Here is a 72,089-nt window from a genome sequence, read left to right as displayed (position 1 = left end):
AAATAAAATAAAAACAAAAGGCTGGGGTTTGCCATTTTCCTTTACCAGGAAATGTTATTGCATTCATTTTACCTGATGAAGCCAAAAGCAAGAAAAGCCCTATTGTTTTCCTCCTGCTTTTATCTCCCTCCCACCCATTCCACCAAGGCCTCCCTTAAAAGCTCCCTTTTATATCTCACAGGCATATGTTTCAATTTTCACTTGCTGGGTGTGATATTTGGTAACATACGGATGAGTCATATTAATACTTTATTGAATCAAAACATAAACTGCTCTCAATCATTGCTTGATGTGCTGTAGCCTTCATTCTTGTGGTAACACCTGTCCAGTCTTAATCACACTGTTCACTGCACCTGGGCTTTCCTCAAATCTGTTAGAGCTAGAAACCTCATCAGTTCTTGCTCTGGCAGGAATATCTCCCTACTCTGATTTCCTGGAGTGAATTTTCATTTTAGGCCAAGAAAGGGCTATGAAAATCCTTTAACACAAACCATCTGATGAGTCTCTTTTTAGAGCAATAAGCAATGAAAACTGTGGGATCCATAAAAGTGATATTTTTACTTTCAAAATAAAATATTGGCAAAATTTAATCAGAATGTTAAGAAAACAAACACTGAAACTGTGTGTCAACATAGTCATGTTTGCTATAAGCAAAATGGGAGCATGTTACTCTGCTGTAGACTGCTATAGTTTTCCAAGCCATAGAATACCACAAAATCTGTCTCCAGATGATACTGGAATCATCTAATCTCATATGACCAAATTAGAAGTCCTATCTTGCCATAAAGTTTAGAATTTCGACTACATAAAAATCTTTCTGCTATAATACAGTGACTTACAGATCTTACTGACAATGAGATTTCAGCCTCTTCTAAGTCTCCCCTCACTGTTTCATGGCCAAGATGGCACAAAACTACTTCTCCAGTAGGAAAAAAAAATGCAGTGAATAAAATAATTCATTTTCTCCAGAAACACTTGACTTCTGTGGGATTATGAATTCCCTCACAGTTCAGGAAAACATCCCTAGTCCATACCCCCATTTTGGTTACTTTCTTCTTAGCTGACCAGATTGTTCTCATGAGAAGCTGTACAGGAGACTCTACGGCACTGATCCCTGACAATGCTGAGAGAAAGGCAGGAGCCAAGTGGTTGGTGCATTAATGCTTACAGATGTGTTACATGGGATTTTCCAACAATGAGTAAATATTAAAACATTATTCTAGAACAGACTAAAGTGTTTAAAAAGATACATGAGCCATTTGGGAATCTAGAAGGGCAACCAGCTCTTTTGGTAATAAAGATGCTCATTACTCTGAAAGTTAGCTTGGATTTTTTTTACTTCCTCCCCCCCCCCTCCCCCTTTTGCTGTTCTAAAGCTTTTTAAGCTGTGGGAGGTGATTGTTGTAGTAGCTTGTTGAAACATCCCTGGGAATATATTGTAAAACAAATTCTTATTACATTAGTTTCCATTGGATTAAAGTTTCTTTGTATTTTGTACTACTGGAGCCAGTTCTTTTTATAAAGATATTGCCACTGTTCATGACATAGAGCCAATAGAGTTTAGTCTAGGTTTTAATTTTTAGGGTTTTCTTTAAAGCTTTCATTTGCACAAAGGGAAGAGAAACAATTTCTTGGTGGGCAGCAAAGCCATTTCAGCTTAGATTGGGGCAGTTGTAGCCTTAGTCTGTGAACTGCAGTCTTTCCTGGGGAGGAATATATTGCCTTCTTTTTTGTGGAAGTGCACTCAGCCCTGACTTTGGACGCATTTCTGTTTTCTTTCAGTATAGCAGACATCTACACTTGTTGCTGATTTAACAGTGCTAGACAGATGAGTCTCATCTCAACTTTATTCTGCAAAATGAATCAACTACATATATTTATATCTCCTTTAGAAAGATCAGTTTTAATAGGGAAAAGAACCCCCACTCCTTTCCTTCCTCTTTCCTTTGTGCTTGTTCTTTCATGATAAAGTACTGAGCACAGAATGTGTATCAATGCCAAGCTCAGGCAACTGGTGTGGTAAAATAAAAGCTCAAGAAATCTTTTCCCCTATTTACTTACTGTTTAGGTGGTGAGAAAGTTCAGATAGTACTTAAACAAAATGCTTTCTTTACCAAGGAAGCCTTTATTTATGGCCCTTATACTAATGACATTAAAAAAAAAAAATCAAACCAACGACAACCAAAAAGCTAACCAAAACCACAGACAAAACTAACCAAAATCACCAAACAAGGTTCATTTCTTACATGCTGAAATGAAAGCAAAATGCTCACTCTGCCCCAGAGGGATGGAGAGAATCAGAAGGCTAAAAGTGGTAAAACGTGTGGATTGAGGTAAAGTCAATTTAATAAGTGAATGCTACTTGTACAAGCAAAGCAAAATAAGGAATTCATTCACAATTCCCTGCCTACAGACAGATGTTTAGCCATTTCCAGGAAAGCAGGGCATCACCACATGAAATGGTTACTTGGAAAGACAAATGAATGACCTCACTTCTTTTCCCAGCTTTTTTTGCTGAACACAACATCATATACTCCTTTGGTTGTATGGGGCAACTTCAGTATATTATCACCACTGTTTTGGTCACAGATCCAAAATATAGCACCGTATTGGCTTCTATGAAGAAAATTAATGCTATCCCAGCTAAAACCACCAAAATCACTGCCAAACAGTGATTGCCATCAAGAGAACTCAAGGAATGGATATCCATGAATGCTATGTATCACCCCTAAGAAAATCAATTTAGATGTCATCATGAATGGTGAAAGATGAAGTAGATCTGAAAACTAAAGGATCATCCAGGGGAACCACAGGGACAGTTTCTGGAAAGATTGCTGCTGCAGTCCTTATGCGCCCCAAAGCTCCAGCTGGAACAGAGTTAGCCTAGGTCTAAAACCCAGTACATAAAGACTGTTCTTGAATACCATTACCAAACAACATTGCTCCACATAGGAGTATTAATACAGCCTAAAAAAAAGGGCGTATCAGCTGCAAAAGAATAATCAAGCTGAATCCAGGAAATGACCTGCTGTCATAGTGAGTATAGTCTTTGATGATGAGGTCATCCCAGACTGACTACAGCAGGTACTGAGGGGATCTGAATCCCTAAGTGACAAGTAGGTTTCAAGTAACCAGTGGTCTAATTTAGTAATTTCAGTGGTCTAATTTAAGCCAAAATCCTTCCAGAAAATTCCCTTCAGAAGGCATAATTGTCAAGGAAAAATGCAGCATCTGAAGCAAAATTTTAAAATGCCTTTTATAATCATTTTTATCTAGCACATACTGGTTCATGAAGAAAGAAATGATGTGCTTTCCCTGTACCGTCTTGATGTAGAATTTTATTCTGTAGCAAAGGTTGTAGTTGCCACTGCCTGTTGCTGAGGATGCTCATTAGATATTATCAGCTTCAAATACAAGAAACAACTTTTGCTCCTTATTTTTGTGGGAAAAATGATAGCACACAATGATCACTAGTCATCAATATGCCTTTCTGACAGCTTGATCATGCACCGTGCCTTAAAGAGATGCCTTTGCTTAAAGAAGAATTCAGATATCTACATGCAAGTGTATGGCATGGTGGAAAATAAACAAGAATTCAAAAAAGAGGTAGAACTTTCTGATTTATGTTCTCTCTGAAAACTCTACGGATGACTAAGGCTTTTTCAGGGATTATATCTGAAGGTTGGTTTATATGCAATAAAAATTACAAATATTTTCCTAACAATGGATTGTCTAGAAGCTGAGAGGAAGATTCTGTCAACTGGTGATGTCAATGCAAATGACAAGTGACATAATACTGCCAAATTTTTGTTTAAATTACTCTCCATTTACACTTTCTAAGAGTTCATATCTTCTGAAATTTGTACTGTTAGTTTGAAAAAAAAAGAAAGAAAAGATAATAAAAATTAGAACAGTTTCTACAGTTCTTTTTTAATGTGCTCAGGATACTAATGGATTAATGATGGACATAATGGTTTTACATTTAGAAGATGACTTGCTGCAGTTTCAAAATCAGCCTTTCCTGTTAAGGTTGATCTGTTGTCAGTTTGTTTAATCAGTTTGTACCATATAAGCCAACAGTAATTATCAAAGGGTGTGGATTAGAACATGGTAAGTGTATTTCCTAAGAGCCTTGGAAAATACTGCCAGAGTCTGAAACTCGATACACATCTTAGAGCCTATAACTGTGCATAGGCAACAAAACTTTCAGCATTATTCAGGAGGTCTGTTACTTAATTTTGTGTGCTTGGTTTTTGGAATGTCAATGTTTTGTGCATAATTAGTAAACTATCTTCTTTCAGTTCTACATTCTTATTTGTTCCATTCATTTTAGTCTTTTTGCTTGTGAACAACATTTTAGCTGAGTAGGGAGTTAAGTTTATGGCAACTTTTATGAAACAATTTCCCTTCAAAGACTGTGGTAACACTGTTGATTGTCTGAAATGGCATTTGGCTCCTTTGGCCAGGGTGTCTTCTTTTGCAGATACAACAGGAGATGCAGGAGAGACAAATCAGATGGATTTATGTAAAGTACACCTAGAAATATTTCTACTTGGAGAGCATGGGGCTTCTTCTAACACCACCCCCCACCCCCAGATAAAGACTGTTATTCCAGTGTCTCCCTGCATCTCTACTCTTTTCACCTGAGCCTCCTGCTGTAATGTTATCAGACATATTTATGGTTCATTCCCTGCTCCCCAGAGGGATGAATGGGGATCAATAGCAAGCCCTTTTCAGTTAAATGGATTTTATCAGGTAGTATAAATTTACTCACAGGTGAATGTTTCATGGAAACTATTTGGGTTTCAGGAAATTTGGAACAAAATGCCAGCTTTCTGAACAAAATGCTGTACACCAGCTGGCTTGCTTGTACTACTGGAAAGCTTCTGGTGGTCTGGTATCCTTGCTCCAAGGGCCTCACAACCAGGGATCATGATCTTATCTTTGTACTGAATACTCTGAAAGCCTCAGGTCAGTGACAACTCTGAGTACTTCTAGGCTATTCTTACCACAGCATGGGAAACGAGCCAAAAAGTTCCTTATGTCCAAATATTCTGAGTTGCTCCTAGTATAGTGTAGCGTAGGGAACCCCTGAAGATGGACAAACAAATCCTCTTTTCCCCACATTAAAAAAATAAATTCAGAATGAATGTTTTTCCTCATTAAAAATTTAGTGATAAGAATGTTTTGTGTCCACAGGAATCTTTGAAATTCCAAACTTTCATACTCATCTGGGATTGAGACTTGGGAGAGTTTTAAGCTCTAAAGGGTATGGCTCTTGAGAAATAACACATTCTCAGCACTGAGAAATAATCTTTGCTTTTCACAGGCTGTTGTCTTGTCTGGAACCTCCCTCTCCTTGGTGCTTATTCATAGGGGCCCACACTTTCAGCTTCCAGAATCACAGAATCACAGAATAGTGGAGGGTAGAAGGAACCTCTGGAGATCATCTAGTCCAGTCCGTCCCCGTGTCGTGTGTCCCCCCCTCCCAAAGCAGGTTCAACTGCAGCAGGTTGCACAGAATCACATCCAGATGGGTTCTGAATATCTCCAGAGAAGGAGATGCCGCAACCTCTCTGGGTAGCCTGTTCCAATGCTCTGCCACCCTCAAAGTAAAGAAGTTCTTCCTCATATTAGGATGGAATTTCCCATGTTCCAGTTTGTGCCAATTACCCCTTACCCAGTTGCTAGGCAGCACTGAAAAGAGTCTGTCCCCATCCTCTTGACACCCATCCTTAAGTTGAAACAAGTTGCCTTCTTACAGCTAGGAAACAGGTCTAAGAGAATGTCACTTGCAATGTCATGGCTTCAGAAAGCTTACTGCAAAGCTTGGCAGTATCTTGGTCTGACCTGACTCACAATGCCTTCTACTTACTTTTATACCCACACTCCAAAAAAGACTTTTCCGTACTTCTAGGGAATAATGCTGGTATAATGCAAATAAAGGTTGTAAACAAATGCTCTTTTCCTTCTTCTTCCACAGCTAATCTCTGGAGCTTTTAGTGGCTCCATATTTCCATCACTTCAGTCCTTTCCGCTGGAAAATCTTTCATTTTTCTAAGGGAGCAGAGATGGGAGGATTGCAACCACAATATCCATGTTAAAATGAAGGAACTCTACCTCTGGCCAATATATTTTTACTTTCTTTCCAAATCTGGATTTTTTTTCTTTCTTTTATTTTTTTTTTTTTTCTGGGAAACTTGCCTTCAAGTGCAACTGGCAGCATTTTTTTGCCTTTAGGTTCCTTTCCAAGGGGTGAGTCTCTGTGTACAGCCAGGCCCTCAGATCTCAGGCTCTAACTGAGTCTGTGCTAAGCTAACACCCTGTGCTCTCCTGCATCCAGTTCTGTGGCAGTCAGGTTAAGAAAGGTGAGAGTATAGTTCTGTGACAGAAGCAGAGCATTTAAATAATGGGTTTCTTTTTGTCTTTTTATTTTGTTCATAAAAATGTTCTAGTGAAGGTATGATAAAAAAGGAGAGTGGCTTTATTAAAAGAGAAAAAATAAGTTTGTAAAGTTGTTCCAAAATCTCCCTAAGACTCATCAAATGGTCTGAAGGCAGAGTTATGGGAAAATAGCTGCAGTTCAGAGCTATTTCTAAGATACAGAGAGAAAAGTGCTTTTATATATTAAAAGAATAAAATGTCCATTTTCTTTGCTGGAAAATGTGCTGTGGTTTGGTGTTGAGATAGTATCTGATATGGATCAGCTGTTGAGTGATTCAGTGGCTTGAAGCAGAGACCTGAGCAAAGTGTAACACGAGTTGGAGTTCAGTGGAGATTCTGTGACAAGAAGACGCCTCTGAGTCACTTCTCTTTGGCCGATCCCGAATCAAGGTGGGATAAGAATTTTCCTTCTGACTTAATTTAGAGCAATGACTAAAACGCCTTTACTTCATCATCTACTAGATGCGCAGGCTACCTAGCTACTTCAGACAGTGCAGAGCTAGGACTCCATTCATCCTCCTCCACATGGAGCTTAGCCATTGGGTGGCAGAACTGTTGGAAGAACTGGCTTCTTTCTGTATGTTGATTTCCATCCTGAAAGCGGCAGAACTGACAGGACTCCCTGCCCTGGGTTTTGCTGCTTGTGCGTCGAACATGCTGTGAGTTGCAATAGCAGCGTATGTGACTGCTCTCGATAATGTGGTACTTACTCAAGGAGCTCATGTCAGGGGTTTCCCTTCAGTATGTACACTAATAGTATCTCCCTCCTCCAGCTTCCTGTTTGTTTTCTTGAAAAATGTAGTGATTTCTCTGTCCGATTACTGTTGCTGTGCCAGGTTTAATTAACATTGTCTATTGGGTGTCCAAGTTATCAGGGGGAGAAACTGGTGGCAACAATGGACAGGCACACAAACGTTTGCATAGTGTGACCACACAAGTCTTGTTTTCTTGTGTGTTCTATTTCCTTTTTCTAAAGCCAAAATATTTCTGAACTTGGCATGTATTTCTGGAAAGCTGGCTTGAAACGTCAATTTCTTTGTCAAATCAACTATTAAAAAATTTTCCTCTAGTTCCATCCAGTAGCCTTGGTTAGTCCTCAGCATAGGCTGGTAAACAGTTTGGTGAAGAGTGGCTCTTTTTTATTCCACCACTTAGGCATACAGCTCGTGTTATAGTGTAATTCAAAGAGACTTTCATATCTCAGAATAGAGGCAGTAGATATTCTAGACAGTATTCACGACAGTAGGTATTCTAGGAGAAGATTAAATGTCAACTTCTTTGTCCCCTGCATTTTTTTTATTATTATTATTATTATCATCATTACTATTATTATTATTTTATTTAATTTGAAGAGAAATATGGTTGGGCAGGATGGCAAGGAAATAGGACCATGGGTTTGCTGAATTAAAAAAAAAAAATCTACATCAAGATTACAAACGTACAGTGAAAACAAGATCCTCCTTTGTTCTTTCTTGTAATAGGTGGACTTGATAACATTAAATGGAATAAAAGTGGATCCAATAAAAGGAAATGCTACTTTTATTCAGTATCTTGTAAGTCTGTTCAATTCATTGTCAAGGAAGGTTACCAAGATTAATACTGTAGCTGGATAGTTTAAAAGGGCTGAATATTTTATGACTTTTATACTTCTAACTCCTAAACTAGGTGAAATGTCATGCTTCAAAATGTACATTGATAGCAAACCTCACTACTCTTTTTTTCCACTACACCAATGGCAAGAGTTTGGCTTCAAGGACCTTTCTGCAGTAAAGCACTAAAGACAGCATTTCTGGATGAATTGCTGAAAGCAACTTAGTAGTTGCATAGTTCCTGTATATTGCATGCACAAGAATTTAGTTAGACTGTGAATTCTGTCCTACATGTTGGGGTTTTGTGTTGCTTTTTGTTTTCTGGCTTTCCTTTAAATTCAGACATTTTAACGTTGTTATCCTCAGCTTCAGTGTTGTGTCAAGCTCTGTAAAGGGTCAGTCCAAGTAATCTTCTTACCTGTAAAACATATACAGTCCTCTTTTGAACTACAGTGGCAATTTTATCGTGCCCCAATACTTCCAGTTCTCAAAAACATAACATGAGATAAAAATGGAAGTCTTTTGTAGTGCTTCTCACACAACCACTTTCAGATGAAATCAGGAAGAGAAACACTCATTACCGGGTTTCTCATTTTTATTAACTCCTAAAAACTTTCAGTTCATCTTCAGACTTTCACTTCAGTGAGTCTTCAGTCACTTCTTCTTATGCAGTCTTAGGTGTGCCAGACTTCTAGATTATTCATGTGTTTCTAAATACTCTTTTAAATGCATGGCATATGGTTTGCTCTTGTAATATTGTAATTGGGGTTCTTATGTCCAGCCATGAAGGAACGTGGTTGTATTTCCTGTAGTAGAAGTCTTGAAAAATTGCATTCTAACTCTAAGATTGTTTATTTTATATTATTATTTTGAATCTTCTCTTTTGGAGGGGGCAGTTACTGTGGGGGTAACTGTAATCTGTACAGTTAGAACACTATTCATTGTGACTCACATTTGCCTCCTCCTCCCCTCTCCCTATAAACCAACCTAGAGCTGAGACGAAATGAGATTAATCTGAGAAGATGCAAAGATCTTTTATGGTGTCTCAGGATGGGGTAGAGGAAGGTTGCTTTCACTGCATAACCTGGTGAACTGCCCAAGTTCCAGGCAGAGATGGGATTCATGGCAAATGAAGATGAGGAAGACACATGTCAAGGGAGGTAAACACTCTGGCAGTAGAATAAATCAACAGCTATTATAGACCTACTGTAGTCATATGTTATTATGACTTTCATAAAAGGGTTCCTTTGCCTACATGTGTCTCTGACCTTTCTTTTCTGTTCAGAGTGCTTGAGACAGAAGTAAATTGGAAGGGTTTTTTTGTGCAAATTACTGATTACACCCTTCAAAATTGTTCCATTTGTAAAAGATTTACCATTGGTATGCAATATTGTTACATCAGATATGACCAGAAATGGCTGCATTCTATTGCAGTTAGCTGAGATGTAAAATTACCTGTGATTTTCATAAGTAATATATATTTCTGGAGGTTTGTGGGATCTTATTGTTCATTAAATTCACATAATTTTTACATTTTTTGGTCCTTGTATCTCTAGGGCTCTTCAAGTTGCAGTAGCAGGTCTTGATTAGACACCTAAAAATACAAAAATTGCTTTGTTGCAATCTCTCTGGCTTAAAAGTGCAGACAGTTGGGTACAAAAATAATTAAATATGACTTTGACATGGTTGGCTTTCAATACAAATAAAAAGTAGTCACAGCAACTGACACTGGAGTAGTTCATAATATTAAGAAAGGTTTGTCTTCTGCTTCTTTATTCTAAGAGGTTGGGTTGGTGGCCATGGTGTTAACTAAGTAAAGGGTAACTTTGGAATGGATTAGACTTGGAATTAGCTCAGCTGCACTGGTTTACTTGAAGCGGATGAAGTGTCACGCCAGGAAATCTAGTCTTCTGTATAGGATGCCAAAAACTACTTAGATGGGGGCAGATTTTCACTTTGTTAGAGTTTCATAGGAAATTCAGTAAGCATTGCTTTTTTTCAGCAGTAATTTAGGTTTCACATCCAACAGGATTTCTACTGTGTTTGTACAACAGCAATATGAAACAAAGTGAAAACACAAGGGTGTTATAGCAATGTATAGAACTTTTCTTTGCCATTCATCACTGCTTTAATCTGATGATCTGGACTGTTCAGTGATAGCCACCAAGAAACCTGACGGTCTGTTTATCTAATTCTATCTGATTCCACCACTTTCCCACCCTGCTTGTCAAGGAGCACTTGCATGCAGATGTGCAGCAGTACTCTTGGGAAAAGCTGCCATTTTGATTCCAAGTATGGGTGTAATAAGTAAAATTCTTTGTTGCTCCCTTAAAGATGACAGTGTTCTAAATAATAAAATGACAATGCAAAGACTAGAGGGAAAAGCTGTCACGGCCTAATTGAAAGTTCGTTATGCTGCTTATGCCGTTATCGTAAAACTCTTTATCATGTGTCTGTAAATGTGCAAATTAAAAACCCAGAGGTAATTTTGTGTTTTATCTGCATGTAAAAAGATTGTGAAATTATCATCTCTTTCATAGTTAAATAACTGTAACCTGTATGGTGACCTTTGAATATGCAAATAGCAGAGCTTTGTTGGATGAAATACATTCTGTTAATTGTAAAATGGTAAGTGGAGAAAACCTGAAGAAAACAGGAATTCATTTTGAAGTAATCATAGGAGAAGGTTTATGTGATAAGGAAAAAGGAAATGTTTTATATTTATGTGCAGGCTCACAGGAATGATTGTCTACTGGTGTTCAAAAATCTGTGTACTCTGCAGCTGTAATCAAAACTAGCAGGAGAATTTCTAACTTACATCACTAGCAGCAAACTTGGTGAATACATAATGCATGCCCAGAGACTTAAAGAATTTCAATAGGCTCTTAGGTAACAGGGCAACAGGGCTTTTCTTTTTTTTTTTCTTTTTCTCAGTTTGTAAGGCCTCTTCAAAAAAACCTTAATGCTGTGACCATGAAACTGAGTAATAATTAGACACTTTTCTGCAGGTTGGAATGATCATTTTCACATAGCGAAGAGAGAGAATGTAGTGAACACAAGGAAAGAATTAGTTGCTCTTAGGCATAATACAAGTTGGGTTTGAACAAATCTGTCAGGCATGCTGACTTGTGACTTCGCTGTCTCCAGGGATGTTCACTTCTCTGTGCCATTTTAAATGTCCATGTCTTGATTCAGTGATCTCTGTAATGAGGTGGGTTTGGATTTCACTTCATATCTGGGACCTGACCAGAGACTTCAGTTTACTTCTCCAGAGGTATACAATAGGAGTCATGAGCTATACTACTATAGCCATTTTGGAGTGCTCCCACGTACCATTACGCTCCTAGATGCAGCAAAGTTTAAGTAAATTTCACTACTGGTCTGGAGGGGAACAGTTGCAAACTCTCAATGTTATTTATAGCTGACTTGTAAGCAAGGTTTGGAAAGAGCTGGTAATAATGCCTGCAGAATACAAAGCTTTACTCAAGGGATACTTGCTTGAGAGTATGTGTTGTGGTTTAAAACCAGTCAGAGGGCTCATTCACTCACTCCCCCTGTTCTTTCCCTCCCCCTACTCCCGGAGGGGCAGAGAGGAGAATCGAAAAGAATGCAACTCCCACGGGTTGAGATAAGAACAGTTTAGTAACTAAGGTATAACACAAATCACTACTGCTACCACCAATAATAATAATGATAAAGGAAATAACAAGGGAAGAGAATACAACACCTCACACCAGCCGACCGATAACTCGCCCCCCTGCCCCAGCCCGACCAAGCACTGACCCATACCTCCTCCAACCCCGCAGTCCATCACCCTTCCAGGTAACTGTCAGTTACATCCTGGGCATGATGTGCTGTGGTATGGAATACCTCTTTGGCTAGCTTGGGTCAGGTGTCCTGTCCCTGCTTCCTCCTGGCTTCCCCTCCTCCCTGGCAGAGCATGAGGCTCACAAAGTCCTTGGCCAGACCAAAACACCATTGTTATCAGCTCTGTTCCCAAGCCGAAAGTCAAAACACAGTGCTACACCAGGTACTAAGAAGGAGAAAAATGACTGCTACTGCTGAACCCAGGACAGTATGGTTGATAGTTAAGGTAGAGGAATTCTCTGTTCTTGGCCAATTTACTGTCGGTATACCATTCATGGGCAAAGTTAAGATTCGTGACTAGACATAGGAGACTTCTGTATTACTGTAATAATGGTGCTTTTTAGGCAGCCTGAGCTCTGATGGCTTATATATAAGAAGGAATGACAGAATCAAATTCAAACTGTAAATCTGGGTGAATTCTATTAATGTTTTCTCATAGGCATTTACTTATTTTTATTATTTCATATTAACAAATGTAAATTACAGTCAAGTCTTTCTTTCATCTCTCATTTTCTTTTCAGAGTGTATTTATTCTCCATTGAACTACACCATTCAGATTTGTTGCTTTGAGGCTGCATTGGTTGTTTTAAAATTCTGCTATGGAAAATTAGAAGATGAAACCATTTTCTTTTGTCTCATTGGATCCTGCAAAACTCACTCTTTCTCAAGCAATCTTTCTGATTGCTGCTTATTCTGTAAGTTTTGACAGGAAGTAAGACAGACTTGGAATTAAGATTCCAAGGGACTGCAAGCATGCTATGTTTTGACTACTGCATACAGATATTTTTAAAGGCTGCAAACTATGCTGTCAGTCAGAAATATATCATGTGAACAAGATGTGCTTTCTCTGGCTCTAGTGTGAAGGCCTTTATCAAGGGACACAGGCATTTTTAAAAAGGAAAATCCTGAAAGACAGGGTTAGTCTAAGTGTCTCAAAAGAGCCAACGGTAATGTAAATTACTCTGGAGGATATTTTGCTGTAAATATTCTTTTATAACATTCTTATGTTCCATGCCATAAAGAGAAACCTCTTAGTTGTTATGTTCCAAGAAGTGCAATAAAGGTATATGAAAGCAGAGAAAATTGAATTCTAACGTAGGCAAGTTACGGACCATTTGTTGAAATAGTCTTGTATTTGTACCTGTTCTGGTAATGTTTCTACTCAGGGATTGAGTGCAGAAACTGCAGTGCTGCCACCACACAAGTCACAGCAGCTGAATTTTCTAGCATTTTTTCCCAAACTCTTCCCAATGAGTTTTCATTCCAGTGTTCAGTACTCCTGTTGTTATCTGGTTCCTGTAGGCATACATATATGATACAGATCGTAACAATATCATGAAGGGCTTGGGGCAAATTCAAATGTAGGCCAGAATGTTACTTTCACTCATGGAGTGCAACTAGCTCTTGACATCAGTCCATGGCTGAAATCAATGGGAATTGCTTAGCTTATATAGTTCTACTAAATTAAACCCGTTGGAAATTACACAAGTATCAAGGCCTTAAGGTTGTCCGGCATAGAACGGCATGTGATTATGCTTAGAAGCTATCCACACCTCCACATGTATAAGTACTGCTGGCTGGGGACAGCTCCTGGAACATCATGACTAACTCACACCTTGGAGTTCCAGGGGTGAATACCGTTTTGCATGGGTCAGAAACATGCCAGGAGCTATCCTATCTGCCTGACTGCATAGATGTTCACATTTAAGTGTCTGGAAGTAGTCAGGGGTATTATTTAATCTATAATTGCACTTCAGTGTAGCCACAGCGGGCCAAAGAACTTCAGTGAAGTAGAATCTAGAACTTCAGTGGAGTCTAGCTAACAGACTTATCCCAACAGGAAAGTCAAAGCCTGCAGACTTCTGTATCTAAAATATCTGAATTTACTGATGTTGGTATCTGCTGATTCCTAGACATGTACAGAGTGAAAGTTGGCTGGACTAGAGTAGGAGCCTGTCCTAAGAACGTGTTAAAAACTCAGTTTCTTATAGCATTGACTTGCTTTGAAATTCTACTAGCAGTAGGAAGATAATGTGGGAATCTATTTAGTGTTGTCATTCCTAGAACTGGAATGAATTGGTGAAGACAGAAATGTAAGCAACAACTTCCCACATATCTTCTTGTTCTCATCGTTCCCAAAGAATGCCAGATCTCATTTGATCATAGCTGATTTGGACAATATTCTCATCCATTGGAATGGGGATGGTGGGAAGGAATGCCTTGCTATGGGTAACCAGGTTTAACTCTGCAAAGAAGCTGTGTTACATCAGTGTGCTCGTTTACCTTTTCACAATAGAAAAGGTAACTGTACCTCTGAAACTGTAATGTTTTTAATGTTTGCTATTATTAGGTATAAAAGTGTAGTCGTGTACTAACAATTCTTGTGATAAAGCTGAGAACCAAACATATTCTTCTAATGCAGAAAGGCTTCATTAAAAATGGGAATGGACTATTATAGGAACTTTACAGAAAAAAAAAATCTTTTCCACCACCATATGGTTGTAATATAACAAAGTGTTTTCCTGCCAAGATATCACATTACAGTGGCAGGCTGCCAGTAGCTTCTCTCTTCCTCAATTAAACAACAAAAATATCCAAAAAAAGAATTAGTTGGCTGAATCAGGCTATTGCTTATAAACATATACTATTGGCTGGTACTCAATCTACATGCTCAGTTTCTCTAGAGAGCCAGTCCATTTAACTGTGTTTTATTCAGAAGAGCACTTGAAAATGGCTTATCAAGCTCAGATGCTCTTGGATAGTTCTTTCTGTTCCTGGCCTTAGAAAGAAGAGGTCTTGCATAGCTGCAGCCATCTGTCCTGATTGCTAGTTCCTGCTTGAACAAATTTTAATGTTGGTGCAAAACTCAACCCATTTTGTTACCTTTCTTTGCATCTGCGCTTACAGAGGTCATTATTTTCCATACACTCTGGCAAGGTCCGTTTGTTCAATATAGCTCAGACTAGGGAAAGCCTGCTGAACTAGGCCTTGTCTCTGTCATAACAAGGATTTGTCATGGGATCTGTGGTTATTTCCTGAGGCTAATTCATTTGATTAATATATGTGGCATCAAATTATACTTTCTGTGTGTTATCATGAGGAGACTGGGAACCTTCTTTCTTGCGTAATCTGTACAAGTAGAGAAAGCATAATTGTTTAATCAGGGAGCCTAAGATAGTCACTAATATCCCCAGTATGAAAGTGTATGACTAGCTAGGGATATTGATTCCATATACGGCAATGGCCCACATTAATGCTGATGTGTGTTCAGGAAGCACTAGGCCTTTATAACCATTGATGTCTGTTCCTCTAGCTGAACTGTCTACCTCTAGGAAATGCATCTGGTAGCCTTTACCTCAAGTCCTTGATGAGGACATGGTTGCATATTGGACCACACCCTCAGATGGTATGAACTATTATCGCTTTTTTGGTCTTTGCACAGATTTCTCCGATTTCCTGCTTCTGAACTGTATATATGAGGTGTCCCTGCCCATGGCAGGGGGGTTGGAACTAGATGATCTTAAGGTCCTTTCCAGCCCTAACTATTCTATGATTCTATATCATCTCTACTAAGTAAAGTGCCATTAGATGTAGTTACTTCGTGACCTGAAAGCATGTTATCAATATGCCAGGACATCTGACTTAGTTATTGTTCTATCTGTCTCCATAAGCACATCTGTTTCTGTGTGGGTGCCTGAAAATCGTGGGAATGCGTCAAACCAAATAACTGTTCTTTAGGGGCAAAACACTATTTACAAAATACAGAATGATTTGTCTCACTGTGTGTGCAAAGCTTGCTGAGCTTTCAGCCTTGCTGAGCAGAAGAAAGGGTCCTATTTTCCTTGTTGTCCTCACTTCCTAACGAGCTAGAACTGAGTGAATCCCAAACAGATGCTTATATTGCATTGCAAATAGTTTTCCTCGGTTTGATCTGTGTTAATATTACTCACAGTTCATTTCATTTTGTGTGGACGGACTAGTGTGATTAGCCACATTGAGATTTATGGGTGTGGTGAACTGAGCTGCATTACTTTGCATGTTTTTTAGGTGCAAATGGTATGGTTGTTAATACAACCTCATGTTCTAAATGAAGTGTCTTATCATGATGCTTTGCTCCTTTTACTAATAGCTGTATTATTCTGTTCACTTAGGTAGAGACTGTTCACAGGTTCTTTTTCTCAGACAAATAATGCTGGAAACCTTTAAAAAACAATGAGTCATCTCAGATATTGCATGATCTTAGATAATCAGCTTTAACAAACACGGAATGATACATAGAATAATAGGTGAAGATCCTCACGGCTGTCAGCTACACTGAGGGGTCGCCATTTTCTTGCTATGAAGAATTTGAGGAAGATGTGGCCAGCATGACTGTGTGTGGGCTATAACAGGTTTGTCATCCTCCAGTATGAGAATTCCAGAAACCTCTGAAGTTGTTTCATCCCTGCAAACAGACCAGTCCTCATGTGGAGGCTTCAGATTCTTTGCTCAATTTCTTCATGCATGTGACTTTCAAGAAATGTATCTGTCACTTACTGAACTTAATCAAACAAAATCTCTTTATCTTGCAGTATACTGAACCATACCAATATACTGGGGGTCTAACATCCCAAGTCTACAGTGTGACAGCTGGCGCTATTATCACAGAAGCCCAAGTCTGGGGCTAGGCCCTCAGTGTTAAATGAACTACAAGAGAAAAAAAAAAAAGAAAAAAGAAAAGAAAGGAGTTGTTCCTTCTCCTGAGCATTATGTCAGCAATCTACCGGTCTGTTACAAGCATGTCAGCATAAATGGTTGCCAAAGTGCTGTGCACAATGCTAACAGCCTCTTCTCCCTACTGGAGAATAGAACTTCCTCTGCAGACTCATGTGACAAAAGGGAAGGAGCCTGAGGGACAAGCCTGGAAGCTGCACACATGGGTCTCATGGACCCCCTGGTTCATTGTTAAAAGGAGTCTGGATGATTCAGTGTAAAGCACAACAGAGTCATGCTAAATAGAAATATAAGATCAAACTCTGTCAAAAACAGAATTGGGAGCCCTGAAGATATAACACCCTGTCCTTTATACAATTAATTACTGTCAGAAAAGACCATCAGTCTTCTGGAAGACTCTTGTTTACCTGAATATAAGGGGCTCCTTGACATACTGTTGTAACTGTAGGGCAACATGAATAGGAAACTGGCCACTATTGACTGCTCTGGAATGATGGCCTGACAGACTGGGATGATTCTGGAAAAGCCTGACTACACAGCTTTGTTTGTATTCTTCATATCTGGCCTCTATTGTCTTCCTTTCACTGTGGCTGAAAGTATGAATATAGATGAATGGAAAACTTGCTGAATCACTTGGTATTCAAGCAAGCTATTGAGCATTAAAGTATTTTATATCTTGTAAATATTGCCAGAGGAAAATGGGAGCCTTATGTCACTTCTTAAGTAATTAAAAAAAAAAAAAATAAAAAAAAATCTCCCACGTCTCAGACCCATGTCTAAAATGGTGTTTTAATGCATTTTTATTTTTTTTCTTCTTCCCACAAGCCAGTCTGACAGTGCTACTTAATCATCCTTTTTCCAGCTCTGGCTGAATGCAGTCAAAGACCAAAGTGGATGAGGCCAAACAGGTCTAGACCATCATTACCATCTGGGATCCCAACCCTCTTTGTTAAGGGACTAGAGAAGGTGGAAAGCCATGGAAAACTGGCAGAACTGCCCTCTTCTGTTTTCTACTTGGGGAAAGGGTCCATCTCCCTTTGGTCAGTCGTCCAATCTGGTTTCTCATCAGTGTCTTGTAGTCTCTTCATCCAGCTGCAAACAACTATTTTGGATAGACAAATTCCACTTAAAACAGAAAGGGATCCTGCCACTGCAAATTGTCCTTCCTGAGAAACTTTCCAAGCTCAGGCAAATCTGAAGAGCTTTCTGCTGTTTCGTTCTATATGTTGTGCGTTGGACACAGATATCCTTGGAAAATCCTGTCATACTGTGGGAGTTAGCAACAGAGAAAAGAGAGCTTGAAGTCAGTAATGACCCACTAAATGCGTTGTTCAACAGTTAGGCTTGAATGGTTCCTGATCTGGCTTTTTCTGATCTGGCTTTTGCCAGTCAGGTTATGTGACTTGTCATTGATCAGGCAGTTAAGCAACACAGCTGAGTTAATGCAACAACACCCTGTCTCTCTGTCTCCCTGTCTACAGGGCCAAAGATTCCTGTGCAGCATTTTGTGTTATTCTCCTTCACCAGTGTTCCCAGCTGTTGCGTGATATGATGGGAAAGCAGTGATGCTTAGGCTTTATTTGCTTTTATTTTCAATTTTTGTGTAGCTTGGAGTCCATCTTTCAGAGAAGTAACTGGGGATCCTTGTCTATGAGGCTCCTTGGAGCAAAGCTGTGTAGGAGTTGAGGATGAGAGTAACCTGTCAGGGCCCAGAAGGACAGTAGAATGAAGAGGATTAACTTTTGCTGCCACTATGACTCAGTAAAAGGCTTTTTTTTTCTTTTCCTGTTTTCTTTTTTAAACACTTGTAGGTGGTAACATCCTACTTTCCATTAAACTGCTAACAGTGACTCATTCTAGAGTAAATCCTTTCATGCTCTAGTTTGTGTGTAATATTTAGTATTGTCTTTGCTGCAGCTTAGGCCTGAGATCATGCCAGGTGCTTGTGATAGTTGTTTTCTTAAATCCTCCACCACACTGAAAGTGTGGGTTGTATGTTGTGGGGCTGGGTTGTTTTGTTTGGGTTTTGTATTGCCTTTTTTTTTTTTGCTATAGAATGCAAGGGCAACATAGACCTGAGGTAAGGAAGGTAGTGCAAGCAACAAACAATTGTTACTGATGCTAAAAAATAATCAGCAAACAGCCTGAAGACTACAAACAGGACATTACACAACAGATATTGGATAATGGGAGCCTGGGGAGTGTAAAATACTGAAAGTGGAGAGCTCATAACTCACAGGACATGTTTTGTGCTCTATCTTGGGTATGCTATCCAAGAGTGGCTGATACGCTTCAGACCTTTTCTTTTAAGACCTAACCATTCTATAGGAGAAATAGTGTTTTCTCTATTTTGGGGTGTAATTTCTAGTTCCTAGTAGATACCAGTTCTCTCAGTGCAGCACAATTAAATATGTTGTCCTTTTAAAATGGTTGGGTTTTGTGATGTGGATAGTTGGTGTTATTGCACATCCGTTGAGACCACAGTGAAAGGCTCTTTAAATAGTAAAATGGAAATTGGCTGAAGTTCATTGGAAACACTTCCACAGAAAAGCCACTTTGAGAACTAGCTTAGATGCGGTCAGTTCCTGTTGTATTTCCTTACAGGCCACATTTTCTTCCATTTTCAGTGCTTTAAAGAGAACTTTGTCTGCAGAGCTAGCTGAAAGGACAACTTGATGTAAGAAAGTTCTGTCCAGGATGAGTTCATGGAGGTAGGCACGGAAACATTTGGTGCAAATTAAAATGCGATCAGCTGAAGATTTCTTCAGGGAGGTATCAGACTTGCACAGTTTGTTTGATTCAAACGAAGAGGCTTGATGTAAAGTATCCCATCTACAGAAATAGACCTTTAAAACGCAAGTTACTGCATTAAAACTTTTCTGGAAGAAACAGTTCTGTTAAAACAATGCTATAAAAATCTTTTCTTCTCTGTCCTTGCTCATTTTAAAAGCATATTATTTCTTATACCCAGCTGATGAAGTGAAGGGACAAACTTCTGAACAATGTTATTGTAACTGCATTACATGGTATTTTCTGAGGAATTGCTCTGTGGCTTTTAAGGACCCCCGTAAACCTCTAAGAGGCGAGAGTAAAGCCTTTTTCAAGTCTAGTTTTATGATGTCGACTGTCTCTGCGCCAGTCTACTTGTGTTTCATTCCCTTTTTCTGCAGTGGAAATCCTGATGTAGCTGGTCTTAATAAGGAAATGGTCTTGAAATCATCTAATGGGAGTACTGTTGAGGTAGCACAGTTTGAAGAAAATAAACTGTCTATTTAAACCCCTTCCTTGTCCAACTGTGAGTCCTTTCAAGAGTCCTAAGATAAGTGTATCCATGACAGACTCAGTCTTAATTTCATGCAGCTAGCAGTTGACTACTGTGGTACATAGGCTGCAGGCAGAGTGTGAAGGTTGAGTCTCTTCTATAGGAGCAGCTCAGCCTCTTAGCATGCTCCTTCATAGTGGTGTATGTAGGGTAAACTTGTTGGAGACCCCTTCAATTTTAAGAAGTGGGTTTTGTGCATTGTTGGAGCTTTGGATTTGTGTTTGCATGTTTACACATTATCACATCATTAGCTTAGACAGAGTTATACAACTATTCCTTATCTTTCCATCCTTTAAAAGATTTGCCTAAGTTTATTGTCTTTTGATAAAATGTCTTCCTTTCATTCTTAGGTTTCAAAGGGATTGTCCTACTTCAAATACCTCTTTTCAATCTGCATAATTATTAAGGGTTGTACTTATTCTTTTAATTATTTTCCACCTGTGAGGTTTCTGGGGACATTTTGCTACTACAATGAATCCCAGAGCCTTCCTATGTAGGAATCGGTAGTGTTTTTTATAATATAACCTTAGAGTCAGTATTTTATGAGTAAAAATATGATTGTATCTGAATGCTTTGGAAAAGAGCCCAGTACATTGAGCTTCCCGTTCTCAGCACCGATCATTTGAAAAAAGGCATCAAAATCTGAAGCTCAGTCAGGTGTGTATGTTTGTCAGAAGTCAACACACATGTAAATTTGCCATATGTTACTCGTATATGTATTCTAGGGAATGTTAACAGAGGTTTTAAAGTGCCCTTAGGGTCTTGCATTTGTGCGTGCCTGTTTCTCTCATCTAAAGCTGTCCAAGTGCTAATTTACCTAGGCTTCTGTCCTGACTACCTTTTTAACAGGTTTGCGCTACAAGTATTGATCCATCTTCAGCAGCTGTGATGAGTCTTAACTTGTCTCTGTATGCAGGCATGATGTCTGTCTTGTCAGACCTCTCCAAGGGAACTGCCTGCCTCTGTAGTGTTTAGGTTTTTCCTTGGCATTGGTCCCTTCCCATTTGTTCTAATACCTGAAAAATGATATTTTGAAAAGAGATGAGGGAGAGGGGGGGTAGAGGAGGGGAGGATAAATACTGCAAAATATATGATGGAATTGGGATAAACATTTTGTAGAAGGCATATGTACTTTATGCATTTAATGGAGATTATTATGATCAATTTTTTTCAAAACCTTTTAAAGAACCTTGCACTTCTATTGTAGTATTATGTATCTTGAGAGTGAAGCTTTATCCTTGTTTTCTGTGTAAGAGTCAGCAGTCCCTATAGTGCTATGGAATATTGTGCCGTAAGAGAATATATCCATTGTAATCAGCCCTAGGTACTGAAGAATGTATTGCTATCCTTTGAAATCAATATTAGTATGGATTGATGGTGGTATAAGAAAGAATAAACTCTAGCCCCATCAGTTCAAACTCTAAGGAAGATAATCAAAGGGAAATACAGCAGAGAAATCTTAGTTTTGTTATATGTGATATCAAGCTAAAGATCTTCAAAAGCACTGCTTGATTTGCTTGAATGTTTGTGGATTGCTTCAATATGCCACCTATTAGTTACTGATTAATTCCCAAGCCATCCTTTATAACTATCACTATCTTATGACTCAGTTTATTCTTCTCACCTTATTCTTCTCATTTTTCTCAAGCCTACACATGGCACTGCAATACTGTAAAAGGCGCAAAAATTTACATAACAGAGTGGTAAGTGTATTTGTCCTTCTAGAACATACTCTACTGCAGCACAAGTACCTTGTAGTGTAGAAATTGCCATAGTAACTACTCATTCCTTATTGATTAGATGGATAAAAATTCTCATAATATACAAGCAGAGTAACTTGCTGGTGTATGGCTTCAGGCTACCCCTGTAGCAACTGTTACTTATGCATTCTCTCCCTTTTCTGCATGTAGGAGGTTTTTTTGGTTTTAATGAATTAGCATTCCCTGGATTAGACCACAAAGCAGCCTTGTTTATTTATTTATTTTACTCTCCCCTGCCCAAGTGGAGCTTAAATTTTAAGTTAAACTTGACATGCAGCTCATAAGGCGGAATATTAACTTGTGTTGGTTTGTTACTGGATCAGGACAGCTAGATTTCACCTCAATGTGAAATCTGGAAGGAAAAAGGTGAAGGAAAGAAGAAAGTGCGAGGGGAAGAGCTCTTCCTCAGGGAGAAGGCTTACCGCTTAAGAGCTGACCTCTAATGAGTAAAAGAGAGAATTCTAGTTTGGGAGTTGTGATAAATCTCTTCAAAAAATATTTGAATTGGTTGCCTGAGAAAATGAATCCTGGTTTTATGTTTCTCTAGTAATACTGAAGACATAGCAGTGATCTTCAGCAGTGGCATTGCGAATTCTTACTGAAAGCAGGATTAGGCCTGCAGTGGGTTATAGCTTCTGACAGCTGTCTTGGTTCATGTACTGCAGTTGCTGAGCATATTAGTGTCTCCTGCAATCCTAAAAGATGCCCCAACAAAGCTTCTACCAAGTTTGTTGTAAAAGACAAGCTTTTGCGACTTCTATCAGGAGTCTAAAATTGTGAAGCACTTGGACTTAATTTTACCTGGCATCCTGCCTAACACATTCTTCAAATGTGAAGCATTGGTTTCTTTCATCTTAGATGATTCTCAATAATAACTCTCAACTATTTTTCTTGCACTCTATACCTCTTCTAGAGTCTTTGGTGAGGCCTGCGTGTTAGTTGTGATTACATCTATCCTGTATGATTGTTTCAGAATACTGTTAGTTAGATGTATAGGAGGCTGAAGATTTTAAAGTATTGGGGTTTTTTAGTTCACATCTTCCAAGCTGCTATTACAAATGACATCCATGCAGGCCTTCTTTACTCAACTTGGAGGCTTTTCCCACCCCCCAGAATTAAAAATGCTGGGTTAAGGCATCGTTTTTACATTACGCCACCCTTCAACAACTGTATCTTTTTCCTGCAGCTTGACAGCCTCATTTCAAACTTTGTATGACCTTAAGATTGTTTGAAGCAGATACTAATCCATAGGGCTACAGGAAATGATGCTGCTGTTTCAATAAGCTAGTCCTTTACAGAAAGACTACTCAGGAAAACAATCTTCTCTCTGTAGTAATCTACAAACAAATGGAGGAAACTGGCAGCTGTAGATACCTTCGTCTTTAACAGGAAGAAATAGGCTTGGCTCTTAATCTTTGGTTGGCCTGAATGGTTTTGTGCTTTTGCAAAGACTCCCAGCAGCAGTGGGAAGTTCAGTGTTTAGCATCTCTTGTCCATGTACTGAAATGTGGGAGGTGGGCCCAGAAAGCATCTGGAAAGGTAAACAAGGAAAGAACAGCAGCATGTAGTAGGTGAGGTACGAGCTTATGTTGATGCATTAAGTTCTGGTTTGGTTTGTTGGGTTTTTGTGGTGGTTTTTTTTTTTGAAATTTTTTTTTTTTTTTTTTTTTTAGTATTATGTCACTTTCCCACCCACACAGTCTGAAAGGAAAGCATGGGACCCAAGCGAGCCCAAATTAAGTTTGCGTGGAGCTTTTTACAAAAGACAGACTCAGAATCACTGTCATTCCCGAATTAGCAGCTTGCTGGAGTGGAATGCTGGCTGATGATAACTGTTCTCATGCTGCCTCTGAAGGGCCAGGAAGGGTTTTCAGAACACAGCTCACATGTGATTTTTTTCAGTCATTAATATCTATTTCATTAGGGGTCTGAATCATTGTATTTCCCTGCTGGTGCAGTGACCAGTCTTGGGCAAACATCTCTACTACTTCCGCCATCATGACCGCTTTCATTGTCTCACCGTTACAGATTAGGAATATTCTGTTTTCCTTCCTTTCACAAGGAAGGTAAGAGAACAGCATGGAAAAAGATGGAGAATTGGACCCAAAATGAAGAGGGCCAAGGACTATTCAATGTGCTGTTTTCAAAGCTTGCCTATTCTCCATTGACACAGAACCGGAGAAGCAGGCTTGTGCAGTTTAGATGCTAGTGTTCTGTTCTAATGCTCTTTGGTTTTGAGAGGATAGGTCTCATGCAACTGAGGAAATGTGCATGGAAAGAATATATTCCATGGAACTCATACATTTTATTTTTTTCAGTCAGTGTATTGTTCAGAATATTGTATGCTTAGTATTTACAGCTCTGATCTTTAAGGTATTTGTAATGTTCAGGTATTTCTATAAGTGTTTTATAGACATCTGCAGACTGTTTCCATCAGCAATCTAACACGCTGTTAACAGAAATAAAAGCTGTATCTATTAGGCACTGCCAGGGGTATATAGGTATCTAAATGCATCCTGTGTGAAGATATTAAACACGTCTTCTCTGGGATTAACACTGTGAGTGGCATACTTGCAGACAAAGGTTGTGAGTAAAGATGAACCTATCCAGAATGAAGCAGAATTCACTGCAGTTGCTTTGGGTTTTCAAAGCAATGGCTGCCATTAGAATCTGGCCTAAGTAATTAACTTACAAGGATGGAAAGGATAAGCAGCATGTGGAAGATGTAATTAATGGGAACATATAACAGTCAGCTCTCACATAATAAATTGGCAGCTATGCCTGAGGTAACTGCCTTTTATTTGCGAAATACAGTTGGAATTTTTTAAAAGTAATTGCACATTTTCTTCCATTTCCACATGGTCCCAGAGAATATAATACAGTACAAATACCAAGAGGAATGCAATAAAATAATGCAGGTTGCTGGTTTGTTTTGGATTGTTGTTTTTGGTGGGTTTTTTTCAGGCTCAGGGCTATGATCTTATTTGAGCCGACGTCCAAAGAAAAGGAGGAATGCATTTTAGCACAGGAAAAGACAAGTAGTAAAACATTTAATGAGGCTTAATATGGAATAATCTAAAAGGACAAGGCAGGAAAAACTAGAATAAACAACAGTAAATGGTTAGATATCTACTTGCAGAACAGATTTAGTATGTAATTCTCCTGACTCAAGTAAATAATGGTTAAATAATGTTCTGAAATCCTTCTATTTTGAAGGCTTGAATTTTCTCTGTCTAAAAGTTTACTGCAGCTTTTCCTGAATAGCAAGCGTGACATCAGTTGTGCTTTAGATACACCACAGGTGCTGGCAAATCTTCAAGAAAATCAACTCTACCTCTTGCCTAGTGCAAAGCTCTGAGAGGCTGCAGGAAGAGACAACGGCTCCTCACACCCAGCTGCTTATTCAGCTGACTCAGCCTGCTGGGAAACAACAGTGCTGTAGTCCTCCCTCTCAAAAAATTTGCAAGAGAAAGGTAAGGCGGGCTTGCAACAGGGGGTTGCCAATGTGACCAAACATACAAGCTACCAGACTTCTTTAATTGCTGTTTGCAGGCTTTTCAGTTAAGTAGAGGGAACTATATCTCATTCCTGCGGCTGCCTGGCATGTGTGATTCCCTCTGTACACAGGTGGGGAGGTAGACTACCTAACATTTAAGTGTTCTGTTTGACTGTTAGGGTTTTTAAACGATCTGTTTATCACCCCTGATAGTGGGGAGGAAAAGGAAAGTCCAAATCTAGTCCAAATACAAATCACTGCTTATTTTGTCTGTGAGCGAATAGGAATGGGATCTAGCAGTAACAACCTAGCACTGAACTTTCTTCTCACACTAAATCTGATTAGAAGCTTTACTGCTGTTTAAAACGGAACAGCCTGAAGACCAGGAAATATAGTTCTCTGTAAAATATTCCTGCTGTAGCGTCTGTATTGCTGACCCCAGGGGATCCTGCATTTGCTGCAGGCTGAACCTGGTTGGCAGTTGTTTAAAGAAGTACATCCTGCAATTTTTGTGCTGATGAATTTAAAATGATGTTCTAGCAAGCTCAGTACACTCCAAATTAATTAGAAAGGATCCTTTAAACAGGATAATTACTATATCAGCAAGTGGTAAACTCAAAACGAATGCGAGTAGTTCTGCCTTGCATGAACAAGGAAAAAATGTGTTGCAGTTCTATCAAGTGACTCTAAATTCACCCTAGTGTGAAAGGTTTTAGACAGCACAGGTCAGCAGCAGCAACACTGTAGCTTTTTTACCTCGATACTTCAATTAAAATCCCAAATATAGTCGCATTCAACTCTCCGTATGTTTACCTCACAATGCCATGGCAAATGATCACAGAATCATAGAATGGTGAAGGTTGGAAAGGACCTTAAATCCATCTAGTAAATTTCTACTGGAAAAAGGCCCAAAATAAGGAAAGCAGGAGGTGTTGCACATTATAACTAAATTATAAATGGGCTATGATGTATATAAGACTTCCTTCGTTTAGTCTGTGCATTTTCTTCTGTAATGGAAGTGCCAGATCCTGCATAGAACAGTAACAGCTCACAAGTATGAACACAGTTCATGTGTTTGGGGGATAGAATTTTTAAATATGTTAATCTTTTAAAGCATAAACAGATGATTGCTTATCAGGCTATGGATAAATAAGCATATGACTCCTGCAGTGGTGGCAGAAACACTTTTAGTAATTCCTGAAAGTAGATTCTCTTTTGAGATAGCCAAGGCTTTAGAAACTAAGGTTTAATTGTGATTTTTTTAATAAGGGAAGTTATCTCAATTAGGTCACTTCATGTTTGTCATATTTTTATGGCTCTTAGAATGGATGCAGAAATCTGTATTTTTAGGCTAACTTTCAAAAATCACTTATCTTTTAGCTTCTATAAGATAAGCTCAACAAAGTTAATGGTCTTACACTGCTCTAAAGTGTGTTCTTGGGAGAAATCAATTTGTCCCTATGTTGTTCACTGCAGATGTGAAAGTAGTAAATCAGTGATTATCAGCCATTTCTTAAAAATGGATCTTGACATTCAACAGACCAGACAGTTTCTCAAGTTTTATCATGGGACCTTGTGGTGCTTCAAGGAATGTGAAGCACAAGCCTGAATCCTTTTGTCTAGCTTGTCTTTTCAAACTTAAGCACTGCCATTTTCTTTCTAGTTAAATTGCATGCTCGAGTCAGGCACGTTTAAAAATCATGTGAAATTGAGACATTTTAAAAACTTGTTTCAACTGCAGGCACAGTGAACTGGGGAGGAAGTCTTGACAAATATTTTGGGTGGTTTTTTATTTTTTTTTTTTTGGGGGGGTGGTTGTTCTAACTGGTGGGAACAGAAAGCAAGTACCTCTTTAGAAAATGCCTGAGACAAATGCTGTAGTCTTCTAATGATCTGCAGGTCTGCTTTTTTTTTGTGTTCTGTAGTTGTAAGTTTTGGGTTACTCAGTCCATGTAAGTCCTAAGAGTCCTGTGTATGCACTGTAATGGTGCTGCATTGTTCTTAATTGAATCCAGCCAAGGATGAGGTAACATTTGATGAAGATTTGCTTAAATTTCTTGAATGAGCAATGTTTAGATGTCACAGTAACAGTAGAAATCTGTTATCTCCCTTCACTTGCATATCTGCACAGTTGTCGCTGCTGAAGTTGCTCCCATACACGGTGAACATATTGTTCATCACACTCTAGTTATACCCAGACCATTCAAGCAGAGCTAAGTGATTCTGTGCTTCCCATAATGGATAGACTTGTCCCTCTATACAAATACATGCAAGTACATATGTTAGCACAGTGCCACCAAAAATAACAGATTTTGTTAGTGTGCCAGACCTTTCTTGCTACTACAAACTATGGCTACAAAATACCTCTGGATAATATAATAGGGAACTAGTCAAAACTCACTATGCAAATGGATTTTAAAAAAAAAGGGGAAAAAAAAGGCCCATTTCTATGAGTTTGCTTCAGAATTTTCCCCTACAATTTAGAAGAAATTATTAATCTCTTAGTGGAAGAGATTACTTATGCACTGAAGGCGTATTTGTTCACAGAAATAGGCTAAGCCCTTCTGAAGAAGCTGTGGGAAATGCAACCTCTTTCAAGTCAATAACTGTGCTACTTATCTTCTGATGGAGCTTGGGTTTCCTCTTTTGGAGGAACAGCAACAAACTCTTTCATTTCAGTATCTTGGTCAGTGGTAGCATGAGTACTAGTTTTATAAGGCTCGCATGGGCAACAGCTGACTTCTCCTTTTCTGCTCTTCTGCAGAATGGTAGCGCGGAAGTCTAATGTTATCACTGCCAAACGATACAATTGTAGAGTCACAACTAAGATATTCTTAGCTGTAAAAAACACCAGCATCTGATTGAATATTCTGAAGTGGCCCATCAGGATTGAACGTACAATGAAGAAGGGACCATCCTGTATGAAAAGGCTGACCCCAATGTTCCACAGTTCTGCACTGTACCTGCACAGCAGCAGGCTGGGGATCCGCCTAGTAGATGTAGTTGGTTTGCAGCCAATATGCTGTACTGGAAATAAAACACAGTTATGTTAAAACAAGTCTTTAAAATTGAGCCAGGGTTGGCCTAAAGGGAAGTAAATGCATTCAACTACGAACAATTCAACAGAAAGCATATCCAATTTCTGGAATCTGTTTCAGCAAAACACACTAAGCTTATCTTAAGCAGATACTTACGTGGTCTGCCAGACAGGACCAAACCCGCTTCCCCTTTTCTGTCCCACTAAGCTATCAGCATTTATATACTTTAAAACATTAAACAAAAGTAGATTACCTAATCATTCTGTAACAACTTTCCCAAGCATTTTTCTGTTAAATCAACGTATTAGGCTAACATATATCTTTAAGAAAAAAAAAACAACAAAGTACCATGCTGAACTGGAATAGGCTGAGCTACAGAACTTCAATTTGTTCCAGGTTGTTTAAGACCTTGGTTTTCAAAGTCACTAGATAGCCATTGCCTTTTTCATGTGTCAGAGTAAGAATAAGTCATGCCAGTGCAGGGTAATATCAAGTATTATGGATACGAAGAAACTGTAGTCGCTGCTTGCCATAGAAGAATTGAGCCACAGTTACTCTTACTCATTCTTAGCCTTCTGGGTGTGAAATTGCATACAACAGTTGGAACTTGCATGAATGTGTTCCCCTTGACTATAAAAATGGTGGCGGGCTAAAATGCTCTTTGTGACATGGTGTCTAGAGAATGATCATCAGAAGAGTGTGTGTGTGGTGAGTATGGCTGCCTCTTATGAAAATGCATGTATCTTAACGAATGTGTCTCAGGCAGTGGGTTTTCATTAGTTTAAAAGTCATAGCTACTTGTGATGCAGTAACAACTGCCAAATATTTCAGCTCAACAAAACAATTCTATTGTTTGAGTGAACGCTGGGGGGGGGGGAAGGGAAGAGGGAAGAAGATGAGCCTTGAGTGGAAAACTAGCTGTAGAATGTAGAAATTTTCTGAATCCATTAGGCAAAGCTTCAGCAGCAGCTAATTTTTTAATGTTTTTGCACCACTGCTGTTTAATAGTCCTAACTGCACTGCCTAATCAGTCAGTGCCTAAAACCTTCTATTTTACATCATGCTGTGAGTAAACATTCTGACACTTGAATAAAAAGTACTATCTGTACAACTGTATAAGCTACCCAAGATAAACTGAAACCATAGTAAATATCACGGCAACATGTGTCCTATAATTTGATTTTAACTTGTATATCAAGCAGAAAAGCAATAGCCAGAGGAAAAAAAATGCACAGTACAAGAGGTTACTTCACTTAAATTAATGCTAAAATTGCTTAAACACTGTTTGAATTTATTTGTGTAGTGGTGATGTATATGAACTTTTCTAAACCTAAGTATTACATGTCTTTAACAGAATATATTCCCTAATAACAGGAATTTTAGCTGTGATGTATCTGAAATGTGGTTGCATCATTATTTTTTTCTGGGAGGTGAGCAGCTGAGCTGAAATGCTGAAATATTTTTGGAACTCCAGTGTTGAAAACAAAACCTAGTGCTGTCCCTGAAGAAAAGGCTAATGAAAAATTCCTGGAATAATTATTTCATTATTATTTTATTCATTTATTATTCTAGTCAGTGTGTCAGCCTAGTGTGCAATTTTATATATGATGCTAGTGAGGATAATGTATCTTTGGACTGGTAGAGTTAAGTTGCAAACTTGTAGTGATTGGAGGGTAAAGTGGTTGGAAGAGATGATGATTGAGGCAACTTTCATGATTCTTCTTGGATATAGGGAAGCCTTTTCTGCCTAGGCACAAATACAAACTCAAACTGGCTGAATGCTGGGCCTTTTAAGATAAAGAGTGTACAGTCCCAACATTATATAGTCCTTTATGTTCCCTGTGAATAAGTAGTTTCTCCTTTGATAACATCTGTTTCCTTGGCTGTGCTGTTCCCTGTAGTTAACAATTGCCTGTATCTCCAAAGGGTCTAGTAACCTACCCAGATTTGAGCTATAATAGACTAGATCTAACTCAAGAGCTTGCACGAAGAAGTTTAAGGCAGTAACAGGCAATTGGAGCAGATGCTTAATATAATATTGCAATCCATTTTTTTCTGAAAGTAGAGAGTTTTATCCGGGAGATCAGAGGTTAGCCAGAAACAAGTGTTTCCTGCAATGAAACCACAATGGACAAACTTCAAAAGCCATCATTGTCATATAAATTGCTCTCCACCAGAAGTCCTTGGTATAGCCTGTAGCATGTGTACAGCCACAAGACATGCCAGCAAAAACCTAAAGCATTTGTTCTCTTTTCTTGTCTATGTGCAAGAACTAACCTGCAAGATCAAGTGGAAACTGTAACATACTCCACGTCCATACAGCAAGAATTGCATTTATGAGAGCATAATTCTTCCTATGGGAGAGGAAAGAAGTGATAACAGTGAAGATGAAGTTTTCTTATGCGATAACAAAAATGTTTGCTGTAGTATCTGGAATATCACTCAAAGGTTAGTTGAGCAAAACAGCAATTGATTACCGGTAAGACTAAGGAAAACAGAGGTACTTTTTGGCAAGGAATTTTTTGCTGTTCAGGCTACATGTCCCAGTTGTGTGATTACATTAAATAGCTGATGCTAAGATTATAATGATAAGCATATGGAAATAGAATCTCTGGCTCAAAGAGGAGGTATCTCTTCCCTTGTAGTTATTACACATTCCTTGCAAGCCTGAAGCTTCTCTGCCAAGTGGAAGGACCTCTTTTCCTGCTTTAAAACCTTTTATTTGATATATAAAAAATATATATATAATAGTACATATGTAAAAGAGGATGAAACTCTTCTGTGATTCTTTTTCTTTATAAATGTTCATAGCTCATCTCTCAGTGCTGCAAGAGGGAGATGAGTTTACTTCCTCTGGGGGAGATCACAGTGTTGAAAATTCACACCAGACTATGCCATTCCCTTTCTTCTTTATCTTTGAACACTTTGTCATTCTATCATGAAGAAAGTACAAATGAGATAATCAAAGAAGTAACTTGGATAATGCATCACTAAAGCAAAATCTAGTTGCTTCCTTGCTAGTCTAAAACAATTCATTAACCTGTAAGAGGCTTACTGTGTATCCAGTGTTTCAGCTCCTGTAGCTGCAAGAACTGTCGTTGCATGGGAGTTATGCTAGTTGTTTGGCTCTTTGTACCTTTTTATTGTGATGGATGATATGTTTCTCTGCTGGCAACAGAAGTATAATCCCTAACAAAGCTCTTAGGACTGTTACGTGCTTTACAGAGGGAAAGGTGAGAGCAGGAAAACACAGCCTTGAATGTAGCCTTCTGTTTTCTGTGGGAAATAACAGCTCAACCAGTCTGAACACTGAAGAGTGCACAAACAGATCTTTATACAAAACAAATATCTTGCAATAAACAAATTATTAATGTCAGCAAATGATCCTTACCGAACGTCTTCGATGTCCAAAGTTTCACTAGCAAATTCAAGTATATCTGCTGCTGTTCCCACAAACATGAGAAGCAGCTGAGACAATTGATCCCGGGTGATTTCAACTCCAATAGGGAGAAGCCATCTCCCAACTACTAGCAGCAGTAGAAAAGTCTGGTGTAGGGCCAGTGTCCATACAGTCTCACAGATTGTGGAGAGCTGATTCACAAAGACTTTAGCCTGTTTAAAAGACAATAAGAAGATACTGTATCTTCAGGAGACTGACATTATAGATACCTTCAGAGACTGTATTCACCCTTAAGGCTGCTTTTGTTCTCCTTCACATTGTATTAGAGCAAATAATTTTTATGTGGCAGGCATAATTTGAAAAAGACCTATTAATACAAACTTTGGGTAATGAATAGCAAGTCTTCTTTGAGTACTGCTCTTTCTGTTCTCATTTTTCAGCCACCTGAGCATTACCCTTTGCAGAACCATGATCTAGACACTTTTTAAATTTCTAAATTTTAAAATTACTGAGATTTGGAACATAATGATAGGAGAGTCACCACTTCACACAGAGACTAGCTCTACAAACAGTAGTTAGCATGAAGCACACTGTACATCATTTTCACAATATGGTTTTCTGAAACTATTCTTTTTCTTGTTTTTTAGTATTCTTCACTGCATGAGGAGGCTGCTCAAATAAACACAAGTCGTCTCTAATTGCTCTTAACTAGGAATAGGAAAAGGTGTCCCACCGTTTGAATGATGTGGTGATCTGTTCCCTCACTTCCGTGACTGCTGTCTCTGGATTGATTGAAGTCTTGGTTGCTGATATTCACCTGAACTGCTCCAGGCTCATTACCACAGTACTGTTGTGAATAAAAACATCACACATGCATAAACATCCCATACAGGGAGCAGATGCAGTCTGTGGCTGAGAGAGTCCTGTTTTGCTGAACTGTAGAAGGTTCATTTGTGAAATTCGGCCAGTGTTTGCAAATGTAGATGCTCACCCTGCATATAATTCCCCTCTTGTTCAGAAGAGAGGGATTCCTCTCATGAGGACAGGAGAGATGTTTTGGTAGGTCCCTGAGAAAGTATAGGATTTTACTGCAGAAGAGGATGTAAATTCAAGGACTGATGGAGTGGGTGACATCTCTGTGCCATTAAGATGGCATTCTTTGAATGCGATCTGCCTGCAGCTCTCCTAAGCAGGCTGCAGAGTTTCCTACGTAGTCTCCGTCTAGATAAAAAAAACTGACATAGGGTAAGAATTGGTCATGGTCAGTCTGCTGGTTTATGGTCCCGGCCAGTCTCTATATTCAGGCTTGAATCTGTCTAGTATATAACTAGTATACATCTTGAATATATCTAATATATATCTAGGCTGCAATGAACAGAGTAGGGGTGGGATATTTGGATTGTATTCTCTGCCCTCCTACACATACCCATGCACTGCCACTTCTCCCCCAAACCCACCTCCCCTCCTCCACACCCCCCTCCCCCCCAAAATAAGCTGAGCCTTATTCTGCAAGGAGGTTCATGATGTGAGAGGTGAGATACAGGAATAATTAAGAAAAATGGATGTGTTGTTGCCTACCCCTGTAGAGCAGAGAAAAAACAAGTATTTTTGCTTTCTCCAAGTACCCAGTGCTCTGGCAAATAGAATGTTGGCTAAAACATACTGTTACATCACCTGCAGTAAACCAGTAGGTCTGTCGTGCTGCACGGCCCTTCTTAGTTCACACACAAGGTTGGCCCTGGAGCAACTTGGGTATGGTTCTAAAATTCTATCTTCATAGCAATCCCTTAACATCTCTTTGCATTGTAATAAAAAGGGATAATTAGAAAATCAAACCATGCTGTTATTAAAGACTTTTATCCTATCCTATTTGTGCCAGGGAACACATGATTTGCATTTCTCCACTGGGCCCCCCACCATTTTATTGCATGGAGAGTGATTTTATGCAACAATCAGAATGTGTTCTAGTGCATACTGAGTAGCTCTGTTCAGCATAATGCCTGCCAATATAAAGGCAACATTTTCCAGCAAATGTCACATTCTAGCAAATTTCAGATTCTACTTTTGATGCTTTATTTGGTCCCTGATAATGTTGCTCAGTATCTGGGTAAATGCTGCTTCTTGTCATAAATAAATGGAGCAAATTCCCATGGTCTGAAAAATCTGGTGGCAAAAAAAGTCAGGCTTTTTTGCTTTTGTAATTGGAGGTAAAGGCTCTTAAATGGAATGCTTGCCACCTTTGGATTGTGGGTGTGAAAGCTTTGAAAGATCCTCATATGGATGTAAGGATGATGATATTTCCATGTGGAAGAGGAAAGTCTAAAGTTCTGGACATGGAAAGAGTGAGATGGAGGGGCTGCTACTCTGCAGGGCTAGAGCCTTGCTGGGCTTATCTCACTTGGTTAGCCCCTTAACCAAAGGAGAGAGACAGAACAGCTTGTTCAGAGGATGTTTCAGAAACAAAATTTAACTGGTGCTCTGGAGGAATATCTTTACCTGTTGCCTGTAGAAAATTCTAAAGCCTATGGAGGCCAGCCCCTGAGGTCAAAGTCAGCCTTTCTGAGTAACTCCCACCGGCAGTGCGACACAGTTAGCTGAGGAAACCATAAACTGCGTAACTGGCATAACCACCCCAGAATACTACGAAGTTAAAATCTACCTTGAAACAAATTGTCTGGGTAGAGCAAATGAGTTATTAACTTGTGCTGGAAGAGGAAGGCTAATTTACTTTGACAGCCTTTGGTCTGCATTTGAGCTCACTCCTCTGCTCCCCTGCCTGGTCTGGCAGAGGTAAGAGGAGGTGAGCCATGAACTTGCATTAAATGTCACATCAGAGTTTGGAGATTTCTTGTTCGCTTTTTAAAGCCCCATTTCTCAGGGATGAATCTGCCAAATTTGAGGCAGGAGCCATGTAGGGCAAGCTGTGTGCTGTATGTGTATGATGGTGAACATCCCTTCTCAGACACTGTGAGAATTCCCAACAAGTAAACTGGGAGACTGAAAGAGGAGTGAAATAGGAGCCTGTAGCAGTTTTACTGTGTGGGTTCCAAGGTGCATGTTTGCTGCTTAGCAGATGCCATGGCTCTCCTGTGACAACAACAGAGAGCAGACAGCTCTCACAGTTGGTCTGTATAACCTCTGCAAAAGGCAGAGGAGCTGCCGGACTCACCAACCTGCAGCACTGGACAGAGGTGGAGGAAAGCAGCATGCCACAGTGTATATGAGGCTTGCAAGGGAGCAGGGGGCTCTTTCAGTTGTTTAGTTTTTCCCTTTTCTTTTTTTTTTTCCACCCCCTTCCATCCTAGTGGCACAAAGGTGTGGAGAATATTTCTTAATTCACTTCATCAGTGCCTTTTGCAGGTTCCTGACACGTAACTTTTGCAACTACTCAAGCTGAGCAGGGAGGGGGGCAGGGTTACTATTTCAGTGCAAGGCTCCATGAACTCTGACCAAATGGCACTCCTCAGGGCCGGGTCCATATCTCTTCTCAACTGCATGTAGACAGGAAATGGAAAACCGCATCTGCAAAGCCAGTCATTTAAGTAGGCTCCTGATTTTTAATTTAAGTATGTTCATATCTTTTTTGGTTTGTTTCTCTCTGAATATTTATTAAGTGGTGATCGTGGTGGTGATTCACTTGGAAGTTTGGAGAAGAGCCTTTATTTTCATTGTGTATATGCATATAAATAGGACTGCTGGTGCCAGGCATATTTGCCTAGCCAATTACATATGTGCAGTGACTTAATGGGAATGTGGCAAGGAAAAATGCTAAATTTCACAGGCAGCTGATAAATGTGGTTTACCTAGGTTACTCCTGGGTATCAAGACTGTGTGCATAGCTGAACAAAAATGCCTAAGTCTTTTAACCATGCAAAAATTAAACAGGAAGAAATTGTACACATTTTGCATAAACTCTAGCTTGGTTTACTTCATTTTTTCTTTTGACATGTAGCTTACATTTGTCTGATTTATAAATACCTAATCAAACCAGAAATTCTGTTGCGTGACATAATGTTGTCCTAATATATGGCCTGCAAAGAGCTTGCTGTCAGTGCATGGGGTACACCTGAAACTGAGCTCATTCAGCAAATTTCTGTTTGCGTGTTATTCACAATCCCTCATTCACAAATATAACCGAGGTTAGCGAAAACTTTTCACAATGGGTCCAGCATTGAAATAGTGAAACTGGTACTTGAATACAAAGGCAGAGTACCCTCAATCCTGTGAATGTATGGCTTGGCAAGGGAGAAGCTAGCCCTTCCCTGAAGCAGGCCCTCTGCCAAGCAACAGGTACCCCTCTCCTTCTCTGTGACTGGCTGGAAACAGAGTGGCCATCACTATGGCAACATGTGTGAAGTCAGAAATTCAAAGCAACGGTGACTGCTTCATTTTGGTGGTATAGGACAGCTGAAAAGTAAAACAGCAGGAAAAGACTGCTTAAGCTGATTTCCAAATTGAGGAAAATAATAGGTATGGGAGGGAAGAGAAAAGGTGAAAGATGTAAGATCTCTTCTAGGAGAGTGATATACTAGAATTTTAGCTGATAGGAGAATCTCACCTCACAATGAGGCTAAGGGAAAGGGCACTGACATTTTAAGGAAGTAATGAATATTCAAGTTAAGGTACTTAACTATTTGCCAAGTATCTATCTTCTTATTGACTGGAAAGCCTATGCTCATTACAGCACAGGTAGTCAGGTAAGACCTGCAAAAGGTGGTCAGTTATAACTTTCTGTCACAGCGATATGACAGAGTTGAAAAGGTAACAGGAATTTGTTTATCTGAGATCTCATACTTTCTTAATAATTTTGGGGTTTTTTTAATGGATCAGATGGTTTTAATTTTCTTGCCACTATTCTGCAGACAGCAACTTTTTCACTCAGTATAGTTCAGTTTACTTCATGGTCTCTCCCAAACATGTATTTCATCCCCAAATACTTTACTGCAAACCAGTAGTTTCTATGCAGACAGTATTTCACTGTTGGTATATGAATAGTATTACTTATGTCCAGTTCTGCAGTACTCAGGCAGAATTGCCTCTGTCCTCAGGAAGAGAGGCTGCATATTAGCACAGACCTCAAGTAACAGCACCAACCTAAGCAGCTGTCCTTTTCTGTTAAAAATCCAACATGAGATCAAAGTTCTACTGCTTTAAAGACCACAGACTGTTTTCATAGTACGTACATTAAACGTGTGAATTTAGCAACTGCATAATCACCTGTTCTGTTAGTATTTTAATAAGGAAATTCCCAGCAATACATTAGTATCAGGAATAGTACTAGTCTGGGTGCTGTGTTTGAGATTATTAGGAGGGCTGCTGCCCTTCTGGAAGTACTGTTTTTGAATCTGTTATACTCTGTATTTCCAGAACTCTCTATCCTGTCTCTCCAGGTATAAACTAAGCTGTTAACTTGATATACTCCCTCTTTAATTCACAGTAGCAGTATATCAATAAGAACAAAGTATGCCATGTTCTAACATCATTTTGGGAAATAAACTGCTGCCTTTGACTACAGAATTAGCCTGTTTCTTGGATGAGATTTAACTATGACAAATGTTCTCAATATCCACATTACCTGTCTGTGACTGTTTAAGGAGATCTGGCAAAACAAGAAGACAAATTCCTGCTGCTGTACTTAGAAAAAGCCTCAGGCATTTTCAGTGTAAACACAATTTTGAATATTTGATTATGCTTCTGTGGGTTGTAACAATGTTTCCAAAGAGAAAATGAAGCACTAGGTCTTCTTAGTCTAATTTATGTATTTTTTTTTCCTGTTATTTTTGCTCTTGTTTCTCTCAGGCCCTTTTCTGTTGTGGATGTAAGGTACTGCACATGTGCAAATTCTGGGAGAAACAGAATTCCCTTCTCACTACATGGAAGCGCTACAGGGGCTTGAAAGCAGCCTATGAGGAGGTGTTTCACGCAACATGAGCTGCTGAGCTAAACTGGCTCTGTTCTGGCCCTAAGTGGCTCCATCTGTCAAAAGAACAATTGTCTTAATAATTTTACCATGTGTTTTAGTCCTGAATTCAAATCCAGACACCCCATCTTAGATTACTATACAGCACAAAGAAAGGATGTAAACACTGACAGACAAATTACCACGCCAGCTATCTGTGGTGGTAATCTGTGAGTATTCTCCTAGGTTCAGGGAAACATGAGGCAATTTGAGTTTAAGACCTCTTTCAGTGATACCTGTCTCAATTTTGGCTTGCTTGGATTTGTGATATCTGCCTGTAAGGGCTGTGAAACTTGTACTTTATTTTACATAGGCCTCTAAAGCAATTAAATTCTTTCACCATCCTCATGAAGATTCAGCCTGGTAAATTGGGGGTGAAAGGCTGTCTTTCAAACTTCTAGTCCTCTGTTCCCCAGACAAATGCAAATAAATGGTCTCAATTTTAGCTAGGAATGCGCAGTAGCCATAGTGTAGCTGTAGCTGGGTTGGGAGACCCACCAGTATAAAATAGAGACCTGGCAGATTTCTGTCTGTATGCCCAAATCCAGCCCAATTTCAGATCAGTCCATCTTTTCTCATAACAAATACCTGAGTCCCATGATGAATTTCTAGTAGCCACAGTGATGGTACTGTGCAAATCAGGTATAAAAATATTGCTGGTGAAAACCTGTGGAAGAAAATAGAAGATAGCTTGGTATTATATCGCATTGTAAATATCACATACCTATCATTATCTGCATTGAGAAGTATCTTGTGCCTCCTACCATATGGTTTATTAAGAAATAGGATAACTGCAAATAAGAGTTGATATTCTTCCCAAATTCTTCATGCTATCAGTATTATGAATCACAGGTTTATTGTACATCCATCTAAGATCACACATGGAAGTTTAAGATCTCTTGATAAGAATAACCAAAGACACTTTGCTGCTTGTATTTCCATCACAGCATTCTCTGTACTTAAAATTAAAAAAACCCTCTAGCTAACATGCTTTTTCTGGTTTCACGAAAGGTGAATTAATACATTGAGTCCCTTCACTGAGTGATGCGGGGATAAAGGCTGTTGATCAGAACCCTGTGCACTGACACAGTGAAGGTAGAAATAGCATCAGTTTGCCTAAAACAGTAATTTCTTCAGCAGGTCTTTCAGTGCAGGCTAAAAGTGTTTATGAAAATGGGTCTTGGCCTTGTTTCCCCGTTTTTGCTGGCAATTTCATAATTCTGTAGGATTCCTGTCTCTAGCTCTTTTCTCCCTCACAGTCTTCTATGCAACCTGTGATGGTGAAGCTTTATTCAGCTTCTTCAGGTGAGTTTACTTGGAAGTGGTAGAGAGGTTCCACTACTCCTTCTGCAAGCACTGACTTTTGTGAGGGTTACAGATGTTTTCCCACTAAACACAGAACGGGGGGTTTTGGGCTGTTGATTTTTGTTGATTTTTCTCTCTTTTTTTTTTTTTTTTTAAATTCCCATCCTCTCAGAGTGGGAATGAGGTCTAATGCCACTCATGTTCCATCTAGTTCTGCTATAGTGTGCAGTGAGCATAACTGCAATGCTGTTGAGGTGCACAGCAGCCTTTGTATTGCATGTATGTAATGGCCCAGGACAGAGCAGTGGAGTCAGACTCAGGATACTTGCTTGCTTGCTTCTATCCTGTCATTGGCACACCCTGCAGTGAATTTAAATTGCTTACAAGTATGTAACCACAGCAATGGTTTGGTCAAACGTTGTTGTATTTATTGTTTGTTCCTACCCTGAATGTACCTTTATTTTTGTAACCCTGACTTTTCCAGTGGAGATTAAGTATCAAGGAAAAGAAAAAGAAACAAAACAAAACTGCTGCTTGGGAAAATTACTGGGTTGCTGCGTGGCTCTGAAATATTTCAAACAATTCCCTCTAAAATAGTTCTGGACTGGATTTGGGGTGGGGGGTAGGGGATTGGGGTTTTGTGTGTGTGTGTGTGTGTTTGGGGCTTTTTTTGGTGGGGGATTCAGATTATTTTTGAGGATGAGGGTGTGCTGTCGGTTTTGGCAGTGGGGTTTTTTGCTTTCTGTTTTAAAAAAGTGATTTTGTGGGGTTTTAGTCTAGGATGGGGCTGGGTTTCTTGTTTTGTTTGGGTTTTGGGTTGTTTTTTGTTGTTGCATTTTTTGGTGGGTTTGTTTTTGTTGGGTTTTTGGGGGGGTTGTTTTGTTGTTTGTTTGGTTCGGAGTTTTTTTGAGAGAACACACCTCATTCAAATGGCAGAAATAACACACTTTGCAGTATTTCCTATAGATTTTTTTTTTTATATTTTTAGTATTTTCATATAGCACATGAAAAATCTATCCAGCTGGCAGGTTAGCAACGCTGAGCTAATGATAACACACCAGGCCAAGAGACTACAGAGGCTTTAACTCTGCCTTTATTTCAGAAGGAGCCATCTAGAGGAAGTATTAAGTGGCCAGACCCACAGTAATACTGTTTTCTCCACACGTGCCATTTAAATTCTTGTGCTGGTGTAGTGAGTGTTTTGTCAATAATAAATGGAGAGAATATGAGGCTCCTGGAAACAGGAGAGTCCTGTGGCACAGTCTGCCCATTGCTTGGATCAGTGACTGTCTATGGGGGTGTTTTCTAAAAATGCAAGTGTTACTGCCTGTTCTGAATGTGAGTGTATTCCACTGGAGCAGAGTTATCGGAAAGAGATGCTGTCCGTTTGTCTACAGTTCTTACCTATGAACATATTTTACCATGTGGCTTAAAGTGTTGGAACACATCTACTTTCAAAATTTCCTTCTAGCTAAATTTAGCCCTTACAGCACATGTATTCATCATCTAAAATGGATCTTGCTTTCCATAGCTATGTTGCTTTGGAACTTCCAAAAGCTGCCATAGCAAAAGTTTCTTCATGAAAACTCTGCTGCTGTCTCCTCTCTAGCGAATCGGATCTGCTCAATCTGCCTCTGTCTCATAACTGTACATTTGGAGCTCTGCCATTGTTAAATTTTCCTGTGTCCCAGACTTTATCACAGATTTTATTACATTCAGATTTAAAGCATGGAACACTTGTATAAAGTGTCACACAACACTGCTTGTTAAAATGAGTTTGACAGGTTGCAATGGGCAGAAATTTAAGATCATTGGAATACTCTGTGGCTTTTTTATTAATAATTCTTTTTTTTTTTTTTTTTTTTTTTATGGTCCTAGGTTTGTGTCAGGGCCTGTCTGCAGTTTCAGTTTTTAAATATAGGTCCTAGTGAAATCTTGACAATTAGTTACATGACCACTTCCCTTCTACAGAGTGTTTGTTTTGGCCGAGTGCTTATGAGCTGTAGATGACTGCAGCAGTTCGCACGTAAAAGCCCATGTGCTTAGGCAAACTCTGCTAGGACTAACTTTTTTTTGTTCATTTCTCAAGGACCCTTTCATGTGTTAAAATTCCCCTCTGGAATAGCTTCTCAAATCCAAACAATCAGGCCACTCTTGCTGTACTGCAAGAGTGGTTGGTGCTCATCTTTTGTCTCTGAGTTTTGATTCATGCATTCGTCTGCTGGTAGCACTGTCAGAAGTAGCAGGTATAGGGAATGCAGCCCCAGGGAAGGAGGTGTACTTCTCCTGTAGCTACGTTTCCCACATTTTTCAGTTATTAGCATGGATACACGCACAGCGCTATACAGAGAGTGGTTCCCAAGTAGTTTGCAGCAAAACTTCCCCACCTGAAAGCCCTCTGGCTTTGACAATGGACTAGCCAGGACTTAACCAGCTTCCTCCCCCTCACCACACACACATCCCCAGGTGCAGTAGGGGAGAAAATGCAACCCCCTGAAAGCCTGGCAGAAGCAAAGCAAGGGCAGCACCGCTCTTGGGCTGCAGCCGCTCAAAATCAGCCTCGCGTCTGCAGCGTAGTACATGCAAAGAAGCAAGAGGGGCTCGTCAGAGCCGGCGGGATATGCTCACCATTTGTAGCCTCTGCCTTGCTTAAACTTGAGGGTAAGCCCTGTCTCCAGGCACAGAAGAAGATTGAGCAGTGCCAGCAGCCAGTACTTGGGTTCTTTCTTCACTGCAGTCACTCTCCAGACCCCGATGACAGAGTGTAACATAAAGAGCAAGCGAGTAACCAGAGCATTGAGCAGTACCATCAGCTCCATCCTGGAGCAGCCCCCTCCCCTTCTCCCCGCACCGCAGGGGCCCTGCGCTTTTTAGGAGCCCTGGGAAGTTACCCTGGGAATCACTGGGAAGCGTGCGCACCACAGGCACACAGATCTCTTCCATCTCCACAAAGGGGCCCATTATAACAAAAAAAGAAACGGCATTGCCCCTCCCCCAGACTTCCTGAAAACTTTTTAGAGGGAATAATAAAAAAAAAAAAAAAAAAAAGGCTGCTCAGGCTTCCAGGCTGCAGTGGTGTGCAGCGCTCAGCACAGCTCTGAGCACGCTGAGCCAGGGGCGTGAGGGGTTCCTTTCTGCCGCTCTCTATCATCTGCTCAAGAACTAAAGGGCAGGGAGGTTTGTTTCACACAGCACCATTTCTCTGCTAACCCCGCTTGTTGCTCTCATGTCATAGATTTTTAGATAAGAGACAAAAATGGAATTTGAATCTTCCTTGCTTTTTAGCATTTTTTTTTTTGCAGATGCTGCACTGCATTACTGAGACTGCAAAACCCTCTTACGTCTCCCTTTCCCCTAAAAGATATAATTCACATCCAGGACCTTTGAAAATTATCCGTTTAAAATGGCATTAGAGAAAGCAGAAACTGTATACTTAGTTCAGTACTGGAATCCCTGCGTGCAACAGAAGATACAAAAGCTAACTAGAACTGAAACCTAGACAAACTACTATATTGTATAATCTACACTTTGCTTCAGGACTGACAAGGAGCCCCAGTAAGGAAATCCAGAAATCAGTTTGAGACCTAATGCTAATGTTACCAAATAGGCCAGTTGGAATTTATACAAAAAATTGAGAGAACTTTGACTGTTAGGTCACCTACATCTAGACTGACCTTTATCTTCTGTAGAAACAGTTTATAAACTACAGAATAGCTTTAAAAATTATGTTGTTTCTTATAACAATTACACTTTTTTATTTGAATTACACTTGGGTAACCGAGGAGAAAATTCTTCTTGATCAGAATTGGCACTGTTGTTCCAGTTTTGTGTTAATTTACTGCCAAAGCACTTAAATTGAGAGATACCATTGTAAAATATAGATGAAAAATCAAGTCCGTGTAATGTACTGTGGCACTCCAAAGATCATCATTTCCTAGCTGTTTTGGTTTTAAATATCCTGTTCTACTTTAAACACAAACAGATATTCTTCTAAGAGTTGTGACCTTCCTAAGAAATTTTTCCTCGATTGCTAAGATCCAGGTTTTACTCACTGAAAAACCAAGGCTCTTTCTCTGTGAAGTGTTGAAGCTGGTGCTGGCCAGCTGACGTCCTTAGGGGTTGTGGGGATGGAGGTGGTGACTACTTAAAAATAACCCTGTCCAGAAAAAGAGAGAAACAAAAGGCCATTCTGCAGTATAGATCACTCAGGAAATGCCTGAGTAAATAGATGGACTGTGCAGCATGCCTTTTGGAAGCGACAAAATCAAGCTCCTCACACTCAAAGGAAAATTAATTCAAGTCAAGGGCCTACTACTGATAATCCTCTGCCAACAGCCACGCTGCCATATCATGCCTTGAGTTCTGTTGGTTCACAGCCCTTCCGCTGGTGTTAAGGTCAAACCCAGTTGAAGGGGAAACAGGGAACAGACAGAACTGATAGATTGTTTAAACAAGATACTCTTCTGTGGGAATGCTTGATGTCTAAGAAATAACATGGGGGAACTGGTATGTCTAATTGTTTATGGAGATTCTAACAGCACAGATGTCATAAACTTGGAAAGATGATGATCAATGGGACTTTCCCATGATATCGTCTATTCAGGAAGGATGTGGTGAGCTTTGCAGATAGATAGTAGTTCTGTATATATTAAAGACACTTTGGAGCTGAATGGCTTAGCAAGGTAATTTCTCTAAGGAACAATCCAGACTTCACATCAGTGGAAGTCCCAAACTTAAGTAGGAAGAATATAGAACATTGCTTCTGCTTAGCTGACCAGTGGACCATTATGGTGACACAATGGGCTTAGTAGAGGAAGGAAGTAAGTAGGTATGGATCACTTCAGTGATGCAGTCTAGAAGAGGCAGAAATGGCATCCAGACTTGATAAGTACATTTTTAGATGTGTCGGTGGCTGGTTTGTGGAGCAGCAGGTTCTGGAGCCCATGAGGGCAATGCTTGACTTTAATTCTGAGTGGTTTACAGGATCTGATGTAGAGAGTAACAGCTGAAGAGCTCCACTGAAATGAGGATCTTAATGTGCTTAGACTCAGAATTCTTTCAGGTGTAAGACAAACCAGAGTTCTCCAACACTGCCTCTCTTAGCTTCAAAATGGAAACCAAGCGCAGATCAGAAAGCTTTCTGAAAGTAAGACAGACAGAAGACCTAACCTTTGCAGGGTGTATGGCTATTGCTATAAATCATATGAGAAGTGGAGAGAAAATAACTGTATCAAGAAAAACTTGAGAGAGAGTGAAAATAAGCCAGCATTGGCAGGGTGAGATTGCAGGAGCGAGAAGGCATCCTGCAAAAAAGCAGAAGTGGTGTCCAGGTGAAGAAAACCAAAAGGATTATAAACTCTGGAAAGTTAAATATGCAAACACTATAAGGCTGGCTGAAGGAGTATGGGGGACAATTAACAAACACCATAATAACTAGAATATCTGAAATCTGTTCAAATACGTAGTGAAAAGGAAGTCTGCCAGGGAATTGTTGGGTCAGTGGATGGTCAAGTGGGTTTTTTTCCCCCTATGACATTACATGTACTAGTGTTCCAGTAATTCTGTTCTTTTCATAGCTTCACTAATTGGCAGCTTACAATTGTCAGGCTAATTGATCATGGGCTAGAGAGTACTTAGTGGAAAAACTTTGTGTTTACCTTATTCTTTTAATCTTTTGCTGAGTCATGGAGTTAGGTCTACTGTTGAAGGCAGACAGTGGAATAGATGGGCCTTTGCTTTGACCCAAAATGGCTACAGTAATAGAGACTTTTTAGTCTCTTAAGAAATTGACTTGGACTAAGAGCAGTACAGTTTATGAATTGGTAGGTTGGTAATGTAGCTTTGATCCAAGCTCAAAGCAAGACTCATGTCTCTATGGAGTGTTCTGCTAATGATATACCCTCTCCTCTTTTCTGTCTGGAAACTTTGTCTAGTGGGTTCTGAGAATTGCCTGTGTCTGGGAACATTTGAGAGATCCTTCCAGATGAGCTTCCATGTTCTGGCAAATCCTGAACATGATGGTGTGGAATTTTCATTCAAGACAACTTGTCAGGATCTACTACATGTCTCTTCCATGTAATAGTTAACTGCAGCATGTCTTATGCATTTGGGAAACCTTAAACCTTACTGTGCCCTCACTACCAGTGACCTTCTATGGGAATATAAAATCTGGCACTCCAAAAAGCTGTGCCACAGAGTGTCTGCACAAGTATTTGTCTAATTTCTGCTTCTGAGCTGAGCCACTATGCTGATTTTGCTACACAGACCCCATAAACGTTAAAAATTGCACCAATTCCCAAGAAGAACCTAGGGCTGGAGATGGATCACGATTTGAATGCTAATTAATGGTACCATGCTGTTGCTAAATGTATGGTCATATTAGCACATAAATACAGAACTGAAACCTGCAAGGTGTCAGCTGACTTCCACTTGGGAAGGCCTTACCTGAAGTGTAAGTGACTTTTGGTCAATGAGGGAGAATCCCGTGGAGAAGTGCAGAGTGCTTCTATGGTAGGAAATGAATAAATTGCATAAACAAATGGTTCATTTTTAAATAGTGAAAGTGACATCCTTATTAGGTTGCAGTGCTTATAGAATCAAGAGCCTTGCTCAAACACCTAGAAGACTTCAGTTTGGACAGGAGCACAGGGGCTGGAAATCCTGTGAGGAGGAATTCCAGTACAGAAGTTCTGGGAGCTTTGCTGGTTATGTGCACCAGTGGTTTTTTTGTGGTGGGGTGGTTTGGTTGGTTTTTTTGGTTATAGGTTTTTCATTTTGTTTAGCGTAGTACTGGTGGGAACTATGAACAAAGGAGGCTGTCTCAGAATTCATTTTTATTGCTTACTTACGAACTGGCATGTTTTGGTAGTGAAATCTGGAGTAGTGGCTACTGGCCATCTTCAAGAGTCTTTGAAGATTTGATTTACAGTATTCATAAAGAAATAATTATAGGGTATTAAGCAAGTAGCTGAGAATGGGTCATAAATTCAATGCCAGTCAGCAATATTGTTCTGCTATGAAGGATGCACACTGGGATGTATTAACAGATCTGTAATATGCCAGATTTGAGCTATTAGTTCCTCCATCCTTGATGCTGGGAGAGACTAAACTACCTTATTTCAGGTGGTGCATTTCCAAGCCAGAACAGATGTGATAGACTGTCTAGAAAACAAGGCTGCTGAGGAAGGAAAAAGGGGGTGCTGTTAGTTTAGAGAAAACTGAGGAGAGATGGAAGTGGCCAAGTGTTCACGACGCTGTTGCAGGGAGGCCAGGAATAGCCTGTTTCCCAGTCCTAAAGCATAGGGAAGGAAGTAAAAGGCTTAAACAGCAATTAGATGTCTGGAGACATATCTTGCTAGGAAGGATGGTGAAGTACTGTAATAGATTACACAGAGAGATGTCAAATCTCCATTGTTGCAGGCTTTTAAACACAGATTAGGGAAACGTTTGTCAGGAATGACAGCAGTTTAGTTGATCATGCTATGGGGCAGAGGGCTGACTAGAAGATCTCTGGAGGTTTCTCCAAGTCTTACCTCCTAGGGCTCTAAGGTTTATTTCTTTATTATCTGATCATTGTGTTGAGTCTCTGAGGAAGATTCTTGCTTAAATTAAGTTTGCTTAATTTTACTTCCATTAGGGTTCTTAAAGAGGAGGAAATTGTTCTGTTTTCTGAATGCTTGATTGCAAACTGTGAATAATTAGGACAGCCATATAGAGAATTTACAACAAGTGGCAATTAACATACATGTTGAAATTAATGGGAATGATTCAGTTTTATATGTGAAACAAAAAAAAAAAAGCCAAAACTATCTGATTCTGTCATAAGTGAGAGCCTGACTCTCACCAATCAAATGCAAGGGGGGAAAGCCAGATCTTTCAAAACATGATCTGTGACAGAAGGTACTAGCTGTAGCTCAGTAAGGGTGTGAAGGAAATGGATAAAGGAGTGAAAAAACAGAATATAAAAAGATTAGCTCTCCAGTAAAGCACCAATATGATTGCAGAAGCATTAAAATCCCTGCAGGAGATTTACTGAGGACTCTGCCCTGGATTAGAATTTGATATAAAATAACTTAACTGAAGTCATACAATTTCTGTGCCATTTGTAGCTGAGTTAATAGCATATGTTCCTGGAGGATTACAGTCAATGATTAAGGAAATTAGGTTTTGTTTGAATTTAATTTAGTTGTATAAAGCTGCTACAATAATTTACAGCTTTGATATTTGATATTTAATAACCCAGATCTTAAAAGAATCAGAGATATAGCAATGTCATTATATATTGAAATATTATCCCCGTAAGTCATTTATATTTGCTACTTGATAAGAATGTTCATCAACTAGATGGGCTCAACAGGAGCTACTTGATAAAAACCAATGCAATTTTACAGGTGGTGGTGGTGAAATCTTTCTTTATCTGTTATCCCATAAATCATAATTCACTTAAACAGAACTTTGCAGTCTCAGTTTCGGTAATCACAAGCATTCTTTAGTCTAATTTTCTAGCTTTTGGCTTCATGAACATCACAATTCCCATCTCTTCTTTCTTATGAGCCTGCTTCTGCCCCTCTCCCCTTTATTATCATTTTTTTAATGCTTTTCTCAGTCTACAATTTAGCAAGCGATCTTGCCTCTGTTGAGAGAAAAGGAGGCATGCAAAAGAACACTCCTATCTCAAAATCGAGCCCCAGTATTTTTGGGCATCTTTCTATTTGCCACTAAATTTATTAGGGTGTCGTGGTTTGAGCCCAGCCGGCAACCCAGAACTATGCAGCTGCTTGCTCACTCCTCCCCTTTCCTCCCCTCTTTCCCGGAGGGATGGGGAGGAGAATCCAAAGAATGTAACTCCCACGGGTTGAGATAAGAGCAGTCCAGTAACTAAGGTATAACACAAATCACTGCTGCTATCACCAATAGTAATAATGATAATGGAAATAACAAGGGAAGAGAATACAAGTGCTCCCCACCTGCCGACCAATACCCAGCCTGACCTGAGCAGTGATCTAGCCCTTCCAGGTAACTGCCCCCAGTTTATATACTGGGCATGACGTGCTGTGGTATGGAATAACTCTTTGGTTAGCCTGGGTCAAGTGTCCTGTCTCTGCTTCCTCCCGGCTTCCCCTCCTCCCTGGCAGAGCATGAGACTCAGAAAGTCTTTGGTCAGATTAAACATTACTTAGCAACAACTAAAACCATCAGTGTTATCAGCGCTGTTCCCAGGCTGAAAGTCAAAACACAATACTGCACCAGCTACTAAGAAGGAGAAAAATGACTGCTACTCCTGAACCCAGGACATAGGGTCACAAAGCTTGGTTTAAGTCCCATCCTGTGCCTACACCACCACCTGCAGAACCCAGTCTCAAAAAGAAAATACTTGTACAAGCTTATCATCTATAGGTGCAAAACTGCACCATAAAAAGGAAGAGAGCAAAAGGCTTCCAGTGCCAGCCTGTTCTCACTTTCTTTTTGCTCTCTATAATATGGACATAATTTTCACTCCAAGCTTCCTTTTTGTGCTTGTTGTCATTTCTCACCTTCTCTTTATCTCTTTCTTGGAGGATGGGGCCCATCACATTGTTGGCTGTTTTGGATAATTATCATCTGTTGTGGGCCACTGCCTTCCAAAACATAGATCTGATTCCGGAGAGTGAGCTTAGCATAAACTTCAGTTCATATTTTAATGCATTGTGAGTACAGTCTTTTAGAAAGGAAAGTGAAAACACTTACTACATGACATTGTCAGTTATTAGTGGGCATGAATCTGCAGTGAGCACTAGGCTCCTGACCACACTATCAGATGGTGCAAGGTGGCAGAGCTCCACTGACATCAAGGCTTCTGCAGCCCAAAATATGGCACAGAGGGGTACGTTTTCACCTCTGTTGAAAGCTGGGAGAAGCATATGAGCAGTTTATAGCTCTCAACAGTTATACATTTTTTTCTTGGTTTTATGGTTCAGGAAAAAAAAAAGAGGCATTCTGGAAGGACTGTTTTTTCCTTAAGGAACTAAGGAGAATAATAAAGTCTCGTGTATTTTAAGATATTTAATTCCTCCTCCAGTTTGGGCTCTATTTCTAATAATATGCAGGAGTTCTGCAGCACTGCATATTTCAAAGAATAGAAGCAACCTTTTTCTGCAGGCACTATTTCAACCATGGTCAAAGTGGAATAGCTGAAGTTACAAACACTGAAAAACCATAGTATTCATCCTCAGCCAAAAGGAGAACTTTCCATTTTTGGCTAAGGATCCTTTGGATTGTCTTTCTAGTTATTCTCTTTCCCATTTTCTAGTGTAAGAATCATGTGATGACCCCACAGGAAAATGTTATTCAGGTCTGGGGCACAATAAAATGGTGGCTGGGCAAAATCTCTTGGTGTAGGTATTGCTAGTGAAAAGTTCAGGTTCTTCCACAGATGGAACACTAGGTATACAGGTAAAATATTTTAGGCTTTATATGGCAGTTGTCAAGACAAGATTATAAGCTAAAAGCTAATGGTGCTGCTTTCATTTACACTGTGAGTACCTCTGCATAGTATGGTACACTTAAGTTCATCCTCCATGATCTGAACTCACTGGAACTTCTATGAAAGTAATTATTATGGCACCAAGTTAAGCTAATGCATATGAGGCCAAGCTAATATAGCCAGTGTCTCACTATAGCTTGACTTCTTTGGGCAAGGTGTCTTGCTAATTACAATATATGCCTCTGACGAACTCAAAGTGTAAGTAAGAGAGTTTGCTCGGTTGGCAAAATGTAGAATACATTTTAAAAAACCCCAAACAAAACCCCCAAAACCTCCCTGTAATGTTAGTACTGGCTAAATGAGAAGCCAGGTCTCAAAAAGTAAAGCTGATACTCTCAGGGAAGTCATGGAAGGATGCTGGCTTCTCTACACATCTGTGTCTGATAAATACTGTCTTCCATTTTTTTATATCTTACATTTATTTTCCCTGATATGAAGGTTGTGTCTAGGCTTTTGCCATCATCACTCTTAACAGTTAAATAATGATACTTGGCTACGGTTCTAATAAGCCACTTTCCTCCCTGGGAACATCGGAGTCCAGTGATCTGCACGTGTGTGTACCTATATTTGTATGTATATATTTTGTCCCCTGACATGAGTTCAGGTTTTAATTAAGAAAATAATTCTGAAGCTGTGTGCAAAACTCTTTAATATTTCTACAAGCCAATTTGTTAAGCTGGCTTTTTAGTCTGTTGGAAAGGACTGAAAGACTGAACTGTACCATAAAACATAAGTTAACAGATTGGGAAATTATTACATGAATGCAGACAAGGGGAAGGGAAGTGTGTAAAGGAAAAAAAACTCCTTCCCCCAAAAAACCCCCAAAAAGTCGCAATCTGCTAATCATATTCATCATCATGGCATAGAAATATAATGACATGGGTCTTTATCTGAGAGCAAGGCATCCATAAAGCTGTCAAGATGCTTAATTGTGTTCTTCTGTTGTATTTGACTGCCTGTGAAGTAAAAAAAAAAGAAGTATGATTAGCAATACCCTGCTTGAATTGGAATATGATACTGACTTTTGTATCCTCTTGTTATCAGGGAAAGCTTCCAGAGGACAAAAATTTTCACGTCTTTTTTGGTTGCAAAATATATTCAATTTTACATACAAGTTTCTTCCCAAAGGCTGCGGTTTCTGAACAAACCATCTGCTCAATCATTTTCTTTCCTGGCAAAAAAAGAGGCTGAGTGTCAGAATTTTTTTCTATGATGTTTATCCATAAGTTATTAATACCTGTCAGACAGCCACAGAGATCTTCAATGTTTTTCTTTTATTGAGTAAAACAATATTGTTGAGTTGTCTGACAACATAAAGAATGAGCATTGTTTCTGATCACCCCCACTGTATGGCTAATAATGCCAGCTTGTTTATAAGTAATGTCATCTGTTGCCTCCTCTTGAGTGCTTTATCCCATTGACTGTACTTCCTTTGTACTTTATTTGGGACATCTGTATATGCTGGTCCTGGTATACATAATGACTTGAGAGACTTGAATGAAAAGAGCTTACATGGTGTAATAGGCATGTACAAATATCTTCTGGAGTTTAAACTCAGCAATGTCACAGTGTGTTCCTAATGGTTTTTAAACTGCCTTGAAGTCCAATGTCAAATCTGAGTACTGCTGAATGGGAAAAGTCACACATAGAAAATCCAGTTTAAATAAAAAAGAACAAAATCAAGATAAGCAAACAAACAAAAATAGCGCAAGCAAACAAAAAAGCCAAACCAAACAAAAACCCCACAGCACAACTAATGATCCCCATGAACGGCTACTAGTTGTCATAAATTTGCTGAGTCTGATAAAACTATGTTTGAAATAGCAAAATTTTACTTGACAGGAGAATCTTAGTATCCGACAAGAAATAATAAGGAAAGGTCTTAGACTGAATTTTGCAATTATCTGCTGACTTTTCCATGCTTAATATACAGTGGCGACAGCACTAAGGGATTCAAATGGGAAGACAAAAGGAGGAATCTACTGCAGTAGTTCTGGTGTATGTTAAGGATAGCTTTACCCTCAAATTCCTTCAAAGAACGGTTTAGGAGTATATCAGAGCATTTACTGTAATAAATGACAGTTAGGGGAAAGTTTCATCAGGCTTTATTATCTTTAAGAGAAAAACTTATTTCATCTAAGAGTTTTCACTGGAGTATTTCAGTTACGCCAGCTTCTGTTAACAGTTTCAATGGGGGAAGATAGTCCTATTGCTCTTGAAAACATCTTGGTTGATTAATACTCTCCAGTACCTCTATTGATTAGGAGCTGTGGAGTCCCTCTTCCTAGAGTTTGATTGGGATCTATTAATTTAGTTTTTTAATGTTAACCTTGTAGAAATTAAAGTTTATCCAAATTACCATATTTTTAGAAATCCTACTAATTAATTCCTTTTGTCAGTAATTGAATCAGAAAACAGAGACTTTTCTAAGAACAGGAGACATAAGAGTCTGTCAGTTCACTACTTGAAAGCCTCTTTCAGTGTCTTAAAGATAGACAACACAGTTTTGACATGCTTGTTGAAGCATTTGAGAGAGGTAACTTGTTCACAGAGGAAGCTTTTATTATTTTGACTGCCAAGTAAAACCAAAATCTTTTAGCATAAGCTCATCAAAATGTAAAGCTCAGAGTCTCAGCCTAAAGAGATGACTGCCATATTCAGAAGTGCTACAAATAATGGGCCATAATAAGTGTCACATCAGAAAAAAATTGTTTACTGATTACAGCTAGTTTGTGTTTTGAGTTTTGTGTTTGAGTATGTGGGAGGGTTTTTTTTGGGGTGTGTTTGTTTGCTTGGTGGGGATTGGAACCAGAGAAAGGTGAGCAAGGATGATGGAGGCCTGATCGAGCTGTTCATAACTTTCATTGCACAGAAGCATATAAATCATATGGTAAGGTATGTTAGTTTGAAATGTAGCCCACAATGTCCAGAAGCTCAGTATCCTGATTTACAGTAGTCTGAGCTGAAGACACTTTGGTAATTCTTTCATTCCTGTGGTAAGTCAGGAAATATTTAGTACTTTTCTTGAGAACTGTGAAATCTTGGGCTTTTCTTGATGTCTAAATCCGGCAAGAGAGAACTTTGCAACTCCTGAGATTCAGAAAAACCTTTGTTCATTAAATTCACAGAGTGTGTGGGGAGGACCTAGGCTCCTGATCTTTGTAGCATACTGTGACCCTGAATTACCATGACTGCTGTAGAAGTCCTATAGGTGACACTTACTCAGCTGTGGTATATATACAGGATTACTGAACAAAGTGAACCACTGGTGCTACAGAACTGGAAAATTAAATCAGTATGCAAAACATGAAGTGCTAGTATGACAGAGTGAATGGCACATGTGCATATGATTTATAAATTCTAATTTGGTGTACTGTGAGGAAACGTAATACTTGTCTGCATTCTGAGATACTGATGTTGCAATACAGATGGATGGTACAGTAGTTTTTGACTGCTTCAGTTTCTGCATAAACTTTCTACACATATTTAACAGAGTAACTCATCTTTATGGCTTGACTGGTGTTCTTGTTCTCTTAACTGTCTTATGCATGTTCAATGGCAATAATTAGCAACAAGCTGAATTGTCACACAAAAATGAAATGAATAGTTTTCAGATACATACGTTTCTAGAAGAGAGAAGATTCCTCTAAAAAGGTGTGGGTTTGTTGCTCATTTTTGTTGTTTATGCACTTTATTACATTGATAGGGCAGTATGAGGACTATACTGTTACTTCTCATTTCTGACTTTTATGGTTTTTCATTGTCTGTTAATAGCTTTCTGTGACACCATTTTATTCTGCACAGTATGTCTAATGCAACTATCCCAAACTGTTTTACTGCAGATCACCTATTCAAATGATTAAAGTGGGACTGTGATTTAAAATAAGCTGCAAAGTTGAGTAAATTTCCTGGCTGTTGTTACAGACTCTGAAAACTCACAGGAGAAAGTTGTTGTACCAGGCATAGAAATTAAGTGGTGCTAAATGAGGAGCACCAAAACCAGGGACAACTTGAGATATACAGAAAGAGGCATCGTAAAGGAAGAAGTGAGCCTGGACAATGAGAGCTAGCCTCTGAAATGACTCGCATGCTGGCTGTTGCTACAAGTTCAAGAATATTCCAGTGTGTGGTGGTTGGATATGCATTCTTGAACTGGTAGTAACAGTCAGTGAACAGAGCCTGACAAGGAACCAGAAAGGCAAGAAGTGGCTGATATTTCAGATAAGGCGGAATTGAATCTGTACTGGAGATGAAGGGTAGATTTACAAATGTAGCGGGGGTGAAAGAGGGCACCATTGTTTTGTATGATGTCAGTAGTGAAGCATGAGTTAATATATTTAGTAATAAATGCAATACATTTTGCAACATCCTAAAGGGACATACTGCAGACCCTGAAGGATGTAGATGAACTGTCCACTCACCTTTGGCAAGCTCCACAGTTTTGAAATCCTACATACCAAGGTTATAAAACTGAACACTTGAAGAATGAGGCATTTGGGAATTGAAAACAGAGCTGCATTATGCTATAGTTAAATATGCTTAGAATCAAAGAGTCAAGTAAAATAAAGAAAAGAAATAGAGTATGCAGAGCTGTTTTCTCCTAGTCTGGAGTCCATGGCTTTTCCTTTTGTATTTTGAGGCAGTTACCCAAAGAGAATAGAGAAGTCGTGATTACTGACTCAGTGGTAGCAGAGAAGTTTTACAGACTCAGCTGGAATTGGGATGGGGTGTTTTCTGGAGCTTTTGTTTGTTTTTTGCAACCAGGCCTCAAACTCATCCTTTCCCATATTCCTTCTCAGTAATATGAACAGTGTTTTAGTACCAGCTTTTAAAAATGTTTCTTTCAGTAGCACACCTGAACTCTTCAATCTGTCACTACCTGAAGTTACTGGGGGGGGGGGAGGAGGCTATACCTGCATTTACTCTTGATGCTATTTACCTTTTAATTTGCATGAATATCACATTCCAAAAGGAGTATTTTCTTTGTCCTAAGAAAAAGTTAATTAGTTAGTGTTACCCATGTATTGTACACTAATAAAGCTGATAAGAGATGTTACAGTAAAGAATATTAACTAAGGGACACTTCATGGAATATGGAAAATATCATCATAAATGAAAATAATTAGCCTTGAAAAACTGGCATCTGCTACAGCTATAAATACAGCTGCACCAGAGAAGTTAAAGATGTCTCTATGGATGTATTTAAAGGTGTTTTAATACTTCTGTCACTACAGTAACTACACAGCATCCATGGGTGCAGCTGTAAAATGTTCACATGTGAGAAAAGAGCTAAATATGAAATATCTAATAACACAAAAACCTTATGTGTCATTATTTTGCCAGGTATTTTTATATCAAAAAGAAACATCCTTTAAAATATAGGGTCTGTCTCTGGCAGACTTGCAGGTCCTCAAATTGGCAGCTGAGTGGGTTCATTCCATTTCTTGCATTAGCCACCAAGGGCAAGCTTTTGATGACATTTTAATCTCTCTTGTATTTGCATGTAAGCAGCTTTGAGCCCTTGCAGCAGTGTACACAGAGCTGGTCAGTGGGTATTGCTCAGGGACCTGTTCTGGACATGCCTGCATGAGCAAAGCTACCAGCATAGGAAAGGCAGATGTGCTGTAAAGCTTTGGTAGGTAAGCCATTGCTATGTCATTCTGGTGTCTATTGGATTGAAAATGGTTTAATGCATTGCTGTGTGCTGGTTTGAAGCCACTGAGGAAGGAAGCTAAAAATCACGTTAAAAATAAATTGATGAATCAAAGCCGCCTTCTGGCTCTTGAGATGTAGACCAGGAAATCCCTGCAGTCTTTGATATTATGGAACGTCTGGGGCAAAAGAAAAGAAAGCATCTGGGTGTGGGTTTTCCATTTGTCACAGAAGATGCTGTATCATCCCGCGTTTTCAAGGATGGACCTGAAAGCCAACATTACATGTAACAAAGTGATCAGTTTCTGTGAAATTGCAGGTTGAGTCTGCATAGCTGTACCAGAAACCAGTTATCAAATATTTCCTTAGAAATAAAATACAGCTGGCCGAGTTTGAGGTAATGTAATGGAAGCTTCATATTACAGTCCTAGAACAATCTGGATTTGGGCCAAGAGGTGAAACTGAATGTGCTTTAGTAAAACTGGAGATGGTCTTATCAGGGAGGGACTCACTCTGGTCTTTGATAAGCATTCGCCAAGCTTAACCAAGCCAGCTAGACTGAGGCCGCCTTGGTGGGTGCTGGTGAGAGGCTGCATCTCCAACTAGAGCAGACTCCATTCTCACCCTTGTCCAGCTGTGCCCTGAAAAGGACTGGACAGGGATATACTGTGAAGGTGACATACATCCTATTTCCTTTTCCTACATACACCAAACTTGCTTTCCCACTACCATGCTGTGCCACTCCAACATGGCATAGTTAGCTTATAGTTGAAGAATAGATGGGAGAAGATTGAGCAATATGGCAATTACTCCAGTTAGCTGGTGAGAATATTTGTAGGTGCCCTTGTGATGACAGATCTTTGTAGGGGAGTTCAGTGGTACCTCACCATAAAGCCACCTGGGTCCTGGAAACTTCAAAGGTCACAGGAGTCTCCCTACCACCATGAGCTCCCTGAGCACATAAGCCCCTGGGCTTCTTCACTGTGCTGACTTACTGTTTGGCTTTCAGCTCCTCAGCCCTCCTATTTGGGAACCAATGGCTTAGGCTCAGGCCTGCTAAAGAGCAGCTGACAGATCTGTGGTTGACAACTTTCTCCTCAGACCTAATGGGACATTCTTATGAGACAGGCCAGTACCAGAAAGACTTTCCAAAGGGGGCACTGTAAGACCATGTTATAAACTTCCCTGCGATTTAGGGGCCCTCACAGATACCATATCGTGCTCCAAGTGCAAAATACATCTCTGGTCTTGGTTCCTCCAAGATAAACACGTAGCTGTGTGCAGCTTTTTCTTTTAATTTCCTACCAAAACAGAACACATCACTGCAAATGCTTTTCCCCTTAAGGGATGAGAGTATTAATGACACATGACAGATGTTAGTCATGGTTGCTTTGTACACTACTGAAAGACACTTGGGTGCTACAGAGATGTTTACGGCATAAGAAGTCTTAGACTAGTGCAAATGGAGCTTATATTTGTATTTGAAGTTAATTACTGGCTTTCAGTTTTTAGCTTCTGAGCTAACAATTATTTTCAAGCCATGAAGGGCAGATCTCTGGCAGGAAAGTAAGTTATTTTTCTGCTCAAGATCCATGCATAAGCCATAGATAATTTACGTTCAAGAGAATTTTAAATCCAGTCTTTAATGGTGAGGTATGAGAAGTGCATGTGTGAAGGGGGAGAGAAAATCAAAGAGCTACTGAGGGAAACGAGTCTCTACTGTGCTTCCCTAGCCCTCTTGCATTGTTGATAAAGATGCTGATGGACTTCTGTTGTGCTTGTATCTATTTTGGTAAGTATAATGTAGGGGGGGAAAAAAACCACATTAAGTTGAAGTGCTTCTTCTCCAGGGTATTTATTGAGCTGTTCTACAAAAGCCAAATCCAGACTCCTAGCTTAAACACTGACTTCAGATACTAAATTCTAGATACTGCACTAGTGGTGTGACCATTGTCAGAGAGGAGCTTAGAGCCTGCAATTTTCACCTAGTTTAGTCATCAGACAATGGCTAGATTTTAGTTTTATTGTAGACTGGGTAAATGCTAACACAGGCAAGACACTTAGCATCCCAAAGGGAAGGTCCCATCCTAGTCACAAGGTTCAGCAATTCTTGCATGCAACCTAGTCTGTGCTACATCTCTTTCCCAAAGCCTTACAAAAGAAAATGTCTTAGCTACTAGCTTGCAGATTTGGACTGTCATTTTGGTCAGAGACGTATAGTGCAAAGTTTTACATGCCTCGGCAAGAACATCTGTTTGGCAGCTGCTTCTGGTTTCAAATCAAATACAACATCCTACCGCCCCACTGTTACTAAGAACTGCAGATGAGAGGAGTTAGCTGTGGCTTGCTTCCAGTTCTGTTGTGTGATCAGCTTACACACTAATGGGACAAACAGTAATGCACAGAGTATTCACTAGCTTGGCTTTTTAGCTGTCAGATAACCCACTGTGTGAAATTCCATAAGAAAATTGAGGATATGCAGAAAATGTTTCCAACTGTGTTTGAACTGACCATTCATTTTTGTGTTTTGAGGAGATAAGACATTACCCAGTATCATGGAAGAGACATGAGCATTTCTGTAGTCCAATAAACTTCGCAGCAGGTCTTTAAATGACTTGTGAAAAATCTACTTTCCCCATACAGCCATAGAGTGTTTGTTGCTATTTGCTCTTTGTAAGAAGAGCAATGTCTGTAAAATGGCATTGAAAAAAGGCCTTGTTGCAGGGGGTGTTTTGATTTTTTGACTTATTACCACATCCACAAGGGCTTACCGTGTCAGTAAGGGATTTCCCAGCTTATATGGGCTTGTAGGCAGTCCAGGCAAGAGCCTCTCCCACCGCTACCAGCAGGGTTGTGCCAGCCTGGGGGCTGCTGGCTCTGCAGGATGCTGAAGTGGTCAGTGGACCTTGGCCCCAAGTCAAGCTCAGCTCCTTCCTGTGATGGAACTACAGGTTTTTAGAGCACCGTGCTTCATCTTTACTCCATTTTGCTTTACATGGTTCTGATGTCTGTCTGCATAGCTTGTGACTCATGGCCACATGAAGCTTTTACTGTGCTCACTGACACTGTCAGCAGTTAATGATAATCCTTCTGCAATTTGCTGGTGTTGCTGTATTTTCATGCATAAAGATTGCATTTGGTATAACCTAACTCCTTTGTTCAAGTACTGTATGCCTAACTAGATCTTTGTCTGCCTAACACTGGGAACAAGGAGGGATCCAAGGCAGGGAGATTACTAGGGAATAAAAGATGATTCAGAGAGAGAGGGGAGGAGCTGGGGTGAATTCCCATGGTATTTGTTGTACATGGGTATAAACTCCAGTGCTACCGGTGCATGCTTACATATATTTCAGATGGTTGGTATGAAAATTTAACAGTTCCTGGCATCTTTATTTTTAAAGAACAAGAGCTGATACAGCTGATCTGCCCAACTGAATAAAAAATTTCATTATTCAATCCTTTAGCTGTTGTAAGTACTTGTTTGCCTAATTGTTTGCCCAGTAGCTTGAGTTTGTTTACCTTAATGAGCCTTCTGGGTGCACAGCAAGTGCAGAAATGGATAACTGGTAGCTGTATGCATCTTTTTCCACTTATTTTGCTCAGCTACTTGCCGTTAAAAGGAATCTTCAGTTCAGAAAGCATGGGGAATATAAACAATGGGATTGGGTTTTAAACTATATGAGATGAGCAAGGGCTTTAAATTGGTGGAGGCGTGGTTTTAAGGACCTCTTCTTTAATCCTTTATTCTAAAACACTGGAAGTTCCACCTGAATATGAGATAGAACTTTACTGTCAGGGTGACTGAGCATTGGAATAGGTTGCCCAGGGAGGCTGTGGAGTCTCCATCCCTGGAGATATTCAAGAGCCATCGGGACACAAAATGAGGCTGTGTGGCTCTCATATTTATAATTCAGAAATGTTCTTCATACAAATAACTATTTAAAATTCTTAATTAGATTATAGTGACTACAAGAAAAAGTTGTTCTAAAACAAAATTACAGACTGTTATGACTAATGCTGTACAAATTAGCATAAAGTAGCTCAGACCAGATTATCCCTGAGAATTTGCAATTAGAAGCACCTGCTATTAGTGCATTTGCTAAGTTTTTATCAATTAATGATGACTTCCTCAAATAGCAAGAACAAAACTGAATGTTGTGAATATTGTGAGAATGACTTACTGATAGTGGTAAATTGCTGACTAGCTCCACTATTCTTAAAAGATTTTTCAGAAATGTGTCTATCAGTTGTATGAATGCATAAATTATGCTAATGTGCTCAGTATCAGTTGGATTTTCTTTGTCCTACTTAGCTGGTAGCATCTATTCTCAAACTTACATCTCAGACTTTCAGAGCATGAACTATGTAAGAACATTATTTTCTACCTTGTTTTCTTTTTTTTCCCTCTTATTTTTTTTCCAAAATGGGACCTAAACTCAGACTCCTAAATCCTAATTCTAGGCAGCTAAATTAGTGGCTTTATTAATTCTTGCAAGTATTTGGTATACATTAATTCCCATCATCTGAAAACACTGACAGTTGATACTAAAAAAACATACTTAGTGTTGATAACATAATTGCATAAGCTTATCTGTTTGTCCCAGCCTTATGGAACAGAATTGTCCTGCTTCTTTTTCAACACATACATGAATATGAGGGAGTATTATGACACTGGTGTGTAACTAAAGTGGGTGTTCTAGTCTTTCGTTTTTCGAGAAACCTCTACTTCCATGGGTCTTAGACATTCTGAAAAAGTTAGTGAAAGTAGAATACTAATTAATGGTTCAGTAAGTTGCTAGTTGAAGCCTTTTTCTTTACATGAACTGGGGGTTGGAGCAGATCTTAAATTCTGACAATTCAGGAGTGCTTTTAGTCCTGTGTCATCAGAGGCATTGCAGCATTAATATAAATTGGAAATATCTAAATTGGAGAGCACATCATTACAGCTGTTGAGTGAAACAACAGTGGATTGCTAACTGTGTGGATTCATAAGAAATATTGGGAAATCTGGAAGTTATCAAGAGATACATGAAATAATATGAAATGGTTAGAATTGTTTATCTTGGCTGTTCTGAGATGAAGTCACTACATGGATGGAATAACTCTGAAGTGCAGCTTGTGAAAGCTGTCAGAAATTAAGATTTCACAAAACTGGGGAGGAAAAAAAGTTGTAAATCAGCCAGCAAGGCAAGAAAAAATAAAACCCCTAGGTACTTTTGGCACACCTCAGGTGTAAATGGAAAAAGTATGGGTGAAAGACTCTACCCATTCCCAGTCCATCAGAGCTGTAAGGAAGAACTACTTCCTGATAACCATTTAGCTTCCTAGAGAAAAACGTACTTGGAAATTAAGCCTGCATTTTTTATTATGTTGCTGATAAATAGGTAGTGCTAGTAAATATTGCTTAGATCACTTAGTCCCTTATAGTGAAATGGAGACAACAGAGGAAAAGCAGAAAATACGTAGCTATCATTTAAAACTGAACTAGCACCTGAAGTGGTCTCAAAGTTTTATGAACATAATAGATGAGATAATAATAGCCCTTGCCCTAAATATTGCGATCAAGAGTCTTGATATGGCGCAGTGGAAATTCCTACTGAGAGCTCTTGGTGAGACAAGCTTAGTGCCTCTCCATGAAGCACCCCCTCATTTGGAGCACTGAGTTTCCAAGCAGAAGCCCACCTAGAGACTCTGCTACTGTAGACAAGGATGGCAGGAGAACAGGCAGGTGAAGTTATGTCTGCAGGGCCTTTCTAGGGGGTAAAAACATTAGATTCTGGATTGCTTCTCCCAGTGTTTTTTAGATCTTAACCTGGGTTGAAAAGCAAATGAAGAGCAATGAGGCATTTCTGTGCAGTTATTATCAAGGCAACAGTTGAAGTCAGCCTTAAGCACCCATGTCATCCAAAACGATGTTCCTCTTTAATGCTGTTCTGTACGAGCATCCATATGTCTTCAGGATCTGTTGTACAAGAGTACCTGTCAGAGCAGGTCTGCTGTAATGAACTCTCCTTTGTGATTAATGCCTACATTGCATAAAGTGACAATTTGATGGCAAATACAGTGCTGATCATGTTTTGATAATATATATGCAAATGTTTAAAGTATTTCATAACACAGTTATAGAAATTAATCTAAATTCAAATATTTTACCCAGAGCTTGGAATTGAGGCATGTGAACCATGGAGATGCAAACTGGAGCTCTGCAGGGGAGAAGCCTGGCAATCATCAGAACAGAGGTAGGCACATAATGCATAAGTTTAGTGAGCGGGTCACTAGCAACATCATCAGGAAATGCAATGAGGACTAAATGCTGGCATCATGAAATTCCATATATATCAGAGATTCCCCTTGATTGTTTATTCTATGACTGATAAACTAGCCAAAAACATAATTTCAGCAAACAGCAATGAAAATTCCAGAGCACCTAATGATGATCCTGCTCAAAAATGTGAAGATTTCTGCTGTTTCTCTTGCTGAAGTTTCCTTATCTCTCAGTTTAAATGCTGGGTATTTTTGACAGATTAAAATATTCTTGTTTTACATGTTATCAAATGTAAGACAAACAGAATTTGTATTTTTAAATCAGCCATTGGTACGAAGTGGTTGTCTGCCTGCCCTCCTGCTCAGTAGCCTTGGGGTCTGTAAACTAGTTTTTCACCACCTTTCTCTCCCTGTATTAACCTTTCTCTTTCACTCCACAGCTTTAGCAAATAAAGCTGGTTTACAGATGATACTGTGCTGAAGCCTAAGAGGAATCTGCTTGGTTACTTTGATATATCCTGGATCCTGCTCATAATTGTGCAATGCTGCAAGTGATAAACAGCTTTGGTCATAACAGGTGACTGTCACTCTAACTCTTACTCACCTGAAGCTGCTACCACACCATAATGAAAGAAATGGGTGCTGCTGACTCTGCAAAAAAAAATAATCTGAAAACCTTGAGATGAATGCTGAACATAGCAGCACTGATTTTAAAGAAGCTGCAGTGATTGACAAGAGCTGAGTATATAACTACATGAGGATATATAGGTCACCAGGGAGCTGACATTTCAAATGCTTCTGCTAGACATTCCCTTTGGCAGTTTGGTTGGCCTAGTTAGGAGCAAATAATGAGGAAAAATAAAGTGATTCAAGTGACCACTCTGTAGCACTTTTCTCTCTGCTTCTCTGTATTTACAAAAAAAATCATCAAATATTTACTTTTAGGCATTCTGAATACATGTTCAGTCCCTCCTCTTCTAAACATAAGGCAGGAAGTAGGTATTTCTCATGAAAGTTTCAGCATTTCCCCACTTGGACTTGGTTGAAAGTTCTGCTACAAAACCTATTCTTGTAATACTGCCATTAAACACTTTGCAAAATCAGAGAGAAAACAAATGGGTGTCCTAACAGATATTTCTGCAACAATTATAATGCATATTTGCTTTGCTTTAGTTTTTAGACCAAAGAACGCAGCTGCTCTCACTTTATTAAGTTAATTTGCCACATTCTGACTACTGTAGGTTTCTCCTTTAAAACTATGCTGCCATGTGGCTGCATTTGAGTTCTGGTCATAGTTCATTTGGAATGAATAAATTGTATTTGAGAACTCGCCCCAAAATGCAGTACTAGAATGAGAGCTGTGCTTTTTTTGTGTGTGTATGTGTGATTCGTATGCAGGGGAAAAACTGACATAAATGTTGGTGTGCACATATCAAAGAATCAACTTTATGTGCCAGTGCTTTTCTTCAGTTCTGTTTCTTCTGATCTTGCAGCAAGTAATAAGAGAGTTCTTGTATTTTCCCAGCATATAAAGGCCTCACCTCTCTCGATGCTACACTAGCACCTCCATTTCAAACCATGATAGGAATCAGAGGTAGTTATGGTCCTTAGACAGCTGGCTGTACATTCAGATTAGAGCTAGTTGGCGTACATTAGAACAGCCCCGTCTATATGCTAGACTGCTCCAACCCAATCTGCTGAGATGGATTGATCCGAACCATCAAGGGCTGAGAGCAAACTCATCTGCCTGGTCAGTGAGCATGACAGTGTGAAGAAACTTTGTTGTATTTCAGTGATTCATGGACAATGCTCCTGATAGTTTGCAGTCATGTATATGTCACCATTCACATATATGTTTACATTTTGTGAATATAACCTTTAGACTTCTTTCAAAAATTGCAGTGATATTTGGATCACTTTTAGACCGACACAGACAAGCCTGTTATAATATAAATAACAGCCCATTTTGACCAAATTTAATCGAATGATGGAAATCGGAGATCATTAAGCTTTTATATGTTTTACCAACCAGGAGAAATTCATTTGTAAAATACCAGGGAAAGTCACAGAAAAGTAGGAACAGCTACCACCAAAGTTTGAATGTACCTTCCCAGATACTGAAGTCACTCAATTGCAACACACTAATTTTAAAGAAATCAGTTTGTTACCCTGCTAGTGTTCCCTGGGGGTGAATAAATTGGGTTTGCAATACTACCCTTTCTGATCTTTTTTCCTGTGATAATTTAATTGTTGAAAAGTTGTTTTTTACAGGATGTCTCTTGGAGATTGTCAGTTGCTTGATACTACTGAGTCTAAATTTGTGGGACTTTTGAGGGGATCTTTGAAATACTGTTGTAGTCACTTAGAACACATTTCAAAGACTTCAGTGGCACTGCAGAGAGTGAAGTACCTGACCTACTGAGTAAATGTAGCTCATGCTAATTGTCTGTGGACCTTAGTTTTAGCAATATAATGCATTTCCTGTTCTGAGATCAGTGTAGTAAATAAAAGGCTGGTTTCTTTGAATGCAGGAAATAACTAAAATCCAAAATTAATTAGATATCATTATAATAGATATCTTAGGAACCCCACAGGACAAACAAGATTAGGTTATATGCACAGGCCTTATTAGAGGTGACTGACACTATTCCTTTCCTGAAAAAGTTTTCACTTGCACACATGCAGTGCTAAGTGATTGCCTTACATCATTAATCCATCTTTTAGTACAAATTGATCTCATTAAAATTGGCTAGTGAGAGTTAATGTGGCAAACTCTTCTAGAGAAATATGTTGCTGAGTGTAAACAGGCAGTTTTAGGTGTTCCTTTGCTAGCCGACAAGGCAAAAATTGCAAGTACTCAGTTTCAGCAATAGTGATTACACTGAATAGCATGCAGCAATGTGTTATTACTCCTTACTTACAGCAACATGGTAAGACTTGCTGATATTACCAGACCTCTGAAAATATCCTGGAAATGGTTAAGTTTCACAAGGAGAAACTATCCCACTGTACCCTTGCAAGTCATAAAATAGAATGCTGCAATTTCTGCAGGTGAGAGAGTTAAACTGTGGTGAATGTCAGCATGATGTATAGATCTTGATTTGTTTAGGCAAAGGGCAGTGTGTCTTTGTCATGTATAGGTTGTGCATATCTGCAGAGATATTCGGTATTTGCCTTTACCCTGTATTCCTGAGTAACTCCAGTGCTCAGTACTGTTTGCCTTTAGCGAACATTCTTTGCTGGTTTGCATTAAGTGTTTTCAGTGATTGATAGTTTTCTTGTTCAAGGATTGATAAATGTGAATCTGCTTTTCATCTTGGCCTAAAGGGACCCTTGATGGAGTGGAGCTTTTAGGATTGTTTTTTTCTATAAGCTTTGAAGATAATGGAAGACTTCATGTTGAATCACAGGGGAATGCAAGTTATAACATGTGGCTTGGTCTATCACTCATTATGTAGCATAATCAACTAAGTGACCAATTCTGATGGGAATAAAAATGTTGTCAGTTCTCTCAGAGAACATCACTGGATGAATATCCTTTGGCAGACTTCTAGCCACTCTAATCTGAGAAACAAACTATGCTGTCTTTATGAGTGAAGAGCAGAATTATGGGGGGCTTGTAGAAAAGTAGTGGAAGAGAGCAGTGCAGAGGGGCATATGTGTGCAAATGCAACTATTCTGCCAGGTCTGCAGTGGTAGCGGGTTTTGAGGTCGTCTAGGAATAGAGATTTGAACTGTAGAAAAGCATATCTGCAGGGTTAGGTATGTATGAGATCTACAAGTCAAGGCAATGGGGTCTGTCCCAAAAGTATGTTACTGAGAAGGGAGCAGTGAGGGAGAGCATACTTCTACACAGCAACTCCACCACCAGCCTACAGTGCACCTGGGCAGTAATTCTAGTAGTTGCCTCCTTAGCAAAAGGTGACTCCAAGCCTGACGGCTGCTTTCATTCTCTAGCTGTGCCCTGCTGTGTTTGTTTGGCTGTCTCTTGAGCTCCAGGTCCCCACTGCCTGCCTGTGTGAGTGTTAGGCTGCCGTGTGAGGGAGGCATCCTGAGAAAATGCCTTCAGCACCTCATCTGCTCTCCCTGCAAGCTTCTGTTACCCCTGGTCACCATGGCCAGCCCAAGCATGCTGTGGACAGTCAGCTACCTTAAGAGGCAGCTTGGGAAAAAACAAGCAAGGAAAAACATGAGACAAACTTGCTTGAAGGTAAGGGCAAGGAAGATAAGGAAGGTCTTGTAATCCCTTGCCCACAAGTAAAATTTGAGGTATATGACTAAGTTCGGGGACTGTGAGCTTTTTATTTGTTATGATATAGGGTTTAAAAAAGAATAACCTGTTTCTCAAAGCTCTGTGCCATGTATCTAGAGTATAGTTTTATGGACTTCTGCAACACTAGTAGGGGAGCATGTTATATTCGCTATTATTGGCAAGCTGTAAAATAAGTTATGGATCAATTCATGTTACTTTAAGAAAAACATTTTCAACAGGAACTAAAACAGAATTTCATTCTGATGGGCTGCTTTTTTTTCTATAGCAATTTTTAGTAAGATGTTTTTATGTTGGGGTGGGAAAGCAGACTTTGCTGAAACAGAATTGCTAAGGATAAACTTCCATACATGTACTTACACACATGCAAAATCTAATCAGTTGTTAACAGAAATAAATAATACGACAGAAATGGGGACAGCTATAGAAATGAAACTAGGAGGTGCCACCGAACCCAGAATCAAAGAAGTGACACATACATGAAACAGTGTCAGTCGGACTTTGTAGGTTTATGGCAGGAATGGCCAACTATTTGCATGCTTTGAGATATCTTTGATTCTATGCAGGTAACGTGGGACTGGACATGCTGTGCTGTCCTTGCACATCCCAGCACCTGACCCAGTGATATGATATTTCCTCTCCCTACCCTGACAAGGTGCTGAATTGATCCCCACATTTTTTGTTTGTTTGTTTTTAGTTTGGGTTTTGTTGTTGTTGTCTTCTTACCAGTAGTTTGAGTCTGACAACAGCTTCCATACAGGTCCACCTATCAGGCTATTCCTGATTCAAATCAGTGCAGTTCCAGTCATTTCAACTGACCTATATCTTTCCATGCTCAGGCTGCTTCTCAAGACTTAAACAGGATAAATGTGTGCTACCATCCTAATGTTTTCTGGAGTCTGAAATTTTACTACATATAACACAGAAAAGTGGGATGGAATTCCTGCTTCAGGACTTTTTTTGCTGCTTTTTTTTTTTCTGTAGCCTTTACTGCTTTCCACAGAAAAGAAGTTGAAATGACCAAAATGAATCTCTTGAAACCTTTAATCAAAGTATTAGAATGAAAACAGGGAGCTTTAAAACTCAGAAGTCTTATCTGCAGAAGGCAGCTAATATCATCTGTTCTTTAAAAAAAAATATTCATCTCAAACTGTTGAAGCGAATTTTCTTTGGGAAGGGAATTAAAGCAAAGTAATAGCTTAGGGACAAATGCAATCCTTTACATTCCTTGATTTTTAGAGAGAGGCAGGGCAGGTGCAAAGTAGCTGTATGATTACAGAAGATAAGAGTGGCAGTGGTTCAGGTCTGTGGCCTGCCATTTCAGCTTGAGATCCAGCAAAAGCCTCTTCTCACTCCCTCACCTTTGATATTTTAACAGGACCTAGGGAGCAGAGCCAGGGGCAAGGATACTAAGTAGCCAGTTTCCCTTGCAGCCTTTGGTTGCACAAGCATCAGATCCTGTTTCCTCCAAACTCTGTGGGGCATTTCAGTCCTTTGGACAGGGGATGCTGAGGGATGCAGTGGACTGCAGTGGAAGGCCAGGCAGAGCACTCTGGACAATGAAGCAGGCCAAGAGTTAGCAAGTCCTGCCAAATGCATAGAGTAAAATTGTGTGCTTGCAGGATGAGAGCGTAGTAGCTAAAGTTACTTTAATGATCTTTGTCTAAAAACCATCAGTAGCAGATAAAACGGCTCATGGAAATGGGATATTTAATCAAATACCCCAATACTTTTGGTTCAGTACAGTCTATATTTGGGTAGGGAGCACCATGCTGAACAAGTTATCCTAAGCTGTGTTTCATGCACTGCAGCTTAGGCAGGCCAGCAAATAGCTCAGTAACACCACCTGAAATATTCTGGCATGTATCTGACAGCGCATTGAGAGAATATCTGGTAAAATTGATGACCTGACTCCATTACCCAAGAATAAAATTGAGTTGCTGTAGTGAGGTAAACATTGTAAGGGTGTTAGGATGCTGTTACAGGAAATGAAATCCTCTGCATATATGGCAATATTTATTTTGAAGTTTTGTGTGCTTCAACAGGAAATGAGCTCGTATTTATCTTGTTTCTATAGTGAGAGGAACAGAGCTCCACAAACAGCACAGCAGCAGTCTGCAGAGGTTTCATCTTAGAAAGATGGATCCTTGTGGTTGCCTTGCCTTACATTTATTCTTCTGCATAGGATGGAGAGGGTAAAAGTCCTTTGGGATGCCCTTTCTGCTTGTAGGCTTACTTGCTTCTCCCACTTTCCATTATCCCAGCAATACTGTTTCAGGAGTATTCTTGTCGAGGAATAAGAGCTCACTCCTTTCCCTCGTTTTTAGCAGTAGAGGATCACCCTAGATCCTGGTGCTGTAGTCCAGGCACCATATTCAGTAGAGTGAGTTGGGAAGAGAGTTCTACTGTGGTGGATGAGCACAGACAATATGTCAGTGCCCTGCACAATGCCATACATTGCTTCTCTTACACAGATTTACTTACCAGAGTGGCCCTGGTGTTGCCTCGGTCAAGTTCTGTGCCCCACATCTCTACTTGGATTGCCCCAACACTGAGATTTGGTTTTAACTTTAGGGAGCTTTTAGCAGCTAGCTCATTTGTCACATTCCAACAAAAAGACACAACTAAAAACACCCCTAGACTTCATAAATTATTTCTGCACATAGCTGGGATAACTTACCCTCCTGACTTCTCAGATGTTTGGCCAATAGGCCTTTTCTGGCTGCATCTTCAATGTCATCAGAAATAAAAGTACATGACATATCACTCAGGGACACAGACATCAGGTAAACTTCAGACAATTCTGGACATATCTGGATGCACGAATGAAACTGATGTTAGTTTTCACTAATCAATCTAATGCACTAACACAGAAATAGGAGGGAAAAAAACCCAGAACAACCACTTGTCACTTATTTTCTTAAACCTCAAGATTATCTTCCTGCGTTAGAAATTCATATCATCATTAAATACCTGTCTTAATCTGGTCCTGCTTAAGTGAACAACAAATCATACACTGGAATGGAATGTAAGACTTGCTCTATTTCTTATCTTGAACTCACGCATATACTGCACTTTATTTCTCATTCATATGAGCATAGTGCCAGGATCTGGAATCTTTTACCCAGCAAAACACAGCTCTCCTGTAGAGCAAGCATATGTTTGAGAAAAGTTTCAAAGTTTGGACCTTAAAAGGGAAAGCAAATACTGGAATGGAAAAGTGTTTCTAGAGATAATTGACTAATACATATTTGTCAGATATGGTTGAGTTGAGTGACTTTTTTGTCTCCTTACTATAACACTTGAAAATGTGATAGTGCAGAAATCTTAGCCTGTTTCTTTATTCCTGGCTTAGTAGTTGTTTGGGCTCTACAATTTAAAAAATACTTTAAAAGTTACTTTCTCACAGAAAGAACTTATCTAACATGGCCGTCATCACTGCAGTGACTGAGTGATTCATAAGCATAAATGGACTATATTTTCACAATAGAGGCAGCTTGAGCTGAGAAAGGTTTCAACCCTCCTAAATAGGTGGGGAAGAGGGTGAGATCAAGTGCCTTGTTTATTTTAATCCATTACCTGTTGCTGAGAAGCCAGTTTTTCCTTCCCTTGTCCATAAAGGGCTGTGTTTTTTCATAAGTGCCAGGAAGGTCTTTCCTTTCCTTTCTAATATAGTGCGATAAGCTATGACAGGCCATCAGGGATGTGGAAGACAGCCACCAGCTCATCGTGATTACTTTGAAAAGTGAATACTAAGCCTGGTGACAGTACGGGTTGTAAAATACCTGGCCTTTGAGGCTCAAGTTGAAACTGGGAACGTTCCAGTTTAAACAAGTTTAGCATTATAATCAAGTATTGAACAGGAGCTAAGGCAAAAAAATGTAGCTTGTGCTCTTTCTTCCCTCCCAGCAGCATTTGCTGGCCAGTATTTTTCTTCTAATATTTTTTTTTTGATCTAGCCATTATAGTACAAACATACCTTAGTTAGACTCTACATCAGAAACCTTCCCTGGTCGTTTAGCAACCACCATTGTAAGCACGAGTGAGGTGTTCTGTCCTTATCATGTCAAATTGCAAAGAGCCCAGGTGCACGTCCTAGACACTCTTAACCAAAATTCTAGTGTAGGTGCTGCACCCAAGGAGACACCTACAGAAATGAAACAGCCCAAGTGGAATGTGTTCTGCATGCTACTGAAATTGTTACTGAGCTCCTTTTATCTGGCAAAGAATCTGGCCAACAGCCTTCTTGTTTCATAAGGGATTGTAGTGATAGGATACAGGGTAATGGGTTTAAACTAAAACAGGGGAAGTTGAGGTTGGATATAAGGAAGAAGTTCTTTACTGTGAGGGTGGTGAGGCACTGGAACGGGTTGCCCAAAGAAAAGGTAAATGCTCCATCCCTGGCAGTGTTCAAGGCCAGGCTGGACAAAGCCTTTGGCAACATGGTCTAGAGTGAGGCATCCCTGCCCATGGCAGGGGGGTTGGAACTGGATTATCTTAAGGTCCTTTCCAACCCTGACTATTCTATGTTTACATGTTACCATTTTAAACAAGCCACCATGAGAGGTAGATCATTTTCTAGAGTTTCTCCTTATGGACAGTGGACTAACAGTATGTAAGTGTACAGCCAGTTAAGTATTGTCATGCATACATAATTATGTATTTTATATATAAAAATGTGACTACTCAGTGCCAAAGAGCTGTAATTAAGCACTTCCCTATTTTTTCCCAAAAGTTCTGAAGTATACTAATATATATCCAAAATGTATTACAAGTGGGTTATACATTTGTTTCCATTATGCTAACAACAAATACTTGATTTCTTTAGGCCTCTCTCTTCAACTTTTCTTTTCTCTTCATAGCAGTTCCTGTGCATAAAAAAAAAACTTCTGTTTTCCAGCCTGTCTGTAACCATGGCTTTAATTTTTTGTTTCCTTTGTTAATGAAAAGAAAAATCAATTTTATCAAGCTACTGGTGAAGCACAGAGAACATTTACTGTAATTAGGACACTGCATTACAGAAGTGATCTAAAGAATTCTGTTAAATGTCATTGATCTTAGCAAGAAACTGCAGAAGTTGAAAGGAATTTTGAAAAGGAAAGCCGAGTAATTTACTTCACTGTTCAGTCATGTTCGCTGATGTACTCATGAGTGAGTTTTAATTTAACAAGTTGTCTTTTATTTCTGCAGTAAAAGGTTAGGAGAAATCTTTGATATAAACCAGGTAATCTGACACTTGCCTTCTCTTTGTTTAGCAGCTTTTACTGCACCCTCTAATACTTTCAGCAGTTGGTACAATGCAGGTAATGATGAGGTGCACGATAACAAATACCTTAACGTTCTCTTTTCCTGCTGATTTCATATGTCAGATTCTTCAAAACATGACAGAATCCAGTGCTGATTAGAATCTAATCCTCAATCCTTTCCAAGTTTACTTTTAAGGAATATAAATGTCCTTCAGAAAAAGTTCAGTCCTTCAATCTTATCTCTATGGATGTAGCCTGTATCATTAATTCATTGGAACTAGGTGCCTATCTTCTTGGACATAAGAACTGCCACTGATTGGATTGCAGGACTGGAGCCTAAATAAGAACCACTGTATTCTGCAGAGAGGAAATAGTATAGGATGAAGATCTGCTCATGATCTATACCATTTGGGAATTAATCTTGCAATCAAACTGAATACAGGATGAGCTCTTAAACACCTTTCTTGTATCTGACACATATTACACTAACCTACATTTCTAAAAGTTAGGCAGCTCCTTCAGCAAAGTGTAGTCATTGTTCAGTTGCTATGAGTTGGCAAACATACAACAGTAAAGGTTTGGCCCTGGCTCCTCCTTTCCTTGCTTCAGAACTGGTGAGAACAAACCTGGCCTGCACTCAAGGCAGAAATGATTACGTAGCACATGGAATCCTTCAGATAAATTTTATTCTGCTTACTTGTTCATGATGCCTGCTCTAGGCTCACTTGAATCCCTCACAACTTGGCTGTATGTGTGAAACCCCTCATTCTTCACAGGAATTTAACTTTCTGTTCTTTCTTTCCTCCATGAGTAAGATTATATCCTCTTGTTAGCACATCTGTGTAGCCACATAAGAGCCCCTGAGCAATATACAATGTGGGGGTGGTGATTTTGTTCAAAGTATTTTATATTTTCATCCCTTATAGAAACATTTCTTTAGATGCTGAACTGTCTGTATTTTATAACAAAAATCAAATGCAGGTTGCGTTGTGGAGGAACTTATCCCTAGAGAGTACAATACTGAATATATCAACTGTATCTCTCCTCAGTATGTGCAGAATTTTGAAAGAAAAGGATCAAGCAGTTCTTCAAAGTTCAGATCTTTAAATCGATAAATTTTTATCTGCCTCCATCTACCCTCCCCCAACTGCTCTCTAATGATCTCTAAATATCTTTAGATAGAGAAATGCATTGTAGTATTTTGGACTGACCTGATTTGAGGATAAAGTATACTCTGCAGAA

The 72,089-nt window shown here is 39.4% G+C and overlaps 1 protein-coding gene across 1 annotated transcript; it reads right to left on the bottom strand.

Annotated features, from left to right (window-relative positions):
- Positions 1-25,371: 25,371 nt before the first annotated feature.
- TMEM26 (transmembrane protein 26) lies at positions 25,372-42,101 on the bottom strand. Its single transcript, XM_061448974.1, has 6 exons — positions 41,522-42,101; positions 38,177-38,255; positions 32,363-32,476; positions 31,621-31,841; positions 30,507-30,583; positions 25,372-28,218 (listed from the first exon to the last, which is right to left on the bottom strand). The coding sequence occupies exons 1-6, from the start codon at positions 41,710-41,712 to the stop codon at positions 27,803-27,805; spliced, it is 1,098 nt and encodes a 365-aa protein (XP_061304958.1). The 5' UTR covers positions 41,713-42,101; the 3' UTR covers positions 25,372-27,802.
- Positions 42,102-72,089: the final 29,988 nt, after the last annotated feature.

This window comes from Pezoporus flaviventris, unplaced genomic scaffold (assembly GCF_033815535.1).
Source record: "Pezoporus flaviventris isolate CSIRO_AGI_PZ_B2104156 unplaced genomic scaffold, CSIRO_AGI_Pfla_v1 ptg000001l, whole genome shotgun sequence".
Lineage (NCBI taxonomy): Eukaryota > Metazoa > Chordata > Aves > Psittaciformes > Psittacidae > Pezoporus > Pezoporus flaviventris.
The sequence above is the reverse complement of the archived record's forward strand: the minus strand, read 5'-3'. Positions and strand labels throughout refer to the sequence as shown.

Excerpts from the sequence above, each read along its gene's own strand:
- TMEM26 (XM_061448974.1), bottom strand. The coding sequence starts at position 41,712 with ATGGAGCTGATGGTACTGCTCAATGCTCTGGTTACTCGCTTGCTCTTT. Across the intron at positions 31,842-32,362 it reads ATCACCACATCATTCAAACG|GCTAAAGTCTTTGTGAATCA; the intron begins GTGGGACACCTT and ends TCTTTTAAACAG. Across the intron at positions 28,219-30,506 it reads GTTTCCACTTGATCTTGCAG|TACAGCATATTGGCTGCAAA; the intron begins GTTAGTTCTTGC and ends TTTTATTTCCAG.